The sequence below is a fragment of the Leucopleurus acutus genome (genome assembly GCF_964270905.1).
Source record: "Leucopleurus acutus genome assembly, chromosome: 16".
Lineage (NCBI taxonomy): Eukaryota > Metazoa > Chordata > Mammalia > Artiodactyla > Delphinidae > Leucopleurus > Leucopleurus acutus.
In genome coordinates this window covers 21,209,603-21,281,222 of record NC_139158.1, presented here as the reverse complement: position 1 = coordinate 21,281,222, position 71,620 = coordinate 21,209,603, and the positions used below count along the sequence as shown (strand labels likewise).

The 71,620-nt window shown below is 45.7% G+C and overlaps 1 protein-coding gene across 1 annotated transcript; it reads left to right on the top strand.

The window, feature by feature from the left end:
* Positions 1-10,900: 10,900 nt before the first annotated feature.
* OTOA (otoancorin) lies at positions 10,901-70,477 on the top strand (the record flags this gene model as incomplete). Its single annotated transcript, XM_082858164.1, has 28 exons — positions 10,901-10,991; positions 11,331-11,359; positions 11,451-11,481; positions 11,597-11,624; positions 13,116-13,203; positions 16,030-16,161; positions 19,092-19,327; positions 23,310-23,413; positions 27,548-27,648; positions 29,456-29,604; positions 32,085-32,208; positions 34,295-34,510; positions 36,135-36,302; positions 37,053-37,193; positions 39,930-39,988; positions 40,164-40,281; positions 42,488-42,561; positions 44,645-44,780; positions 45,770-45,960; positions 47,537-47,630; positions 52,548-52,677; positions 55,783-55,970; positions 57,261-57,416; positions 63,203-63,345; positions 63,565-63,701; positions 64,585-64,682; positions 67,711-67,906; positions 70,407-70,477. 28 exons carry the CDS (start codon positions 10,901-10,903, stop codon positions 70,475-70,477), a joined length of 3,429 nt encoding a protein of 1,142 aa, XP_082714290.1.
* Between the last annotated feature and the right edge of the window lie 1,143 nt (positions 70,478-71,620).

The window sequence follows — 71,620 nt, the reverse complement described above, 5'->3', positions numbered from 1 at the left end:
CCCGGTGCAGGAAAGGGGCACAAGGTGTGCGTGGGGCGGCGGGTGACAGACAAAGGAGAGGGGGCAAATGGCGGATTCAGCGGCTTTAAGGGCTCGCGGGGGCGACGGCGTCATGGGAGGGGGTGGGGAGGAAATTTCCAAGACAGGGATCCGAAGCCACTTAATAATAGTAAGAAGAAGAAAATGATAATACCAGGAGCAACAACAATAGCATCAGTAATAATAATAGCTACTATTCATCGAGTGTTTATATGTCCCACGCTGGGCTCAGGTTTTTCAACATATTTTATATATAAGGAAAGTTTTTGCGTAGTTTACATATTTTATCTCATGGCTGTTGCGAGCAAGAAATGAGAGTATCAGGAAGAGCATAGTACTGACTCTGCATTGCATAAATTGATGAACTTTAAAAATGTTTATACAGTCTTTCGGAGAGAGGTACTATTGGCATCCCCATGGGACAGAGGAGGAAATGCAAGCTCAGAGAGGTCAAGGAATTTGTTGAAGAGCACACAGCTAGTAACGGGTGGTTTAAATGAAAACAGGGGCTTCTATCCCTGAGGTGGCACCTCCCACCTGGAGTTTTAGATTCAGAGTTACTGAGCAGAGGCTGGAGAGCAGAGCCAGTATGTGCTTGGAATCATTTAGCTCTGGGTTTGGGACCTGGCCCTGTCACCTACTAGCTGTGCGACCTCGGGCAGGTCACTGGACCTTTTAGAACCCGTTTCCTCGTCTGTGAAATAGAAATAACAGTAATATTTGCCTCAAAGATTCTGCAAGGACTGAGAGAGGCAATGTGCATAGAGGGGCACGTGCTTTGTTCTCTCTCATTCAACGGTTGCTACAATTATGATTACTAGGGAGTCCTGCCATTTGCTTGCTCTGTGACCTCTGCATGTCCACTGAACGCATCTCTGAGACCAAGTAAAGTAAACCTTCAGGGCTGGTGGATTGAGTAAATGAATTGGTCCGGCAGATGGAAGATGCCCAGTGAGACCAGCATCCTCCTGTCTCTTCTTTTATCACAGAATCCCAGGCCTTCCATTTTGCTCTCCTGAGACTAAAAGAGAGGAAGGGGAATGACTGTCCAGAGTCTCGCTATCAGTGACAGAGCTGGGACCGGCACTTAGGCCTCATGCCTGTACTCCAGAGAGCTCCTATTCCCTTGAGTTCTACAACCCTTGTGAGCCGGGCAGTTCTAATGCCATGGTTTGAAATAAAATCCAAATCCAGTTCAAATAGCCTGGTATTCTACAAACCAGACAAGTTAGCCCACTTTGCATTCATAGTAATGAAAATAGTCTTGTGGGTTTTTTTTGTTTTGTTTTTTTATTATTATTATTTTTTTTTTGCGGTACGCGGGCCTCTCACTGTTGTGGCCTCTCCCGTGGCGGAGCACAGGCTCCGGACGTGCAGGCTCAGCGGCCATGGCTCACGGGCCCAGCCGCTCCGCGGCATGTGGGATCTTCCCAGACCGGGGCACGAATCTGTGTCCCCTGCATCGGCAGGCGGACTCTCAACCACTGCGCTACCAGGGAAGCCCTTGTGTTTCTTTTGATTTTTGTTTCTGGGAGAAAATCTCCAAGATAGTGTCTGTAGGTCCGTACGTATGTGTCCATGATTCAGACCTTAAATGGAGCTGTTTTGCAGACAGTAAAACTTCATGTACTTTTGAATTGTTGGTTTGTGTCTGAGTTGGGATGCCCCAGCGTTGGGGGAACCTCCTAGCATCTTTGCAAGTTTCATGGAAGATGAAATGTCTCCCATCCCTTGGGTGACCAGCTCATCCTGTTTTGCCTGCACCTTTCTGGGTTTTAAAGCTGAGTCCTCCCTGCTCATCCAAAAGCACGAAGTTTTTTAGGAAGCCATGTTCATTTCAGGTTTGTGGTTATTGTTGCTGGTTTCATTTTGAGTTCCTTCAAAGCAGTCCTTGGTTGCCTGATTTTCACCCATCTGCTGGGAGAGGGCCTTTAGGTGGGAAGAGGGGCGGGGTGCGTGGAGAAAACTATCGACCCCCAAATCACCGTTGCCCAGCTCAGTCCTTTTAATCCTCTTGGCCGAGCTCCTGAAAGAGAGTGACCCGAAGGGCTTTTAATTAAAACCAAATCCCATCCTGGCGATGGGCTGGGGTTTCGTTGGAACGAAGACTTTATGTGCAGCCGAAAGTGGGGCATCTGTTTCAGTAATTGTAAACCCCTTGTGTAGTTAATAGGGAGACTGTAGCAATAAGCACAAGAAGCCTCATTGTCTGGGAAACTGGAGAATTGTGAATGAGGCCAATGCCCCAGGGCAGCTGACCAAAGGGAAGGGAGAAAAAAGGGCCAAAGGTTCCCCAAAGTCCCCAAACCAGTAAGAGTTATTATGAGAGTTGAACATACCAGCCTGCGGGGTGGGATTGATGGAGCAGAATGTGTCTACAAAGTGCTTTGGGATCAGGTTCGCTCAAAACCTGTTAGAATGCGCTGCTTTTGGTGTCTGGAGGTTTCAAAAGTTTCAGTTTGTTTTTGCCCTGGGCGGTCAAGTGAGCATACCTGTTTCCAAAGTTGGTTGAGAAGTCCCCTTGGGGGATAAAGAATCTATTTGCATAACAAGCCAGGCAATAGCAGGGGAATCTGTATTAGAGGGTGCCGGGGCGGCTATAATCTCAAGAAACCATGGGTGTGCATTATGGTGCAAGTTCCCAAGAGGGTGGCATCCTGTGACTGAAGTGAGCCTGGGAGTCAGGCACCACCCTCACCTGTTTTCCTACCAGTCCTCTGGCCACTCCTCTCAGCCCCCTTTCCCAGTTCCTCCTTATCTCTCCACTTTCTTTTATGAAAAAACACAGTATCTCTCTCTTTTTTTTAATTTTTAAATTTTATTTATTTTTGGCTGTGTTGGGTCTTCACTGCCGCTCGCGGGCTTTCTCTAGTTGCAGCAAGCGGGGGCTACTCTTCGTTGCAGCGCGCAGGCTTCTCATTGCGGCGGCTTCTCTTGTTGTGGAGCACGGGCTATAGTCACACAGGCTTCAGTAGTTGCAGCACTTGGGCTTAGTAGTTGTGGCTCGCGGGTTCTAGAGCACAGGCTCAGTAATTGTGCATGGACTTAGTTGCTCCGCAGCATGTGGGATCTTCCCGGACCAGGGCTCGAACCCGTGTCCCCGGCATTGGCAAGTGGATTCTTAACCACTGCACCACCAGGGAAGCCCCAAAAAACAGTCTTTTTTGTTTTGCTTTTTCTTTAAAAAAATCATTTATGTGGAAAATTTCAAGCCCATATAAAGGTAGACACAAGAATATAATGGGCCTTATGTACCCATCACCCAGCTTCAGTTGTCAACTTGTTTCATCCATCCCTATTTCCTCCCTCCTGTATTATTTTGAAGCTATCTCAAATGTCACATTTCTTCTGTAAATATGTGAGTGTAGCTCTAAAAGTGGGCTTGGCAAACTTATTCAGTAAAGAAACAGGGAGTAAATATTTTCGGCTTCGTGGGCCACACAGCCTCTGTTGCAACTTCCCAGCTCTGCCGTTGTAGTGTGCAAGCAGCCATAGACGCTACTTAAATGAGTGAAATGGCTGTAGTCCAATAAAACTGTATTTATGGACACTAACGTTTAAATTTCAAACATGAAATTTTCGCGTGTCAAGGAATGCCGTTCTTTTGATTTTTCGAAACTTTAAAAATGTAAAAACCATTTTTAGCTCACGAGCCACACAGAACCAGGTAGCCTTTGAATTTGGCCCTTGGCTTGTAGTGTGCTAGCCCCTTGTAGGAGGTCATCGAGAGGACGTGACCGCCTGTTGACCCTGGAGCTGGACTTGGGAATCAGAGCCTCCTCACCCCTCCCCCGTCCTTGGACCGTACATTCTGCTCACTATTCCCACAGTGGGAGCGTTTTCAAGGACGCAGCCTTGAGAGAACAGTGTGTTGTTGAGACGGTCTGGACAGTATACATGACTGAGCTCCCTTAAGGCCTCTATAAACGTTCTATATTCTGGGGGGCGGGGGTGGGGATCTTGCGGCCCCTCAAGACAAGCTTACTGTATAGCACAGGGAACTCTACTCAGTATTCTGTAATAACCTTTATGAGAAAAGAATCTGAAAAAGAGTGGCTATATGTGTATGTATAACTGAATCACTTGGCTGTACACCTGAAACTAACACAACGTTGTAAAGCAACTCTACAATATAAAATAAAAATTAAATTAACAAAACAAAACAAAAAATCCCTCATTAAAATATGTAACGGCAACAACAACAAAGACCGGCATTGTAAGTAGGTTTCCTTGCTTATTACACCTGTCCCCCACCAATCTTCCTCAGTCTCCCCTTACCCTCCCTGTATGGGGGCCAGTGTGTGAACCAACATCCCTCCTTTAAAAGATAAGTACTCCTTTAAAAATATAACCACATTTCTGTTATCAACAGTATTTCTTTAAAATCTTAAGATAACCACTCGAGGTACAAATTTCCCCAGTTGTCCCACAGTCTTTGTTTTTTACGGTTTGCTTGAATCAAGATGCAAATAGAGTCTGTATGCTACAAGTAATTGTTATATCTCTTAAGTTTTTCAAGTTCCTCCGTGTGTGTGTGTGTCTGTGTCTATTTCTGTCTGTCTCTTTGCAGTATATTTGCTGAAGAAACTAGGTTGTTTCTTCTGGGGAGTCTCCTACAGTTTTGAGTTTGCTGGTTGCACCTGGTCTACCTAACATTTTAACAAAGGAATGCTTGGGTCTCAGTCCTTGAAACTTACCCACGTCTCCCTACGCTCACTTTCTTGGTGATCTCATCCAGTGTCCTGGGTTCAAGTATATGCTGACTGCTCTGCATAGATAGCTCCAGTCTGGAGCTCTCCCCTAACTGCAGGCTCAAACACCAAACTGCCTACTTGCTTTCTCCACTCGAACAATAGTCTTCTCAAGCTTAGCTTGTCCACATCTGAGCTCCAGGGCCTCTCCCCCAAACCTGCAACTCCTACGGTTTTTCCCATTTCCCACCTCTCTAGATGCTCAGGCCCAAATCCTTGGAGGTTCTGTGACTTCTCTGTCTTTTATTCCTCACATTCGGTCTATCGGCTGCACCTTCAAAATACCCCCAGCCACATCTCACCGCCCTTACTGCCATCGGTGACTAAGTCATCATCATTATCATCTCTTACTGCTCTCTCTGCTTTAGCTGTTGCCCCCCTTCAGGTTATTCTCAACACAGCAGTTGGTTTTATGGAGCCAGTTATTTAAAAGTCAGAGCACAGCTCTTACTCTTGTGCTAATATCACTTCAGTGGCTCCCATCTCCCTCCAAGTAAAAGTCAAGTTGCTAATGATGACTTAACCTCATCTACTGCTCTCATCCTCTTGTGATTTATTGCATATGTAAATTGCATTCCTAATGTCAAGGCCTTTGCACTTCTGATTCCCTTTTTCTGGAACATTCTTTCTCCAGACTTTCCCATGAGTTGAATTTTGAAAACATCAGTCTGGCTTATTTGTTTATTTAATAAACCCATATGTAGAGCTTTCATCATGCCAAGCATTGTTCTAAATGATTTACTTCATTAACTCATTTTATCCTCATATGACACTATGAGGTAGGTACCATTTATTAAACCGCATCTTACAGGTGAGGCAATGGAAGCACAGAGAGATTCAGTAACTTGTCCAACATCACACAGCTACTAAGTAGCAGAGATGAGATTCAATCCAGGCAGTCCTGCTCCACAGTCCATGCTTCTCCTTTCTCTTTTGAAATCAGCTTCTGTGAGGTATAATTTATATTACAATAAAATGCGTCCATTTAAAGTGTAGAGTTTGATGAGATTCAATAAAGGTATGTACCTGTGTAACAACCACCAAAATCAAGGTATAGAAATGTCGCCCCCAAAGTTCCCTTGTGTTCTTTTGCAATAAATTCCTCCCGCTGCACCCAGTAGAGTCCCAGGCAACTTATTTGTTTTCTGTCACTGCAGATTATTTTGCCTATCATGGAGTTTCCTATAAATGAAATCATGCCATATGTACTCTTTTGTGATTGGCTTCTTTTGTTTGGCATAATGTTTTTGAGGTTCATCCATGTTGGTGCATAAATCAGTTTATTCCTTTTCCTGAGTTTTTTTTTTTATCTTCCATGTCTCTCCTTTACATGTTTATCCTTTTCTCTACTTTCCTGAATTTACAGGATATATTTATAAGAGTCATCCGGTCTACTGATTTGATCTTCTGTGTCATTTCTGGATCTCTTTCTGTGGACTGGGTTTTTTTCTATGGTAACCAGCCATATATGCAATTTTTAATTGGATGCTGGACATTTTGGATTCACATTTCTGGATGTTGTGACACTCCTTTAAATGTTATTGGGTTTTGTTCTAGGATGCAGTCTAGTTATTTAGAATCAACTTGATTCTTCCAAGACTTGCTTTTAAGCTTTGTTAGGGTAGGTCCAGGGCAGACTTTAGGGCTAATTCAGCCTATTACTGAGGCAGTACTTCACTGAGAACTGTCCTTGATGCTCCATGTATTTGGAGGTTTTCCACTGGTAGTTGGGAATTATTCTCCACCCTGGATGAACTCCAGGGATTGCTCTGCTTATTACTGGTGGTTCTTTCTTCAGCTTCAGGTGGTTTCTTACATGTATAGGCATAGACAGACCAATATTCAGCCAAAGACTCAAGGGACCCTTGTTCAAATCTCTAGAACTTTCTCTCTGTGCAAATCCCTCCTCAAGTAGTCTTCCCTGTGGATTCTAGTTGCCTTGATTTCCCTAAACCCCTACTCTGTCTCCTCAGCTCTGTTGGGATTCTCCTTCCGGTGCTGTGGTCTAGAGACCCCAGGCAGCGAGCAGGGGCACTTACAGAAAACCTCAGCTTTCCCTCCTAAGTAAGGAAAACCCCAGTTCTCCCCCTCCTTCTTTGTTCTCTTCCTATAAGCCTTTTACCTGTGTGTCTCCTTTACTACTCACTCAAGACACTCAACACAGAACACATCACTTCTGACCCTCCTGGTCACCAAACGTGTGGAGGATTTTCCTTACGCCAAGTGATTCTGTGACACCAGCTGGGTGTCCTACAATTCAACTTAACTCTGACACTGTCTACCTGGAGGTAGCCTCAGGTCCCACAGGTTAAGGGCTCAGTCCCTCAAGACGTCTCCCATCCCACTTCAGACACCAATCTCAAGTAGCAGGTCTCCAAGTTACCCACAACTTCTGTCTGATTTGGCTACAAATCAAGGTTCCCATGACCACCTCCTCGGGTTCAATTAATTTGCTAGAGCAGCTCACAGAACTCAGGGAAACATTTACTTACATTTACCAGTTTATTAAAGGATATGATAAAAGATGCAGGTGAATAGCCAGATGAGGAGACACATAAGATGAGGTCTGGGAGGGTCTCAGGTCTCAGGAGCATCTATCCCCAGGGAGTTGGGGTGTGTCACCCCCCTGTTGTGAATGTGTTCGTCAACCTGGAAGCACCCTGAAACCCCTATTATTGGAGGCTTCCTCACATAGGCATAATTAGTTATTAACTCCATTCTCAGCCCTCTCCCCTCTCTGGAAGATGAGAGGGTGGGGCTGAAAATCCCAAGCTTCTAATCATGGCTTGGTCTCTCTGGTGACCAGTCTCCATCCAAGAGCACACCCAGAGTTGCCTCCTTAGAACAAGAGGGCTTCCCTGGTGGCGCAATGGTTGAGAGTCCGCCTGCCGATGCAGGGGACACGGGTTCGTGCCCCGGTCCGGGAAGATCCCACATGCCGCGGAGTGGCTGGGCCCGTGAGCCATGGCCGCTGAGCCTGCGCGTCCGGAGCCTGTGCTCCGCAACGGGAGAGGCCACAACAGTGAGAGGCCCGCGTATGGCAAAAAAAAAAAAAAAAAAAAAAAAAAAGAACAAGAGATACTCCTAGTGCTCTTTTCAAAAAAATTTTTATTGGGGTATAGTTGATTTATAATGTTGTGTTAGTTTCAGGTGTATAACAAAGTGAATCTGTTATGCATATACATATATCCGCTCTTTTTTAGATTCTTTTCCCATGTAGGCCATTACAGAGTATTGAGTAGAATTCCCTGTGCTATACAGTAGACTCTTATTAGTTATCTATTTTATGTATAGTAGTGTGTAAATGTCAGTCCCAGTCTTCCAATTTATCCCTCCCTCACCTTATCCCCTGGTAACCATAAGTTTATGTTCTACATCTGTAACTCTATTTGTTTTGTTTTTTTTTAAAATTTATTTTATTTATTTTTGGCTGCGTTGTGTCTTCGTTGCTGCCTCTAGTTGTGGTGAGCAGTGGCTACTCTTTGTTGTGGTGCGCGGGCTTCTCATTGCGGTGACTTCTCTTGCTGTGGAGCATGGGCTCTAGAGGGCAGGCTCAGTAGTTGTGGCTCACGGGCTTAGTTGCTCTGTGGCATATGGGATCTTCCTGGACCAGGGCTGGAACCCGTGTCCCCTGCGTTGGCAGGCAGATTCTTAACCACTGTGCTACCAGGGAAGTCCCTCTATTTCTGTTTTGTAGATAAGTTCATTTGTAACCTTTTTTTGTAGAGTCCACATATAAGCGATATCATATGATATTTGTCTTTCTCTCTCTGACTTACTTCACTCAGTATGACAATGTCTAGGTCCATCCATGTTGCTCCAAATGGCATTATTTCATTCTTTTTTATGGCTGAGTAATATTCCATTGCATGTATGTACCACATCTTCTTTATCCTTTTCTTTGTTGATGGACATTTAGGTTGCGTCCATGTCCTGGCTATTGTGAAGAGTGCTGCTAGGAACATTGGGGTGCGTGTATATTTTCAAATTATGGTTTTCTCTGGATATATGTCCAGGAGTGGGATTGCTCGATCATATAGTAGCTCTATTTTTAGTTTTTTAAGGAAGCTTCATACTGTTCTCCAGAGTGGCTGTACCACTCCTAGTACTCTTATCACTTAAGAATTTACATGGGTTTAGGAGCCCTGTGTCAGTGATGGGTCAAAACCCAAATATTGGAACAAGAGATCCTCCTAGTGCTCTTATCATTTAGGAAATTACAAGGGACTTAGGGGCCCTGTTCCAGGAACTGGGGGCAGAAACCAATATATATTTTCTATTATCTCACAGTTTCCCTTCTCTCAGGGATCTCAGTCTTGTCCTACCTGTTATCCAATGTCTGAAAACCTTTGTTTCATGTTTTGTTTGTTTTCTAATTGTTTAAGGCGAGAGAGTTTATCTACTGCCAATTACTCCGTCATAGCTGGAAGCAGAAGTCCAACTCATTCCTTATTTATTGATGAATGGTATTCCACTGAATGGATATACCGTATTTGTTTCACTTTTCATCTATTGTTGAACATTTGAGTTGTTTCCAGTTTTCGGAATGGAACTCTACAAACCTTTGTATGGACGTATGTTTTAACTACTCCTGGGTAAATACCTAGGGGCAGAATTCCTGGATCATAGAGTATTGTATACTTAACTTTATAAGACACGGCCAAACGGTTTTCCAGAGTGGCCGTATCAGCAATGTATGAGTTCATGCTGCTCCCCATCATCCTCAACACTTGGTGGTGTTAGTCTTTTTAACTTTTAGCCATTCTAGTGTGTATGTAGTGAATTTGTTACCACATCAAACTGGGGTCCGCTTGCCCGCACGCAGCAAAGCCAATCTATTGACCCTGGGTTTTGGTGAAGGAAAGTGCAGCATTTATTGCACGGCACCAAGCAAGGAGTCCAGGGAGCTGGTGCTCAAAAGGCCCCCCAATCCCCAAAGTCTTTCAGGGAAAGTTTTTTCAAGACAGGATGAAGGAAGGGGGTTTGGGGTGTGTTATCAGATCATGGACATGCTTCTGTTTGGTTGGTGGTAATTGGGAGTCGACATCATTAACCTTCTGGTTATAACCGGTCTGTGGCCTACGTGCTTGTGGGCAACATAAGTTTACTTCTTCCACCTGGTGGGGGTTTCAGTATCTGCAAAACAGCTCAAAGGACGTGGCTCAGAATATTATCCTGGAGGAGGAGCTAAAGGTCCTTGACTTTAATGGCTAAAGTATTATTATTTTGTCTTGCTTGACTGTTTTCCTTTTTATGCGTTTTCTCACTTCCCTGGTTAAATTTATTCTTTGGAACTTGGGGAAGGCCTAGGAGGCTAAAGTCTTTGTATAGACAAGAGGCAGGCGGAAGGGAGTGCGGGTCTGTTTTGGGAAGGCTCCATATGGTACGGCTCAGTTACAGTACCTCGTAAGGGTTCAGTTTGCATGTTCCTGGTAACTAATGATGTTGATAAGCTTTTATGTGCTTATTGGCCATAAATTTTTTTTTTTTTTTTTTTTTTTTGCGGTACGCGGGCCTTTCACTGCTGCGGCCTCTCCCGTTGCGGAGCACAGGCTCCGGACGCGCAGGCTCAGCGGCCATGGCTCACGGGCCCAGCCTCTCCACGGAATGTGGTATCTTCCCGGACCGGGGCACGAACCTGTGTCCCATGCATTGGCAGGCGGACGCTCAACCACTGCGCCACCAGGGAAGCCCAAATGTATTTTTTTTTTAAATGAAGTTTAAGTTTATATTTTTTCCCTATTGCCTTGTTTATCTTCTACTTACTGAATTGTTAGAGTTCTTTTCATATTCTAGATATAAGTCCTTTGTCAGATATAACAGAATCCATGCTTTTAACTGCTGCTTTTTGTCTGATTGAGGGGAATGAGAGGTAGATGTCAGAATATAAACAGGCCATTGTAGAGTGAGGAGAGAGATGATTGTGTCTTATACTAGCTTAGGGTTTAGATGGAGCAAAGTGGATGGAATTTAAAATTAAAAAAAAAACACCTCAAGGAATTCTGGGTCTATTTTTTCCCCTTTTGTCTTCTGAATGTTCCTAAATATATTTACAGATACAACCTGAATCAAACCTGAATTTTTCTTTGCTTGAATTAAATACAGGGAGAATGTCTCAGGAACCTAGGACATACTCTCTTTTGCTGTTCCTTTTTCTGAGCCATGGAGTGGCAAGTCATGGAGTTCCAGATTCCCGGCAGGGTAAGTCCTGAGGGAGGAATCATCTGTCATGGTTTCCACACATCTTAGGGAATGGAGTGGGGTTAGATCAGTTTAGGTACATGATGCCGCAAAGTGTTTAGGGATGTGTGTGTGCCTGTGTGTGTGTGTACCCACGTAAGTGTAGAATTTTCAGGATCATTCTGAAAGGGTTTTTCAAACCAAGGTTTTTTCACACTGGCACATATGCTCACAAGTATAATTAAAATTCACTAAAAATTTCCTTCACGAGTAACCTTTTCGGGGGCTCTTAATACATATTTGTATTTTTGAGGGTCATCCAGTTCAATTCTATTTATACATTCAATGACTTTGTTGCAGATTTACCTCCTTTGTTGCAAAAAATGGCGGTGAGTATCCATTTGATTTTAAACAACATCCCCTGTACTGGAGCTGCCAACTTTTGGATGTTATACTCGACATTATCTCTTTGCCTTTTAGGAAGAAATAATAGATGGAAGCTACCTGAATGGTAATGTCCCTGCTGTCCCTGCTTGTTGCTTCTAAGAATTTCAAACAGAATGTGCCAATGATCTCTCTGGCATGATTCCTTTTTAAGTTGTCTTTTCATTTTATTTCCATTGTAGCCTTGCTGGATCTCATACAGTTTCAAAGGTAACTCATCCTAAAGGGGAGGGGAAGGGATGGAATAGATTTTTAATAAAAATTCTTAATGGAAGTCTCTTAACTCTAGAAAGTAAAATGTACTCATTACAAAAAATATCACCCAATGAACAAGTGTTTTAGAATAGATACATTCGTTCAACACAAGTTTGGCCCCCTCTGCTCTAACATTTACTGACTGCTTACTGTGTAGCAGGTACTATTCTAAGTGCTTTTATGCATAGAAACACATGTCATCTTCCCAAGCCTCCCCCTCCTCCCACCCAAGTAGGCCCTATTGTTACCCCATTGGACAGAATAATGAAACTGAGGCCCAGGGAGGTGATTTAAGGTCTCACAGCTGGGAAATGGTGGAGCTGGGGTGTGTATCCGGCAGCCTGGCTCCAGGACTCACTGTTACTTTGCTCTCACTGTCACTTTATATTCTGTGTACAGGCTGGTGTTAGATACCAGGGATGTGGAGCAGGGCACTAGATAGTCTTATGGAAAGACAAATATGAACAGATAATTCTAATATAACAAGTACTATGAAGGAGAAATGGGAGCCTTGGGGCCCCATGACAGGAGCACTTAATTATATTAAAGTAGAAAATCCCCATAAACAGTCTTCTCCCTAAGGTAACTCCAGTTGATAGTTTTGGATACATTCTTTCAGGCTAAAATTTTTTATCTATCTATCTGTCTATCCATCTATCTATGTATCTATAAAAAATGTGACTGTAAAAGGCCTTCTAACTGTTTAAGGCAGGAAGATTTATCTACTGCCAATTATTCCATCACAGCTGAAAGCAAAAGTCCACCTCACTCCCTTTGACTGGATGAGTGGCATTCCATTCCATACCATCTGTTTAACATTTCACCTGCTGTTGGATATTTGAGTTGTTTCCAATTTTGGGCTGTTATGAATGAAGTTGTGCATTTTCTATGTGTTGGTCAATGTTTTAAGTACTTTACATGTGTGAACAAATTTAATTCTCACAGTTGTTCGCTGTATTACATAGAAGGGGAAACCGAGGCACAGGAAAATTCAGTAAACTGCCTAAGGCCATACAGTTCAGTGGTAGAGCCAGGATTCAAACCCAGGTTTCGAGTCTACAGTCCTAACTATGCTATTTCAGCCTCTCATGGTATACAAGGCATCTGTTTTTTAAACTTAATATAGTCAGGACACCTTTCCAAGTCAATCTGTTTGGATTATTAATCTGAGTGGATTGTTATGGGATTTAGAATATAGCACACAGCTTTAAATTGATCATTGTCTTTGAGAGACTGGTATGCAGGCTGATTCCTGGAATTGGAAACTCCCCCTCACTGTGCCAAGGAAACACATCTCCTACCTCTAAGCACAGAGTTCCTAGCATCCCGGCCCATCTTCATTGTCCTTTCTGAACCTCGGTCCCCTGATCACTCAGCTAGTAGGGGAACTGCTCATCCTAGGCGAGCCTGTCACCATGACCTTCTCCTGTCTGTCTTCAACTGAAGCTCCCATGTGTGGACGGCAGACCTGTCCCACAGAGTCGTGGCCTATCTGAATTCACGGAACGTTGCCTTCACCATCCCCAGCCTGCAGGTGTGTATCTGAGACCCGTCCCTATGTTCCCCTCTCAGTGCTCAGGGGTTGCAAAGTCAGGGGCCAGGTAAGTCAGAGAAGTGGGCTAGGTGGAGAGCTAGTCTTCACTTCCACAAAGGAACATGTTCTGTCCAGTGTTTTTTGAAACATGATATAAGCTCCTTTGTCTCTCTTTCATTTTTCCACTTTTGATGGAGACATGGTGTATTAGAGCAGCAGTCCCCAACCTTTTTGGCACCAGGGACCGGTTTCATGGAAGACAGTTTTTCCATGGGTTGGGATCGAGGGGATGGTTTCGGGAGGATTCAAGTGCATTACATCTATCGTGCACTTTATTTCTGTTATTATTACATTGTAATATATAATGAAGTAAGTATAGAACCCACCATAATGTTGACAGGAGGCAGAGCTCAGGCGGTAATGCGAGTGATGGGGAGCGGCTGTAAATACAGGTGAAGCTTTGCATGCTTGCCGGCCGCTCACCTCCTGCTGTGCGACTTGGTTCCCGTCGGGCCACAGATCGGTGGTGGTCCAAGGTCATGCACTGGTATTAGAGTATAGGCTGAGCTACTCTAACAAAGAGACCATAGATTGCAGCAGCTCGAACAATTTAGTTTATTTCTATCTCATATAATAGTCCAGGGCTAGGTGGGAGGTCCAGAGAGGAGAGACAGCTCTACTTCAAAAGGCCATCGAGGGGCCTGGGTTCCTTCTGTCTTGTTGCTTTGTCATCATCTAAGGAGTGGTTGCCCACATGATTGAAACAGCACATCCATTCTCCAACCCAGAGAGGGTGTGGTGGGAAAGAGGAAGTGAAGGCTGAATAGCTTCTCTTTAAGGATGTGACCTGCAAGTTGCACACTTCTTCCTGCTCACGTTTCATTGGCTCACAGTCCACAGTCACATCTTACTGCAGAGGAGCAAGATGAGAGACCATGTACCCAGCTAAAACTTACGGGATTCTGTTCCCAAAATAATTACAAGAGAGTGGACCTTTGGGTATAATTATCAGTCTTTCAATCATGGGTCCAAGAAATATTTTTCTTCCCTTTTAACTCTACTAGAAGAAAAACAGTAGCACAAACATGTAAATGGATGGCAGTGGATATTTGCCTTGGGGAACAATAGGGCCTGGTGGGGACTGCGGTGAATTGGCCAGCACATGCCTCATTAGCATAATCGGTAGCCCAGGGCGTTTTGTTTTGCCTTTACCAATACACTGTGAATAGCACAGAAAATTGAGACAACATTCTTTCAGATTTCAAAGACTATTATTTGATTCAGCAAAGAAGTCATGTCATTGACGAATGAAGTTCTGACATATGTCTTTTTTTGTTTCGGTTTTTACTTACCTTATAGTGAAGATGAAAGTGTCAACCAACATTCATGTGAGAACGACACTCAGAACTCTGGTTGTTATCCATTTACCAGGAACCCGCTAGGTGGAGGTGGCTGGTGGCCTCATGGCATCTGCTTTCTTCGCCATGTTCATTCATCTGTGCAATCTAAAGAGAAGTGATGCCTGCCCTTTCTCTCTAGCAGTAGGGTTTCTCATAAAATGTGTATATTTTAACCTGATTAGGAGCTATACTACCTCTCTTCCTATTTGTATATTCATTTAGTATCTACTTATCCAGCCTCTATTCTCTGCCAGGCACAGTTCTAGACACTGGAGACTCAGGAGAACAGGCGGTCACATTAGTACCCACGTGGGCCTTTCATTCTAAGGGGAGAGACATTGAGTAAACAATCATTGAACTCATTCAGGGCAGAGAATAATGGCTGGCACTTACTGAGAACACTTTACATCATCATTTACTCCTCATGACCTAGGATTCATTCTTACTTACATAGTAAGTTTGACTGTTGTTCCTACCTTTCAGCTGAGAAAACTGAGACCCAGAGATACTGTTGCCCATTTATCAAATAAAAATACAGGTTTCCCAGTTAAATTTGACTTGCAGATGATCAACGAATACCTTTTTTTAGTGTAAGTATGTCCCATGCAATATTTGGGATATACTTACACTAAAAAATTATTCGTTTATCTGCAAGTCAAATTTAACTGGGCATCTTGTATTTCATCTAACCATCCTAGTTAAGGAACTTGCCCGAGGCCGTACAACTAGTAAGTGGCAAGGTGGGGATTTGCACAAAGGTTATCTGGTGCTAGAGCTCACCTTTGTCCATGATGTCACACTATGCTGCCTTTCTAGAGCACCTCTATTTAAGGAAGATTTAGAAAAGAATTCCCCAGATAGCAGAGGAAATCTCTTTCAGGAGAGGCTGCTGGCCTCTGCCCCTCACCCTGGAGGGGGTGCCACGGGGAGTTCATGCTGCCTGAATTTTGCTCCTGTGCTGGGGGCTTGGAGCATGGGAGAGGGTTTGAGCAGTGCCCATCTGGAAGTAGTAAACTTTCCGGGTAGAGGCCAGCTTCCCTGGACTTGAAACCTCAATCACCTGCAGGGACCAGGCAGGCCATGGGGAAATCAGCTACCTGGAGGGTGGTGAGCCGGAAGAGTAATTACAGTGAGCAGCTGTCCCTCTGCCTGTTGATTATTACACAGAAGGGGATGTATGCCCAGCGTTGCCACATCTTTGTGGTTTCCAAGAAAAGTTGGAAATTTGGATTTTTGTGAGGAATTCCATGAATTTTAAATGTTAGCAGCTCATAAAAAATTTTGGAGCCAATTCAACCAAACGTGTGCAGGCTGCCAGCTTGCGGTCTCTGCAGGGAATTAGGTGGCCTGGCTGGGCTGCTGGCCGTGGTGCTGACCATGTGCTCCTGTCCTGTCCTCACTGACTCTCCTAACGTTCCATATCCAGGCAGTCATGGAACACCACCTGGAACAATGTTTGTACCAGCCCTGGAAACTGCTGGAGGACCTGAGGGGAACCGACGCTCAGCAATTCCGCACTGCCATGAAATGTCTCTTAGAAGACAAGAAGGACCGCTTGGTGAGGCTCTCTTGGCATCCTGGGAGCGGAGGACATCCAGGGCCAGTTGGTGTTTGTCGAGTTGAATGGAATTGAGCCTCACTCAGGCCTGGGCCCTTCTTTATCTCTTCCTCCCTCCTTCTCCTTCCGCAAACTCCCTGGGACCTAGGTTTCCTCTCTTACTTTCTCCAAAGTTCAGATGAAGAGCCTTATGAGTCATATGCTTATGAGTACTAAGAAATGAGGGGTACTGAGGAGTCCCAGTAGTTTGACTTCATAAACATCCATGAATGATTACTGTGCACCAGGGGACACTGGATTCAGAGATGAAAGACTGTCTCTGCCCTCAAGGAGCTTATGGTCCAGGGAGACCAAAAAACAGGGACAGAAAATTTCCACAAAATGAGGTTGGTAATGTAAGAGCAAAGAAAAGGCCTCTGAGACCCAGAGAACCCTTGGCATCAGAAAGGTGAGGTGTAGAGGTGGTTTTTTTTTCAGAGGCAGTTGAGTGTGGAGCGGTGTTTTCCAAAGGGTATTGAACCATTTAAACATTTTAATAATCATAAACTTATTTTAATGTCTGTTATTAAAATGCACATCAAAACTGTGAGTTTGGTGGAGATGTAATGTTTCCTTTTGAAATGAATTTAAGTTTTAAAAAGAGTTTAAAGTAAAAATATGAACTAAATAATAGTAAAGGCAATGCAAAGATATGGCAAAAATGAAGATGGTGGTCTCTGAAAATGATACTGATCTGTGTTTACTGTGTGTCGGGTATTATTTCCAGGGAACGATCAGCAAGTCATTTCTGTAAAGGGCCGGAGAGTAAATATTTTAGGCTTTGCAGGCCGTACAATCTCTGTCACAACTACTCACCTCTGCCGTTGTAGCATCAAAGCAGCCGTAGATGGCAGGTCAATGCATGGATGTGGATGTGTTCCAATTAAACTTTATTTGCAGAAACAGGCAGTGGGTCAGATTTGACCTGTGGGCCATATTTGCCAACACCGTTCTAAGGGTTTAACAAACCTGGACCTATTGAATTGTCTCCAGGACCTTCTGAAATGAGGATAAATAGACTCTTACCATTTCAATATTCAGATGAGGAAACAGGCTTGGAGAGGTTGAGTAAGTAACCTCGGGTTACACAGCTTGAAAGTGGCAGATCTGAGGTGGGAACCTGGGCTCCTGACTCTAGCTGTGAGCCCTCTGGCATTTGGTGAAGCCCGTGGGCTCCATCTCAGAATAATGTGTTAAAATACAATGGATGACAAAGGAAGCCGATTCTATTGAAATACATTTATCAAAATACATAAGACAAAGTTAAGGGTACAGTAATTTATGTGCTTCTTTAACACATCCAATAACAAGATTTAGTGGCGGGGCTAATAGTTTCTGTAATTTTGAGGAAGTGTTGAGTGTAAGTGAGATTTCAAGACATTTGCAGCAATGGTAGTGAGTTATGAAAGTTTGTGATTTCTAGTGATGACACATCAAAGGTTCTCCTGCCACCTTGCTGGCTTGCTGCCTACGTTCATCCCTGAAGGAGATGCCCGGGACCAATTCCATGGCAGTGAAAAGGAGGATGCAGTTTCCCCCCAGTGTTCACAGATGCCCTAATAGTATCCGCAGACCCCTGCCCAATAACCCCTAAGTTACGCTCTTAGCCGCTGCACTGTTTGGCCCCAACCGGGAATGACGTAAGTTAGGAAACACATGGGCGTGGTGAGAGGTGTGGGCTTGGACTCCGTACACTTGTTTCAGATCCCAGCTTTGTGCAGGTTTGGCCTGGTTAACTAGTCTCTCTTTTGTTCTCATCACCTGTAATATTGAGTTAATTGTAGCATGTAATGTTTGCTGAGTGTTCACTAGGTACCGGGCACTCTCCACTCATTATCTCCTTCAATTCTTATCTAGATCTAGGAGGTAGGCCCTGATTTTATCTTCATTCAAGAGGAAGAAACTGAGACTTTAAAAATATAAGTGATTTGCTCAGGGACACACACATGTAAGTGGAGGGCCTGGCATCTGAACCTAGGAATGTCTGACCCGCAGACCCATGGGGCTTAACCTATAGGACTGTTGTGAGAATTACAGGAGGTGATGCATGCTTGCTCCATGCTTGACACAGTGCCTGGAGTGTAGTCCATAGGCAGTAAATTGTGGTTGTTGTTTTCGGAGGGTGTGTTGGGTGAAGGACAGAGTCGTGCCCAGTCTGATTGTACCTACACCCTGTCAGTATTCCTGGGGTCTGTGGTTCAAAAGATTCATTCATTCGTTCATTCTAACAGGCTATTTCTCAATGTCTTCTAGGTACCAGGCATCCCACTAGGCACATGGCTTGGGCCCCAGCACTTTCCTGGCTCAACCTCAGCTACACACTGGAATCAGATGCCAGGGCTCCACCAGAGACCAGTTAAACCAGGCTCTATACAGTGGTGCTGGGAATCACCTCCCTAGTGATTCTGATGTGTAGCCAAGATTGAGATCCACTGGCTTGGAGGAAAGATAGGCCCATAAGCATCTCTAATGCATCATGGGGTTTGGTTCAAGATGCTGTTGGGAGCCCAGAGTGGAGGGAGATTTGGATTGACTTAAGTAGGACATCAGAGAAGACTTCACCAATGAAATGACAACTGAGCTTGGCCTTAAAGGATCAGCTGGATTTCTCTGGGAGAAGGAGGTGGAGAGGGGATGCCAGTTAGAGCAAGGGCCTGGGTGTGACAGTCATGGTGTATCTGGAGAATGACAAGGTGCCTAGTGTGGGTGAAGCAGGTGAAGACCTTGACTTTGTTCTTTAGGTGATGGAAAGGTCTAGAAGATTTGACATAGCAGCATGGTGTTTAACAGTGGTCCTGAATTGCACCACTGCTGCTAAGTGTGGTCTCTCCCAGTGTTTCCAGATCAAGAGGCAGCTCTCAAGACAAGCCTAACTTCTATCATTCCTGTAGGAGCTGGATGACATCACTGTTGACTTGGGAGAGATTCGGAAACAAGCCTTGCAGAGCCCGGGCGTGAACCGCAGCCTGTTTCTCATCACGCTGGAGAGGTGTTTCCAGGTGCTGAACCCCCTGGAGTGTGTGGAGATCCTGGGCAGGGTGCTAAGGGGCTCCTCAGGCCACTTTCTCCAGCCGGATATCACGGAGAGACTCCCCCGGGACCTGCGTGAAGATGCCTTCAAGAACCTGTGAGTGACCCCCTGCCCCCCCAGAGTCTGTCCTGAGAAGTCAAGGAGGTAACGCATGAGGGAGGGGAGAAGGCAGGTGGGGACAGGTTAATATTCGAGGTCAGTTTAGAGATGGTTTGATTAAAACAGAGTCTCCCAAATTTTAGTCATTCTGGTATCATCCTCACAATTTTTCCATACCTATATACCACCTGTATTATTATTTGTTCATGTTTTTTAAAAATAGATTCATTCTATTTACTTAAAATATCTATTTTAAAAGTAAATATGGGACTTCCCTGGTGGCGCAGTGGTTAAGAATCCGCCTGCCAATGCAGGAGACATGGGTCCGATCTCTGGTCCGGGAAGATCCCACATGCTGCGGAGCAGCTAAGCCTGTATCCCACAACTACTGGGCCTGTGCTCTAGAGCCCGTGAGCCACAACTACTGAGCCCACGTGCTGCAACTACTGAAGCCCACGTGCCTGTGCTCTGCAACAAGAGAAGCCACTGCAATGAGAATCTTGTGCACCACAGCAACGAGTAGCCCCTGCTCGCTTCAACTAGAGAAAGCCCGCACACAGCAACGAAGACCCAATGCAGCCAAAAATAAATAAATGAATTTATTTTAAAAAAAGTAAATATGATACACACTACTGTATATAAAAAAGATAACTAACAAGGACTTACTGTATAGCACAGGGTACTATATTCAATATTTTGTAACAACCTATAAGGGAAAAGAATCTGAAAAAAATAGGTACATATGTATGTATAACAATCACTTTGCTGTACACCTGAAACTAACACAACATTGTAAATAAACTATACCTCATAAAAAATAAGTAAATTTTAAAAAGTAAAGGGCTTCCCTGGTGACGCAGTGGTTGAGAGTCTACCTGCCGATGCAGGGGACACGGGTTTGTGCCCTGGTCCGGGAAGATCCCACATGCCGCAGAGCGGCTGGGCCTGTGAGCCATGGCCGCTGGGCCTGCGCATCTGGAGCCTGTGCTCTGCAATGGGAGAGGCCACAACAGTGAGAGGCCCGCGTACCGCAAAAAAAAAAAAAAAAGTAAATATGGTATAATTACTGTAAATGGGAAACCAGTATCATTTGTCTTAAGTAATCATAAAAATAAATACAGTATAAAAAACAAACCAGTGTCATTAAATCCTAGCTAGATATGTTGTTCTGAGCCTAGGACCTGTTCCCTTGGTTAAAAAAGGAGCTGAGTGTGTGTTGAAGACCTAAAGTGAGACTTCCACCTTGAGAGTCAGCAGAACTGACAGACACAGTTGGATCCAGAAGCTCAAACTACATCATCAGGAACATCTCTGGCTTTTTATCTCTCAGCTCTGCCCTCCTCTGTGTTGGCCTCACTCCCAGGCGGGCTCTCTCCACGAGGGAGCATGGGCACAGTTCCAAGTAGAGTCCTAGACCTGATTCTCATTGGTCCACACTGGGTCATGTGCCCATTCTTTTTTTTTTTTTTGGCTGCGTCACTCAGCATGTGGAATCTTAGTTCCTCAACCAGGAGGGATCGAACCCACGCCCCCTGCAGTGGAAGCGTGGAGTCCCAACCTCTGGGCCACCAGCGAAGTCCCCGTGTCCCCATTCTTGAGCCGGTCACTGTGCCCAATGGGATCTTATATGCTGAATGGCTTAGATGTGGGTCACAGTCCCACCCAAATGACATGGATCAAGATGGGGACATGGGGACTTCGCTGGTGGCCCAGACAAGTGTTGACAAGAGGGAGGGGTGGACACTTGACAGTCAAAACTCACAGCTGGCCAGCACAAAACTTTATGTAAACCCTGACAAGAGCCTGGGAGAAGGTTACAAGCCTTACAGAGAGAAAGACAACAGATCAATACAGAGAGAACGTTGCCCGACACCAGATTCTCAGCATGAGGTGGGAGTCCAGAATATGGCCCCATTTCCCGTCTTGATGAACATCATTTAATCCAACCTCTTCTTTCGCAGATGAAGAAACTGAAGCCCAAAGAGAGGACAGCGTCCCTTGAAGTGACCCCCTGGGGCTTGACTTAATTTGAACTCAAGTCAGTTCTTCTGAATCTCAGGTTTATTTTGTTTTTTGGTTTTTTTTTTTGCGGTACGCGGGCCTCTTACTCTCGTGGCCTCTCCCGTTGTGGAGCACAGTCTCTGGACACGCAGGCTCAGCGGCCGTGGCTCACGGGCCTAGCCACTCCACGGCATGTGGGATCTTCCCGGACCGGGGCACGAACCCGTGTCCCCTGCATCGGCAGGCAGACTCTCAACCACTGCGCCACCAGGGAAGCCCTGATCCTCAGTTTTGACCTTTTCCTACTCGACCCTCCTGTCCCCTTCTCCTTGTGAGGATGATGTCATTAAGCCCCACCCCCCCATTCTTCAAATGAGGAAACTGAGGCACAGAGAGATTGTATAACTTGCTGTAGGTCAGACTGCTAGGGAATGATAGAGCCAGCATTTTTACAAATGGGCAAGCTTTCCCTTAAATAATGTAAACATCGTTTTTTCAGAATTATATCTATCTCCTGTCCCTTTCACATACTGTGCTGTTCTGAAAAACAAAACAACAACCCAAAAAAGACAGAGAGAGAGAAAGAGAGAGAAAGAAGAAGAGGAAGAATAAGAACCAGGAGAAGAGGAGAAAGGAGGAAAAAAAAACAACCGAGGAGAAGGAGGAAGAGAGGAGAAGAAGAAGAAGAGAAAGATACGGCAAGAAGATATTAAGATAGATTTAAGGGAAAGTTTGCCTCTTCATATATGAAATGACGGGGAGAGTGGTGAGGATAAACTTTAAGCTTAGAAAGGGGCAGATGGGTCATTTGCTGAATTGATTTTCAGTGGTGGTGGGTGGAGGTGAGGGAAGTTTTCCAGGATGAGTAGACTCAGCTATTTTGCAGGTATGAACTGGAAGGGCGATCAGTGCCAAATGCTGTGAAAGGTCAAGTCATATTTGGACCAAATGGGACTGCTGGGTATGGTGACAAGGAGCTCATTCAGGACTTGGGCCACAAGGAGTGGTGTGTTGATGAAGAAACCAGATGTCAGTGTCTTAAAAAGTGACCAAGACACTTTACGCCCATCAGGATATCTGTAATCAAAATGTCAGATAATAACAAGTGTTGACAATGACGTGGAGAAATCAGAACCCTCAGACACTGTTGGTGAGAAAGTGAAGTGGTACGGCTGCTTTGGAAAATAGTCTGGAGTTCCTCAAAAGGTTAAGCATAGAGTTGCCATCTAACCCCGCAACTCCACTCCTGGGTCTATTCCCAAGAAAAATGAAATGTGTCACACAAACACTTATACATGAATGTTTACAGCAGCGTTATTTATAATAGACAAAAGGGGGAAACAACCCGTGTCCATCAACTGATGAACAGATAAACAAAATGTGGTATGTTTGTACAACGGAACAGAATTTGGCCATAAAAAAATGAATTACTGATGCATGTTCCAACATGCATGAACCTTGAAGTCATCATGCCAAGTGAAAGAGGCCAGATACAAAAGTGACATATTATATGATTGCATTTATCGGAAATATCCAGAAGACGTAAATCTATAAAGATAGAAAGTAGATTAGTGGTTTCTAGGAGTTGGGATGACTAGAAGTTCTGGGGTGATAGCTAAAAGGTAGGAGGTTTCTTTTTGAGGTACTTTAAAGGGTTCTAAAATTGATTGTGGTGACAGTTGTACAAGTCTGAATATACTGAAAACCACTGAGTTGTATACTTTGTAAGGTATAAGTTATATCTGAATAAAACTGTTACCAAAAAAAAAAGGACCTGGTGGTGAGGAAGTGAAGAACAGTCTTTGGAAGGTATTTAACTGTGATGGGAAGAGGAGAAACAGGAAAATCGCTACATCTGTAGCAAGGGAGTGGGAAGGGCTTTTAACCAAAGATAGCTTTGTATACTTTTGTTGTTTGAACCCTGCCTGACGGCCTTCATATTTGTTCCTTAATTGACACCTATGTGTATGTCATGTAGGTCTGTGGTATTCAAAGATCTCTACGACCAAACCTCGGCCCATTCCCAGAGGGCTGTCTACTCCTGGATGACTGGGATTTTGCAGACATCTTCCAATGGCACTGGTGAGCCCAGGCTTTGAGGTGGGAACACTTTTTAGGGGGAGTCCATCCTTAAAAGTGATGCTTCATCTCTGAAGATAGGGATTTGATTTCATTGCCACTTAAGGTTTTTAGCTCCCTCAGCTTCCAAAAAGTGTTTGCTGTGGTTTATGGAAAAACCACTTACCCCATTTCATCAGTGCATTTTCCACACGCTGAAGCCTCTGAAGTCAGCGTCATCTGTATCTTACAATCAACACCGTGTCCAAGTTTAGCTTCTCAGTGGAACGTAAATAATGCTGGCACCTTAGATTCCATGAAAACTTGCTGTACTGCGCAGCATGCGGGATCTTAGTGCCCAGGGATCGAACCCTGTAGTGGAAGCGAGGAGTCTTAACCACTGGACCGCCAGGGAAGTCCCTCAATGAAAACTTTTAGAATCAGGTTACAAGTTCAAAATCTGTATCAAAGTGGGACAAAATAGTTTTTTTTTGTTTTGCCGTACGCGGGCCTCTCACTGCTGTGGCCTCTCCCGTTGCGGAGCCCAGGCTCCAGACGTGCAGGCTCAGCGGCCATGGCTCATGGAACCAGCTGCTCCGCGGCACGTGGGATCTTCCCGGACCAGGGCACTAACCCGCGTCCCCTGCATCGGCAGGCGGACTCTCAACCACTGCGCCACCAGGGAAGCCCAAAATAGTTTTTTTAAAGGAAAATATAGGCAGTAAAGCACAGAAATTTAGTGCTAAGCTTCCTGCAACCGAAGCAGCAATAGGTCAGGAGTAATTTATTTGGCAGATGTTCGTTAAAAACCCACTATTTTCTAGAGCAGTGAAATTCATAGAGACCGCAAGTAGAGGGGTGGTTGCCAGGGGCCAGAGGGAGGAAGGAGTGGGGAATTACTATTTAATGAGCACAGAATTCCAGTTTTGCAAGATGAAAAAGCTCTGGAAATGGATGGTGGTGCTGGTTGCACAGCAAAGTGAATGTACTTAATGCCACCGAACTGTATACTTAAAAGTAGTTAAGGAGCTTCCCCGGTGGTGCAGTGGTTGAGATTCCGCCTGCCGATACTGGGGACGCGGGTTTGTGCCCCGGTCCGGGAGGGTCCCACGTGCCGCGGAGCGGCTGGGCCTGTGAGCCATGGCCGCTGGGCCTGCGCGTCCGGAGCCTGTGCTCCGCAACGGGAGAGGCCACAACTGTGAGAGGCCCGCGTATCGTAAAAAAAATAAAAAAAAAAAAAGTAGTTAAGATCGTAAATTTTATGTTATGTGTATTTTACTGCAATTGAAAAAAAAAAGGAGAGAGAATGGCTATGTAGATTAGTAACGCAAACAATTTCACAGGTAGCTTCAACTTGTTGAATCTTTAATGTTAGTGATGTAAAGACAATAAACTTTTTAAACACCTAAAAAGAGCCTACTATGTGTCAGCCACTGGAGATACAAAGGAAAAGAAGACTAAGTCTTTGTTCTCATGGAGCTATAATTTTATTGTGGGAGAGTAGGTGGAGAAAACTTGTAAGCAAGTAAATAACGAGAGATAGAGAGAGAACCCAAATACCGGTAACTGCTCTGCAGAAAATAAAAGGGATCAATGCCATGGAAAGGGTGACTGCTTTAGCCTAGAACAGGGCTTGGCAAGTGTTTTCTGTAAAGGGCCAGAGTAAATTTGTAGGCTTTGTGGCCCTACAGTCTCTGTCTCAACTATCCGACGCTGATGTTGTAGCACAAAAGCAGCTCTAGACAGCAGATAAATAGGCTTGGCTGTGTCCCACGAGAACCTTATTTATGGACACTGACATTTGAATTTTATGTGATTTTCATGTGTCAGAAAATATTCGTCTTCTTTTGATTTTCCCTCAATCATTGAAAGATGTAAAACCCGGGAACTTCCCTGGTGGCGCAGTGGTTGGGACTCCGCGCTCCCAATGCAGGGGGCCCGGGTTCGATCCCTGATCGGGGAACTGGATCCCACATGCATGCCGCAGCTAGGAGTTTGAATGCTGCAACTGAGGAGCTGGCAAGCCTCAACTAAGGAGCCCACGAACCGTAACTAAGACCCGGCACGGCCAAATAAATATTTTTTTAAAATGTAAAACCCGAGCTCGAAGGTGGGCTGGGTTTGGTCCACGGGCTGTAGTTTCTGACTGCTGGCTAAGGAGGCAGAGCAGAGCTCTCTGGGCAGGTGACATTTGGATTGAGACCAAAATGAGAAATGGAATCAGACATGCGAGGCTCTGGAGGAAGAGCATTCCGGGCAGGGGAAGCAGCAAATACAAAGCCTCCGAGGTGGGAATGAGCTGCGTGTGTGTGGGAAACAGAGAAGGCTGGTGGCGGTGAAGTGTAGGGAGTGCCAATCAATCCTTTTCCTGGAATTCAGCTCTGAAGTTTGTATATAAGAAGCATTAAACAATGGAATAAATGTCTTCCGTGTGCAGCAGAATTCCCTCTGCCTGATGCGTAGTGGTAGCCTCCAAAAAACTGAATCTCACACTAAGTGACCCTGAGAAATTCACTCAACTCACCCTCCAGACTCTAGACTTCCCTTAAGTCCTTGTTGCCGGAATTTAGTTGGAGACAGACTCTCCTAAAATTCCTCTATGATACGTTTCATTATTAAGCTAAGTGAATTGAAATGAATTCTATTTGGACTTTAAACTTTTTTTTTCATGAAGTTCCTTGAGGTAACTGGAAATACTTTGGGTGTCAAAACTATCCCAAGTTTGGGGATCATTGGTCTGCAGAAATACAGTTCATGCTTAATAATTAATTACAGGGACTTCCCTGGTGGCACAGTGGTTGAGAATCCGCCTGCCAATGCAGGGGACACGGGTTTGAGCCCCGGTCCAGGAAGATCCCACGTGCCGCGGAGCTACTGAGCCCGCGTGCCGCAACTACTGAGCCCATGAGCCACAACTACTGAAGTCCATGCGCCTAGAGCCTGTACTCTGCAACAAGAGAAGCCACCGCAATGAGAAGCCTGTGCACCGCAACAAAGAGTAGCCCCCGCTCGCCGCAACTAGAGAAAGCTCGTGAGTGGCAACGAAACCCAACGCAGCCAAAAAAAAAAAAAAAAAATTAATTAGAAATGAACAACTCAGCTTGGTTCTTGGTGAATTTAGTGGTTTCCCCACAGAATTCTCTAGCCTTCCAGGGCCACCCTTTCTTCTAATAACCAAGTCAAGTGTCCAGAGTCCCCATCGAGAGGATCACAGGTGTTTACCTGTGTGCACCACAACAGCTCTGATTCCTGGGCTGGGGGAGGGCAGCCTCTTGTCCCTGTGACTTGGCCCAGGCACCAGCTGACTTCACTGTCTCCTCTGGGCACCAGCCATTGCCCACGGCCTGCTGCAGCAGCTCTTAGTGACTGATTCACTGCACCCTATAACGGCTCCTGCTTTTTTCATTTCCCCAAAATGCTACCAACGCAATGGTGTTCTGTGTAAATCTTTTACTGGAGGATTAGGGGCAATGGCAGCCAATTCTAGTTCACTGAAACTTGAAGTTGGATCCTGGCCACGATTGTTCTTAAAGCTCCACTGACATTTGCTGATGGGGAATTTCAAATGCCTGAACGGAATTATAGAGTCCTCTGGGAATCGAGAGAAGGGAGAACACTGCTGCTGGCTGAGGAGATGAGACAAGGCTTTAAGAAAGGAAACACTTGGAAGCTGAAGAGTTAGGGGAAAGGCATTCTAGCTGATGAGAAGGGCCCAAGAGAGTCAAGATTTGGAGACCATGTGGGGTGCATATGAGGAAGGTTTGGCTCATGTACGTGGTGATAATAAGGAAGATAAGGATTGTTACTGGTAGTAATAAAAGAGTCAAATATATTTCAAGTTAGTAACTAACTAAAAATAAAACTGTATTTTGTGGTCTTAAGTATTAAAAAAATAAGCTGCATTTCTAACAAGTTCCCAGGTGATACTGAGGCTGCTGGTTCAAGGGCCGCTCTATTGAGTAACGATGTGGTGGACGTCTGTCATTGCCTGTGTGTAGTGTAGCATCTCATAAGTAAGGGGCTCTCAAAAGATGGTTGTTGAATGAATTAATAAATGCAGAGAGGAGTCCTGACATCAAAGATCTTTTGACTATCATATACCAGTGCACAGTCTTTTATTAATTTTTACTTATTTGTCCACTTATTTATTTTTTGCAGATGACTCTGTTTCATGGGTCAGTGCAGAAAACTTATGGATTTTGGGCAGATATATGGTTCACCTATCCTTTGAAGAAATTATGAATATTAGTCCTATAGAAGTAAGTTGGAAAAGTTCATTTCCATGTTCCCGTCACTAATACTTCTGGGGTAAGGTGTATTCTAAACCTCTCACGTTTAGCCAGCTAGTCAAGGTGCCCTGGGAAATGAACACCCACCTCAGCTCAACATAACTTGAGCATCTAAAGAAAATTCCTGGAATAAGACCTCCAGCAGTCAGTCATTGGATTGTGTTCTAGTGTAGAAAAGCTAAGAAAAGAAAAAGGATTGTGGACTGTTAAGATAGCTCTGCTATGAAAAAACATGATCTATAAATGTTGGCTACGTACCAAAAATCATTTAAGGGTATTTTTGTACTCAAGAAAGGCCAAGGACGATAACTGTAGAGTTTCCGGTCCTTGGAAGCACGAACGCAAATGAAAAGCGATGTGGATTAATAGCTACTTCAGCATGTGTGATGATTGGATTTTAACTCCAGAGTTTACAGTGGAGAAATACACATATTCGAGGTTACTTAACTCACCCGTCAGGTGTCTTTCTCCTTCTGATGTTGGCTCGATGACACTAAAATCCCTGGGGTAGCATGATTTTAGAATGCAGCCTCCCAAGAATGCTGCCGACAGGGAGGCATTCGTAAGCAGTGTGGGGCTTGCCACCAGTTTTTATCCTGTGTGCCCTCACTTTCTGCTGGCCAGTGAGAGAAGTGTTCACATCAAATGACTGGCTTGTTCAAGGACCGATTGACCCAACAATATCTGGTTGTTGTGAAACCAGAGGCAGAACGAGGTTTCTCTTTTTACCTGGGAGGCTGGAAATATTTCAGATGTCTCTCAATTTTATAATTCCCAGTTATAAAATTCCATTTTACTCTCCAAAAGAAGTTGAGTGAATTTCAGGAAGTCGATAGAGGTTAAATTCTTAGGAAACTGGGCCCCTAGCGGGGAATTTCTGAGATTCAGATGCCATTTGCACCATTTCTTCATCTTCTAAAAATGTAGAGAAGGGAAGTGAAGCCACAGAGTGCCAATGCTACGAGGGAATTTCATATGGACGAAGAGTACAATTCTTGAGGGAGAGAAAACTTTTTGAGACCTTTAAGCGCAGAATAACCATGCGTTGAAATATTGGAGACTTCAGTGCACAAAAGTGACCAAGAATAGAAAGAATCTGAATAGCATATTTAATAAAGTTGAATATATGATATATATTTGCATTATATAGGTGTGTTATATATTACGTAAACATACATTTACATATATATTATATACATATATTCAACTTTGTATCTTACAAAGAGAACACACTCTTTTTTATCACCTGAGGGTCATTTATAAACTGACTCATCTATTAAAAAAATTCCGGTTCCCCAAAACAAACAATTTATGGACCATATTCTCTGACCTCAATAAAGCAAATCTAGAAATAAATGTGCTAATATTAGCTTTAAAAAAGTTCAGCTGCTCAGATAGTAAAAACGAACAAAAAACTCTCCTAAATAACAGTTGGATTGAAGAGGAAACTAAAGCAGCAGTTACAGACCATTAAGAAATCAATGACACCTATGGTTACCAAAGGGGAGGGGGGTGGGAGGCATAAATTAGGAGTTTGGGATTAGCAGATACAAGTTACTATATATAAAATAGATAAACCACAAGGTCCTACTGTATAGCACAGGGAACTGTATTCAATGTCTTGTAATAAACTATTATGGGGAAAAAGAGAAATCAATGAAAATGAGACATGGGCACCTCCAAGTGCCAAGAGTAGGGCACAGCACAGACCAGCAGGGCGGGGCTGCACGGGGTCACTTCATCTCTCCACACTGATCTTCCTGTCCTTGTCCACCAGATTGGGCTGTTTATCAGCTATGACAACGCCACCAAGCAGCTGGACACGGTTTATGACATCACACCTGAACTGGCCCAGGCATTTCTGGAGAGAATCAGCTCCTCCAACTTTGATGTGAGGAATACCTCTACCATCCACAGGCAAGGGGCGTGGGCGTTGGGCCCTTGGAGCTGTTTCCCAAGATGCCATCTAAGCATCAGCTTCCTCTGAGCAGCAAAAGACCCGGGGAGGAAAGGGAGGTGGCTGGTCCATGTCTTTGGAGAGTTACATGTCTTTGTGCACGTGAGGGAGGTGTTTCCCCAAAGAGACCCCTTTCAAGAGGTTGTGAAGCAGGGAAGAAAACAAATGCTTTTTAAGCATCTCCTATGTGCCAGACATTTTATACAACCTTATCAAGCTAAGATTCCAGCTCTGGGCACGAAAATGGAACATTTTAACTAGTACTCCATCCATTCCAAGGTAAATGTGTAATTTCCAAGAGGTTGGGTTGAGTATTGGAAATAGCTCATGGGTTCCCATATCTGTGAACCCCTTGTTATCCAGACTCTCAGGTGGGGAGCCCTGGGATGAGATCAGCTCTAGAATTTAGTGATTGTAACATGATCCCCCAGAACCATTTCCAGCAGGGGAGGGCCAGGAGCTGCACACCTGGTGACCCCAGAAAGGGTTTGAATGTTGGGGTGTGTGTGCAGTGGGGGGGGCTGATGGGCACTGTTCACCCATCTTCTCTCCATCTCCCAGAGCCTTACTGTCACAGTGCTTTCTCTGACATTACCACATGACCTTACATTTTTCAAAGCACTTGCAGAGAATGTTCTCATATAAAACTCTTACACCGGGGCTTCCCTGGTGGCGCAGTGGTTGAGAGTCCGCCTGCCGATGCAGGGGACACGGGTTCGTGCCCCGGTCTGGGAAGATCCCACATGCTGCGGAGCGGCTGGGCCCGTGAGCCATGGCCGCTGAGCCTGCGCGTCCAGGGCCTGTGCTCCACAGCGGGAGAGGATGCAACACTGAGAGGCCCACGTACCGCAAAAACAAACAAACAAACAAAAATCTCTTTCACCGTCTTGCCCCATCCTTAGTAATTTTCACCATTAGCATGGCTTCCATTTTTTTTTTATAGTTACACCAAAAATAGCTTAGCTATTAAGAATATGGGACCTGGAACCAGACTTCCTGGGTTTAATCCTGGCTCTGCCACTTACAAGTTGTGTGATCTTGGCCATGTTACTGTGCCTCTCTGTGCCTCCATTTTCCCATCTGTAAAATGGGAGCTACTAAGCTGCCTACCTCATTAAGACCCTTGTAAAGATTAAGAACATCTGCACAATACGGGGATATATGTATATGTTATAGCTGATTCACTTTGTTATACAGCAGAAACTAACATACCATTGTAAAGCAATTTTACACCAATAAAGATGTTAAAAAAAAGAACATCTGCAAATAGTAAGTGGTCAAGAAATATTAGTTAACCTTAACATGGTTATTCATATTCAGTCTTCACTTCTTCTGAGTCTTCTTTTTTCATCAGACACACTTTCAGATCCTTTCCCTGGCCTGGTTGCTTTCTGGTGGACATGTCTGAGAGTGTCTGACCATGATCGACCAGGTGGTCCAGCCATGCTAAGTTAAGTAGATTTCATACTAATGCTAAGAGCATCCACTGATGAAGTGCTTAGTATCCACCAGGAAGTATGCTAATTAGTTGGTATGCCTTTTCTCATTTACCTCTCACAGTATTCCTCATTCCTTCATTCATCATATTTAAGGAAACCTCCCCATTAAAAGCTTAGAGAGGCAGGGCTACCCTGTACAGTAGTACAGAGTGTGCACTGTACAACCATGTGCTGCAGGCTTTCAGAGAAGTTAAGCAACTTGCTACAGGTCAGATGTCTCGTAGAGCTGGGCTTCAAACTCCAGTTGGCCTGAAGCTATGTTCTTAACCACTAGATACAGCGCTCCCCGTGAGACCAGGATTCAAATTCCATCTCTGCTCCTACGTTGTTCTGCCTCTTGTGTTTTTTTTTTAAAGATTAAATTATTTTATTCAATTCAATAGAGTTTTTTCATTAAGAAGTTTATTTATTAAAAAGTTTTTTTAAACATCTTTATTGGAGTATAATTGCTTTACAGTGGTGTGTTTCTGCTTTATAACAAAGTGCCTTTTGTGTTTTTTCCCTTTTGAAGTCATCATCATCTGGTGATGTTGGTTGGAAATAAACCTCTGCCTCAGAGAATCCCTCAGGGTGGACAAACCCCTTATCTCTGAGTGGAAAATTGGGGTTTTTCTGTGGCTAATTGAGCACATGCTTTCCTTGTGCCCTTTATTGCCTCAGGAGGAGAGATGGCAGAGTTGGTTGGATCTAGATTTAAGGCCCTGCACCACTGCTTGCCTTGGGCAAGTCACTTGATCTCTGAGCCTCAGTTGACCCTTCTGTGAAATGGGGCTAATGAGAGCACCTACCCTGCAGGGCTGTGATGAGATAATCCAGGTAAAGGGCTCAGCACAGTACCTGGTACGTGGCAGCTGCTATGATCTTGACCTGTAGGTTCTAACTGGGGTGGGGCTGCGGCTGTGGCCCCCAGCTCTGCGCCCTCCGCCAGCATCCCTTGTCTTCTCACACAGGCTGGGGCTGCTGGTTTGTTTCTACGATGACCTGGAGCTGCTGGACGCCGCTGTGGCCCAAGTCCTCCTTCACCAGATGATCAAGTGCAGCCACCTGCGGGGCTTCCAGGCTGGTGTTCAGAAGGTGCAGAAGGGCTACAGGGCCCTGGAGCCTCAGCCTCAGTTTCACTAGCCACAGAAATGGGAAGAACAGTCTTGCCTGGCCTTTGAGAGAAAACATGTAGGGTTTATCAAGATCTAGGTCCAGCCTCGCAGGTGGTATCTCAAACACTGGGATGAGCTTAAAATGGGAAGAAACCACAAAAAACGGTAGGAAAAGCTTGAATAGATCAATATTCAATCAGAGCAGCCACTTCAAACTTAAATGTGCATAAGGTTGCTTGGGGATCTCAAACGCAGATTTAAGGCCTGGGTGGGGCCCGAGACTCCGCGTTTCTAACAAGCTTCCAGGCGATGCTGAATCTGCTGGGCTGGTGACCATGAGCGGCATAGCAAGGAGACACAGCAGTGGTTCTCGAACCTGGTTCTGTGTTAGCGGCACGCCCCTCCCCCAGGCTCTACCCCCCAGAGATTCTTGTGTCACTGGTCTGGTCTGTGGCTTCAGATGCAGCCAGGGTGGAGAGCACTGGAATGGAATGTATTTGCTGAGTTCCTAGACCAAGGTTTTGGACCAATAGGCACACGGGGACTGTCTCGTTTCCCTCCTCACTCCATCTCTCTCTCCTTTCTTCCCTTAAAGTCTTAATTCTGCCCGCCTTCTCTCACTTCTTTTTGTCTCTCTCATTTTGCTTTAATTGAAAAGATGACATGAGAGCAGTATTCAAGGAAGTTTGATAACATCGTCAATAATTCCACAGCAGTTTCTCACACATCACAAAACCCTCGGTCCCATTTGGCACTTTCCATAGTAGGCACTGTCTTGGTCAGTGCATATTTTTGTTTTCCAGGAAGAGCGTCCTTCCCAAGCAAGCTTGAGCAAAAATAAGAAAATAAATGTACTTTAAGGTCACAGGGGTAGCTGTGACCAAGAAGAAAGTCAGATACAATGAGGTATGAGACAACCCTTTGGATCATCTAGGTCAGTACTCAAACCTGAGGACACATCAGAATCACCTGGAGGGCTTGTTAAAAACAGCTTGAAAACATACCCACATCCAGAGCCTCTGATTCAGGAGGTCTGGGGCGGAGCCTGAGAACCTGCATTTCTACCAACTTCCCAGGTGATGCTGATACTACTGGTCAAGGACCACACTTTGAGAACCACTGCTTTAGGCCTTTTGCAGATGTGGGAGCCAGCTTTAGGGAAGGGGAGCTGCTGAATTTGGAGAAAGCCAGGAACTGTGACAGCTGTTTCTTTCACTTTACTCTGCTGCCCCCAAGTGGCCATCTAGAACACTTGCGTACATTCGTCTGACATGAAGATATGGTTTATGCAAGTTCAGGTGTTAAAACGTGAACCGTTCTCATTTTTTTGTACAGAGGTCACGTTGCAATAGATGAGTTTATCACCTTCTGTACTGGAAGCAGTTGGGAAGCACACTTGACTATAACTAGACAGGCATGTTACAAAAAATAATGAAGGGGATCACAGAAATATGAAAACCTGTAACACATAATTTTAAATGAAAAATATAGAGCAGAAAATTGCATTTGTGTTCATGTTACAACTATGTAAAGACTACATGCCACAGTTTATTTATAAAGGCATAAGAAGTTTTGGAAACATATACACCCAATTGCTAATCGTAGTAATTTTTTTTGAGGTAAGATTTTCAGGAGACTTTCACTTTCTTGTTACTGTTGAGAATTATTTTTACATAGATTATATATTATTATGAACCCCCCCCCAGCTATTTCATGAAAGAAAAGCAACCATATAGACAGGATGTAGAGTTCAAGGTCATAAAAATAAAATAGTTGCTACGGGAGTATGGCTGAGTGAAGTGAACAAAATTTCCTTCTGCCACGCTTTAAGGTTGATTTAATAACAAATTAATATTTAAATGAAGCATAAAGTGAATTTGTAGCATACGAAAGTCAAAGCCAGAGGAGGTGGTGTTCTCAGTGGGGTGACTCACGGTCTGGGCTTAACAGGAGTCCCTCCCCTTTTGACAGAGCAGGGTCGGTCGAGGGTGCATCCCGGGGTGTAGTCAGAAGGAACCACCATCTTGCTTGCTATCGACCCTCATCCCAGCTTGCTCCCCTTCTAGCTCAAAGCCGACCTCCTGGAAATTGCCACAGAGAACCAGACCCTCAATGAGACCCTGGGCTCTTTGTCGGATGCAGTCGTGGGCTTGACCCACAGTCAGCTGGAATCCCTCTGCCCTGAGGCTGTGCACGGCGCCATCTCGACCCTCAACCAGGTCTCGGGCTGGGCCAAGAGCCAGGTCATCATCTTGTCTGCCAAATACCTGGCCCATGAGAAGGTCAGTTGGAGCTTGAACTCTATTTTAATGCCCTGAGACCCAAGGGCCAGTTATATACACACAACAGGGACAGCCAATCAGTAAGAAGATGGTGCCAAGGGGGACTACCTGGGTTCGAATCCTTGGTCTGCCACTTATTAGCTGTGTGACACTGGAGAATTGGCTTAACTTCTCTTGGCCTCAGTGTCCCAATTTGTAAGATGGGGATACAGTAGCACCTCTTCCATAGGATTATGTAAGTCAGCACATGGGAAGAGATTAGAACAACACATGACCTAGAGTATGAGCTCAATGAGTGTTAGCTATCTCTGAGTTAATCCTTTAAGCTTCCCAACAACCGTCTGAGGCCAGTAGTGTTATAACTTCCATTTTCCAGGTCATTCATACGAGGCACAGAGTGTAAAAGGGAATTGCCAAGGCCACAGGAAAGGGGCAGAGCTGGGACTGAACCCAGGGCATCTGGCTTCACACCCTGCTTGCTTTACTGCCATGCTAACTACTTCCATCATGACACCAAGACCAATGCCCACCCATTCTTACTTTCTGACTCAAGACCAAGGATAGACCATGCATCTTGTCCCTTCAGGACTTCCGGTGACTTTCGTCTGAAGGCTTTGCAGACCTTCTGTTTTGACTGGGGCCACATGGGTCCACTCTGCGAATCTGATTTTAGGGAGCTGAGGGACACTTGTCTCGTTCCTCACAGCCCTGGACCAAGAGGCTTGTCTCATTCCTGTGTCCAACTCTTCCTCCAGAGGGGGTGAGGTGACTTTTGCTAAGAAACCAAGAGCTCAAAAGGTCTTGCCTTCTTTGGGGACAGTAAGAGACTGTCCATTCTACAGGGAGTAACTACAGGAAACCACTCAACGGTTTTTTGCAGAACCAAGGAATGTCTCTGATAACATTACATCTAGCGTCTTCACTCCAAAGGAGTGGGGGAAAAACCAAGCGTGATTCCTGTTAGAGTGGCCAGCTATAGTTGTATTTGTCATAAAATATCACACTCATGTCCTAAAACACTTCTTTACTTCAACTCAAAGCTTCCACATGAAGGTAGATGAGCGTGGGGCTTTGCCGTGTCAGATGCCTGCCGGTGACATACTGAGGCCGATACTGAGGCCAGTGGGCTTTCTCAGGGTCCCATGAGAGCGGGTGGGCTGGGTAAACTAAGAGTGCCACGACCTGCCCGAAGGTTCTTGCCCATTGTTGCCAACGTGGGCCCAGTATCGCCGGATGTTCAGATTTTTTTTTAATAAAGCAGAAACTCTAATATGGATTTTTATAAGATTCCTCCAATATTTAAATCTTGTCAGCTAGTTCAGATTACACACAGAAAAGCCCATTGCCTGGCCAGCTGTGGCACATGGATAGCCCATTGCTAGTTGTGCTGTGGCCTCAGGGGGCATAGTGATTCCCCCAGTGGTACAGTTACTGGTGTCTTGTGTTTTGATACTTAACTCTCTTTCCTGATGGAAGGAAGGAGGATCTGGGAGGGCAGCTTGTGTCTTGGTCACGGTGGTTCCCCAGCACCCATCTGGATACTTGGCCTGCAGTAGGGCCTAGTAAACGTCCGAGTGGTGGAGGCCCGGAGCTGGGCCTCATCCTCCCTGGCCGGTGCCCCCAGGTGCTGTCCTTCTACAACGTCAGCCAGATGGGCGTGCTACTGGCTGGGGTGGGCACCCAGGCCTTCCACGCCATGGACCGCAGGGACCTCGTGCAGCTCCTGAGAAGCACCATCTCCCTGCACGTGTCCGACTTGTCACCTGCCCAGCAGCACGGTGTCTTGAGCAAGGTGAGAGGAAAATGTCTGGTCCGCAGCCCCGGGGCTCACAGAGCGTGTGGTTTTGGGGCTTTGGGAGGGGTCTGTGTCTTTAGGTGGGGTTGTTCTGAACCTGGAGAATGCCTTCCCCTGACGCCCACCTTCTCTCCTTTCCAGAAGGAGCCTCTGGGGGTTGTGCCGTATTTTCTCCAGACCCTGGTGCTCTCCCCAGCCAGTCAAATCTGGAAGACTTTTCTTCAATTAGGTTTCTTGCTGTAATAATGTTTTAGGAGTTTGGTTTTCAAATGTGAAAATGAATCCTGAATCCCCCTACTGCTTCTGAACGCCCCTCCTTTCATGCTCTGAAGCCATGTCCCTATTCCTCTTTCTCACTTGCAGTGGGTCTTCTGGGCATCCTATTCTATCAGACCTGCCAGGTCCTATTGTACAATCTGTTAAGAAACCAACCCAAAGGGTTCAGCCTAATTTCAACCAACACCTTGCAGATAGCTGTCACGCCTATGGTTAAATTAAAGAGTGTGGGTTTTGGAATAAGAGAGACTTGGGCTTAAATCTCATGTGTCGACTTTCAGCCTTACTCGTTAAGCCTGGGTTTTCTTATCTGTAAAATGGGGATAAGGATCATCTCCACCTCCTTGGGTTGCTGAGCAGACCTGATGGATTTTATTGCCAGTGAAGCACTAGAGAGAGCGCCTGGCCCTCACCCAATGCTCCATGTACCTTCTGCAAGGCCGTTATTATGTTTCTTCTCACTTTTGACAGGTGATGGAAGCAGGAGATACCGCCTCGGGCATTGTGGAAATACAAGGGGCTTTCTTTAAGGAAGTGTCTCTCTTTGATTTATGGAGGGAACCTGGATTCAACTCCACAGTCCTGAAAGAGAAGGAGCTCCGGCGGAGTCAGGTACGACTGTGACTCCCAGAGGTGGTGCCTGGGTTTCTGACTGTCTTGTGGGAAAGGTCTGTTCTAAGATTAATTTGGTAAAAGAAACTTGTTTCTTGTGATTACACTCAGGAGATAGAATAGCGTAGTGTTAAGTTAGACGAGACCCGAGCGTGAATTCCGGGGCTGCTGTTTATTAACTTCGGGGTCACTGCTTCTCCTCCCGCGGCCTCAGTTTTCTCCTGTGCAAAACGGGGATCATTTCTCATGAGAATCGTGCTGGGCGGTGCACTGTGCATAAGAGCAGTTATCGCTGGGGCCTCCTGGGGAGGGTTGTGCTGTGGAGGCCGACTCGCGGCCTCGGAACTTCCCCTGACCTGCTGTTCATTCCCTCACTCGTCAGTGTTTGTGGAGCCCCTGCCCCCCAGGTGCCAGGCGCCGTGCGTGGTGATGGGGACACAGAAGCGAACAAAACAGAGGGAAGTCCCTGCCCTCAGGGGGCTTCCATCCTAGCGAGGGAGACAGTGCGGAAGGTCAGCAATTAAACGTGTGCCCTGTTAGGTGACAGGTGCTGCTGCTGAGCACTAAGGAGGAAGTAAACCGGGGGAGGGCCAGACCTTTTAGGGGGTGAGCTGTTTAGACAGGTGACCTCGCTGAGCTCAGAGAGGTTGTGGAGTGGCCGCTGTGAGGACTGCCTTCTACCCTGGGCAAGAAAGGGAGCTGAGGGGCGTCTGAGGAGGGACAGGATCTGACTTTGGTTTTCGAAGAATCACTCTGGCTGCTGCTTGGGGACTGAGTTGAGGAGAGCAGGGAGGAAACAAAGGGACCAGTTAAGAGGCTACTGCGTACAGTGGCCTGGACCAGGTGTTGGCAATGCAGGTGGTGGCCAATGGTCAGATTCTGGGTACAGTTTGAAAGTTAACAGTGACAGAATTGGCTGTCGGATTGGATGCGGGTGTGACAGAGGGGAGGCGTCAGGCCTTATGTGCCCGTGATCTGTTGCTGGTTACCCACCAGTGCCAGGTTCCGTGGGGCAGCAATTATTTTATTTACTCCCATGGTTCCCAAGGCTCTTGCTTAGGCTTGTTCACAAAGTTGGATTCAGCTGGTGGCTGGGCCTGGCGTCTCATTCATGTGTCTGACATCTGGGCTGGGGAGACTCAAACAGCTGGGGGTGTCTCTGGGTGTGGTCTCTCCATGTAGTGGGTTGAACGGTACCCCCCCCAAAGTTATGTCCACCCAAAACCTGTGGGTGGGAATGTGACCTTATTTGGAAAAAAGGGTCTTTGAAGGTTTAATTAAGGTCTCAAGATGAGATCCTCCTTGATTATCTGAATGGGCCCTAAATCCAGTGACAAGTGTCCTTATAAGAGCGGAAAACGCAGACAGCAGAAGAGAAGACAGACTTGAAACACACAGAGGAGAAGGCCACGTGAAGACGGAGTCAGAGACTGGAGGTGTGCAGCCACAGGCCAAGCAGAAGCCACCAGAAGCTGGAAGAGGTGCGGGAAGATGCTCCCCAAGACCTTCAGAAGAAACCTGGTTTGCTGACACCTTGGTTTTGGACCTCTGGCCTCCGGAGAATAAATTTCTATTGTTTTAGGCCACCAGGTTTGTGGTAATTTGTTATGGCCTTTCTAGGTGTCGGATACTGTCCAGAATGGTGGCTTCGGGCAGCTGGCTTTATAGGGGTGGTTCAGGGCTCCCAAGGTGTGTGTCCCGAGAGAGAGCTGGGAGAAGCTGTCATCTTTGGCGACCTTGGAAGTCACATAGCATCACTTCTGCTGCACTCTGTCTGTTGGGGCTGTCGCAAAGCTCCCCACCATGCCACCCACCTCCAGCTACAAGCAGACTCCATCTCTTGATGGGGGAGTGGCTCCGGAAGCTTCTAGAAGAGCATCTTGGGCAGAAAATAGGCGATCACTTTGGAGAATATGTCCTGCCACGTGTGCTTTGAAGATATTTTTGTCTCAGCAGCTGAGTTGATGGAGGCCATTCCCTGAGATGGTGGAGATGATGGGGGGACCCTGGAACTTGATCCTGTGCCTGAGGAAATCTCTGGGGCCACACACAGAGTGCCTGGAACTTACCTCCCCTGCTGCTCCTTTCTCCTGGGCTCAGCTCTCATGTCACCGATGCCTCCGCCTAATGCCAGCTCATAATTTATTCTGTTTAGGGAATTATGTTCAAAGTTTCAGAGTCTATAAAATAGATGAATGTCGTATTTGATTGTATATGCACGTTAGGTGTTCTGTAAAATTACGTTCCTTGAAACAAATGACCCCCCTGCCTACGAGGCCTTGCTCTCCTGGGGGCCCACCTGGGAGGGCTTGAGGGGAGCGCTGTTGTGAGCAGGACTTACTTAACTTTTGGAACTTTCTAGCCCATCCTGGTCTATTCATCTGTCCGTTTTATTTTCTGGGATGCCGTGTGCTCAGAAACAGCAGGTGGGCATGAAAATAGGGGCTCTAGGGGGTCCTCAACTGGGCAGCAGCTTCTTAGAGCACAGGAAGTAAACTTCCAGGCTTGCTGCCCTGGCTTTGCTCCTCATTCCTGGAGCGCAGGGTCACCTGGGGTGTGAGAGCATGGCCTCTGCAATTACCTGACACCAGCTCAAGTCCCAGCTCTGCCGCTTAGCAATTGTGTGGTTCTGGGTAAGTAACAAAGCCTCCATTTTCCCATCCGTAAAATGGGAGCATAGGACTCGTCACGGTAGGTGAGTGCTCCACCCCCATGGCAATCATTCTCTTCCCTCAGGCCTTGTTCCTGTTTGAGCTTCTGTCAAAGACAGCCAGGAGGCCCGAGGAGCTCTTGAGGTAAGCCTGGGGCTGACGAGCCCTCTGGAGTCTCCCTCCCGAGGAGCCTATTTCCCAGGAGGGAGAGTTGGACAGTCCTGCCTGCGGCTGGTGTCAGCTCAGATCTGCCTTTGCTTGCTCCTTCTTTCCTCTTCCCTACTCTCCTTTTCTCCTGGGTCCCTGTTTTGTTCTGTAGCGCAGGGCAGCTGGTCAAAGGTGTGATGTGCTCCCACATTGAGGCCATGAGCGTGGACTCCTTTCTGGCTCATTTCCAGTATTTTGAGAACAACTTCTCTCTGCTTTCACCGTATCAGGTACCCTCGAAGCACTTCCTTGTTTCTGATTCTCTCTCCCTACCCGGTCGCTGGGTGAATTAACTGTGGCGTCTGAAGATACTTGTGCCAGGACCATACTGATGCAAGTGACGATATGGGGCCAAATACTGAGCCAGGTTTTCTCCAATTTCTTTTTTAAAAGCTCCACATACCTATGTCTCTACAGCCAGAGTTTCAGTAGATTGGCTATTCTATACCCAGATTTGAACCCCAAAATTCACTTGGAAGGGATACCGTTTTGCATGTCCACAATTATGCTTTCCTGGGCCTGCAGGTCATACCCTCCTCTAACTTTCATACCCTTTCCAGAGGTAGCCTAGAATGGAAATAGTCCTCTAGGAGAATTTAAGTTTTCATTTAAAACTTCATTTTCCAAATAGTTAAGGAGACCCTTTAACCCTTTGGGGAGACCAGAGGCAGTGACTGACTTCCACTGTATCTAAGTAAGTAAAAGCGGGCCTTGGGGGCAGCTTTGGACTTGGAGTGCAAACGGTCGGCTGTACAGAGTCTGAGAGGGTGAGCAGGTGGCCTGGTGCATTTCAGATCTGAATGAAAAGTTTCCAAACAATGACTTTTCTTCCCGAGAGCCAGGAAGGGAAAAGCCGGGTGTATAATCCTTTGAGATCATTAGAGGAACAGGCAGATTTTTAATGAAGCCTGTCATTCCCTCAGATTGTTCATTCTGTCAGTGGTTCTCAAACTTGAGCTTGCATCAGCATTGCCTGGAAGGCTTGTCCATGGGTATAACGTTTCAGTTTTGGTGGATGAATAAGTTGTGGAGATGTGCTGTACAACACAACACCTGCAGTTAACAATATGGTATCTGCATTTCACAATTCGCTAAGAGGGTTGCTCTCGAGTTATGTGCTCTGTCCACAAAAACCAAAACAAAGGGACAGGAGGACACGTTGGGAGCTGTTGGCCATGCCTATTACCTTGACCGTGGTGGTGGAATCACAGATGTTTGCATATGCCCAACTCATCAAAGTGTATGCATGAAATATGTGCAGTTCTTTGTATATTGATTATACCTCAATAAAACTGTTAAAAAACCAGAGATTGCAGAGCCCCACTTGCAGAGGTTCCCTGGGGTTTCTGGGGTGAAGCCTGATATTTTTCATTTCTAATGGTTCCCTGGTGAGAACCACTGAACTATATTAAAAGCCTTGCCCAGGTAGGGTGGGAAGCAGGTTATTTCTGAAACCTGGACCTTGGCGTGGCTGTCTCCTTCCACTCATCAAACTGGTGCAATGGATGAAGTTCAGGCCAGCTTTGAGGAAGACCTACATGTTCAAACAGGAAGAGTTGTCCCAGTAAAGCTCCTTACCTGATTTTGCCCAGTTCTCAGAACCTTCAAATACCAGTTAATTAGAAAATTTGCCTTTATTGTTTATCTTTTTGCTGAAAGCACATTATTATAAAACAAAACAATAGAGAGAAAGTAAAGTTTCTCCTAGAGCATGGTTTCAACAGGGGACCATTTGGCCATATCTGGAGACACCGTTGGTTGTCACACCTGGGGGAGATGCTACTGGCACCTAGCAAGTAGAGGCCAGGGATGCTACTTGACATCTCATAACACAGAGGACCGCTCCTGCAACACAGAGTTACACTGTCCAAAATGTCAGTAGTGCTGAGGCTAAGAATCCCTGCTCCAGAAGTTAACTACAGAGAAAGTTTGCTATTGACTTGGGGAATTTTTCGTATATATAGAACATATCTACATGTAATTTAAGACACACAAATGAGCTCATACCATACACAGTGTTCTGTTTAAATGTATAACGTGCGCGCGCGCGCGCACACACACACACACACACGCCCACACATAAATCTACCGTATGGAAACACAGTAGTTGCATAGTATTCCATTGTATGGCTATACCATAATTTACTTAACCAGTCCCCTACGGATGTATATCAAGGTTACATCTCACTGCTTGCAGTTATAAATAAAACTGTGGTGAGCATTCTCAGACTTAAATTTTTGTGTGCATCTTATTATCGCCTCAGTTTCTTCATCCATAAATTGGGTGCAGTCGTGTTACCTACACTGTAGGGTATTCTGTTTAATAAGTGAACGTATGTAGAGCACTTAGAACAGTGCCTGACACACCGAGAGCACAGTCTGTGTTTGCCCTTGTTATTATTGGACTGAATTCCTGGCACTGCTTTACTCTTTTAGATTAATTGTTTGGCGTGGAAATACTGGGAAGTTTCCAGGTCCTCTATGCCACCCTTCCTCTTGGCTACACTCCCGTAAGTGAACATCAGTCTCCCTTTCTGGCTCAGTAAGATTGGCAGGTGTCACCAAAGCCAAAGTGATTCTCTCTCCCTGGGTGTTGGTGAGGAAACAGGGGCAAGTGGACAGTGCCTTCGACAGTTAAGTCCTTGAGAATCAGGATTTAAATTCTGAGCCTCACGTTGATATTTTAGACGGACTCTCCTGCTTTTTCTTGTTATTTAAAAACCAAAGCCAAAGCAACCTGAGCCTGAAGGAGTGAGTGCCAGTGAAGCAGGTCACATCTGGGCTGGCCTCACAGCTGTGTCCAGGCTCCAGGGGAATCAGGGCTGATGGAAGCAGTGGGGATTTCTCCTGGTATGTGTGGGTGTTCAGGCATGTGGGGGGGCAGCCCTGCTTTTTAAATATGGTCTGGACACTGTTTCTCTCTTTTCCTCTTTATTTCCCTCTCCCTTCTCTTGCTGCCATTGTCTTCATTGAATTAAAAATATTTATTGAGTGCTTACTACATATTAAGCTCTCAGAGATAAGTAAATTCTCCCCTTATAAGAGCTTACAGTCTCATGGAGGAAAAACAGACAAGCATGAAGCCAATTGTAATATCAAGTTGATATTTGGTTGAAAGTGACAGAACCTTGACTCAAACTGGCTTAGGCAATAAAAGGTAACTTTGGAGTCAGGAAAGTCCAGGGATGGACTTCAGGCATGGCTGGATCCAGGGGCTCAAATGAGAAGGGCAGAAAGGTCAGGGAGGGCTTGTGTGACACCTTGGGGTGTTTTACTTGTATTCTGGGAGAGATCATCACTACTGTCCATATAGAGGATGGAGTGCAGGGGGCCTGGCTGGAAGGAGAGAGACAGTGGAAGCTTATTTCTGTAAACTTGACCTTGGCATGGCTGTCTTCTTCCACACATCCATGTCTCAGCTCATGCCTTCAGAGGGGCTCTCCTGGCTGTTCCCATATCATTCTGCATTACAGAGCCATTTAATTTTCTTCCTTACATTCATCACTAGCTGAAATGATCTGTTTTATTAACTGGTTTCTGTGTTTCTTCCCCCTACAGCATCCCAAAGGTAGGGGCCTTCCCCTCATGTCTTGTTCATGGTGGTAGCTGGTGCCCAGCACAGTGGTTGGCATGCAACAGATGCTCTGTATATATCTGCCGAATGAATGAATGAAGAAATAAATAAGATGGTGATACTAGGACTGGAGAGGCGAGAACAGATTTGAGTAATATTAAGATGCTAGCAAGGACAGATTTGGGGATAAAGAGACAAAGGAGTCTGGGATGGCAGAGGGGAGGCAGAACATGTTTGGGGGAGGAGGTTGAATTTGCTTTGGGAACAGTCAGGTGGCCATGATGCCACATGGCTCCAGAGCGGTCTTTCTCAACCTTTATTTCATTATTGCCTCCCGAAGGGGAAAAACTTAATTTCTCCCTAACGAGAGAAATTACAAGGAGTAAGATTTTGTTGAGTAGGGTTGAGCTTTGGCGGATCACAAATCCTTGTAATAACTAAGATTCCCTGCCCCCATCCCTCCATCTCCCTGAACCAGTTTCTCCCCACGGGGGTGATATCACTCCTGTTGAGAATATACGGTCGAGAGCTTGGAGGAGAGTTCTGGACTGGGGTTGACAGAACTGGGAGTCATTTCTCTTACTTTCTCCACTCTCTCCTTCTCGTCCTTTTCCCTCCACTTTGTGTTTTATTCTCTCTTCTCTTTGTCTCTTTCTTCTTCTACCTTTTCATTTCCTTTCTCCTCATCTCCCCTCAACCAGTCCACCAGCCAACCTCTGTTTATGGAGATCCTGTTCTCTGATCAGTGCTGCTGGGTCATGGAAGAAGGGCATGATGGGAAGCTTGTTTCCCACCTGTAGGAGAAGAGCATTATGCAAAGTTTGTTTCCCACCCACAAAATAGGAGAATGATGGGTAGGAGGCTTGCTACCTGCCCAAAGGAGACAGAACATCTCTGGGGAGAACCAGCATTTAAGGAACACCCCCGTGATAAGCTCTTGGGCATACAGACCCCGATTTCAGGGACAAATACAGAGCAGCCACTGTTTTCCTTCCCTCATTCTCTCCATCTCTCTCCAGGGCTCGCTACCTGGCTTCTGTCCCAGCCTCCCAGTGTGTGCCCTTTCTGATCAGCCTGGGGAAGAGTCAGTTGGACTCCTTGGTTTTAGATTCCCACAAAAAGAATTCAGTCCTCAAGAAAGTACAGCAGTGCCTGGTAAGGAAACTCTTCCTGGGTGACACTTTCACTGGTGTCCCTTCCCCTCCAGGTATCTGTGGCCATCCTGGGGAGCCCTCAGGGGATCTGGCTGGGCTCTCAAGTCTGATGTGCTGGCCACAAGTCTGACTTGTGGGTCTTAAAGCTGGCTCTGAAACCACTGGGTGGAACATTCTTGGCTACTGGTTCTGGGGACCCATTCTGGGGCCTGAATGTTGGCAGGCCGCTCTGGATGACAGGAAGGAGCACAGTACACGGAGTCTGGGTTCTAGACACACCTCTGCCACTGCCTGGTTAGGTGGCTTTGGACAGGTCACTTCCCCTTCCCGAGCCTTGGTCTCCTCATCTGTAAGATGGGTGCTACAGCACTTTACTCATGGAGTATTGAGGACATGAAATAGCTAATATATTGTTTAATGCAAAGGCCCAAAGGGCAGAAGTGACAGTTTCTTTATCTTGAAAAAGTGGATGATATTAGTACTCACTCTTTTTTTTTTTTTTTTAGTACTTACCCCTTAAGGTTACTCTGAAGATGAATGGATTAAGGCATGGAAATACTTAGAACAGTGCCTGGCACCTAGTAAGCACTCGATAAATGTTAGCTATTTTTGTCATTTTGAGAAAGAGCTCTGGAGGCTTTCAAGGGCCGTGCAAACTTTGAAGTGCTGTTTTTATTATTGCAGTACTATCATTATAAGGGTTACTGAACTCCGCGGTACCCTCAGAGCCATCACAGCGACGCTGACCACAGCCTCACTGAGTGAATGCTCACGATGGGCGTCTTCCACCCACACCCGCCCCCCGTGGGGTCCCCCAGACTTCTGGGGCCGGCACCCCTGGGGTAAAATTAGGCCCCGTGCCTTCTCTACAGGTCCACGGCAGGGTAGGCAATTCAGATCCTGGAACCTTTACGAGGTGTGGGGTTGGGAAGTGTTTTACGGGATCCAGCCCCACTGGACCTTTCCACCAGCTCCGCTTGTTGGTTTCAGAATGACTCCGTTGCTGATGAGTACACCGTGGACATCCTGGGAAACTTGCTCTGCCACTTGCCAGCGGCCGTCATCCACCGTGGGGTGTCCCCCAGGGCCTGGGCCACTGCCCTGCACAGCCTCAGAGACTGCCTGGACCTCAGCCCCCAGCAGAAGGTGGCAGTGAGGCTCAGGCTCTTGGAACAGCACGGGTGAGGAGGGCCCGGGCTGGGGTAGGGGGGCTGGCGAAGGGGCACCCGGCCCTGGCGCTCCTGCCTCAGAGCAGAGTCTCTAACTTAGGACGAGGTTAGACACTTAGATTGATTCTGGAAACATGATCTTTTTTCTTTTGGCCTCAGATTCCCTGTAAGGTGAGAATGATAGCTGTTCTACAGGCCTCATGTGGTTGCCACCAGTACATCTTGGCTTGTGGAAAGGGAAAGGGTTTCAAAAACATGGTACTTTACAAATGCGTGGAGGTGTTATTATTATTTTTGTTGTGAAACACCACCACCAATAATACTAATGCAGATAATCGAGGCACCGTCAGCTCTGGGTGAGTGAGAAGTCCCTGGGGGAAGACAGCTGTTCTTTCCCAGGCAGAGTTTTCTGAAGTTAGGTCAGATATTTGAGTAGGGCCTAGATATCGGTCAACGGTTAGACAACAAATGTTTTTGGAGTAATTACTGTGTCCCAGACACTTACTATTATATAGCGTTTAAGAGCTGGGACTTGGGAGCTTGACTCCTTGGGTTAAATTTTTCTACTGTCTGCTGTCTGTGTGATCTGGGAAAAGATACGCAGTCTTTTGCACTTTATTTTTGCATCTGTAGGATGGGGACAGTGAGAGTCCCCACAGGGCTGTTGTGATGATTAGCTGAGTTAATGCATTAAGTGTTAAAGCACTTACCACAGTGCCTGGCATGTAGTACTGAGTATGTGACAACAGCATTTTGACTAGGAATGAAGATACAGTGGTTATTATTAAGTGTGGCTCCTGCCCTCATGGAACTTACAGTCTATTGGGGTAATATCGTTAATCAAAGAGTTAAGGGGAGGCTTTTTGGCCGGGGGTGGTTTGCCTTGGTCCTAGGAGAAGGGTTATCATTGCTAACTGGGCAGACCTCCTTTAGAGATATCCTAGTGTGAGGCACTTCCCCGTGGACATTTGAGGTCTCCACAAGAACAACAGTGGATCCTGTGTCAGTGCTGTTATTATTCTGCCAGGCTCGAGAGGAAATTTCATCTTGCTATAGGAGGAGATCATTATGGTAATTTAAAAGGAGCCAATATATCTTTACTGTTCTGTTGAGAAAAGGGAGGAAGGAGACACTCTGATGCAAATGACAGAAATTCAGTAGCTCAATTCACACTAAAACATGGGAGTTTACTGAGTTTAGAAATGGATGGGACTTCAGGCATGGCTGGATCCAGGGGCTCAAATGATGTCATCAGGAATGTGTTCCTCCCATCTCTCAGCTCTGTATTCTTGGTTGTGGCCTTTATTTTCTCCATTTGGTGAGAGGAATGGCCTCCAATATCCTTTTTACTGCTAGAGATGCCAGAAGAAAGAGAGAGCTTCTCTAGTAGCTCCATCACAATTTCCAGGGATGACTCTGATTGGTCCGTTTGCATCACATGTCTATTTTCTTGGTTAGGGACGTGGGATCAAGTGATTGACAGCCTCTCCAGGTATAAAGATAATCTTTTCCTAAAAGAAAAAGATGCTGGGGGACAAGGACAAGAGCGTGATTTTTCCATTTATTGTTTACTATTATCTCTCCTTAGACTCCCCCAGAACTGGACAGCTGAGACTACAAAGGATTTGGGACCCTTTCTAGTACTTTTCTCAGGAGATGAATTAAGCTCTGTTGCCACAAAGGTACCTCTGCGTTCTATCTTTAGAAGGCTGAAGGAGTTTGAAGGGGAGAGAAAGTGTGGTTAGTTATATTCCCTTGGGTTTGCTGCCAGTTTGTTTTTCTGGAAACTTCCTGCCTGCCTCAAAGAGCTCAGGTGTTTCCAGCTCCACTCCAGGATGCTCAAGGTTCAGGGAAAGGGAGTGAGGCAGCCGCTAAACGAGCTCCGGGTCTTTCACTTGGCCTCTGCCCAGATGTGCACAGGCTGGGAGCTGTCATTTAGCTGCCACTCTGCTATCTGTGTGCTTCCCACATGCACGCCTCTTCGAGGGCTTACACCCACCAGCGCCGTATGCACACGCATATGTGTGTCCAGTGTGTGCAATCACATGGGCAAACATTTAATCCAAAACCAAATCTTTATTGAGCACTAACACTCTACTTGGAGTAACTCTCCAAGAGTTAGACAAGGCCAAGAGGCATGCCAGATGAACACGTACTAGTCAGCTTCTGCTGTGTAACAAAGGCACACAATCTCACCGGCATGCAACAAGAAGCATTTATTTCTTGCTGACTGGTCTGTGGATCTGGGACACTGAGTTTGCCTCTAGGGCTAGGCTACCTGGAGCGTGTTCTTCTCACAGTGAAAGTCTGAAACTCTAGAAAAGGGAGTGCAAAGTGCAGTTCTCCTTAAGGTCTGGGCTGGAAAATGGCCGGCTGTCACTTTCTATCGGCCAAAGCAAGTCACATGAGCAAGCCCACCTCAGTGGGGCAGGAAGTCTCCTCCATGCAGGTGGAGGGTGGGGTAAGAGGGGATGTTTGCCGAACAAGAGTTAGATCAACCACAAAGCACGTCCATACACCCTCACCCCTGTACTCACACACGCAAGATGTATGTTGTCATACACGCTTAGGGGGCCTGAGCACCTGGCACGTCACCCAGGTTCACACATGCACAGCAACATTCCAGTGTCCAGTCATGGTAAAATCGTCTCCTGGGGTGTCCAAACCTAGAGTCATAAGCAGCGGCTGCATGTATCTTAAATGCTTATCTAATCTTTTTTAAAAAATCAGCTTTTGAAATCGAAAAAGTCTTGTATCAACATGGTTAAATCTCAGAAACACAGTGTATGGAAGTTGCAAAAAAATATGTGCAGTAGGATACGAAGTAAATAAATAAATACTAGTTAATTTTAAACCCATGCAAAACAATGCCCTATGTAAGAGAACTTTAAAAGTACATGAGAATGGTTAATTATCAAATATCAAATTCAGGGTGACAGTTAACTTCTGGGGAAGGAGGGAGGCCAAGGGTGAGGGAGGGAGCTATCAATTATATTTGTGATGTTTTATTTCTTAAGCTGGGTTCTGGGCACATGGGTGCTCTGTTGTATTGTTCTCTCTACTTTTTGTTTTAATGCCTGAAATGTTTAGTAGAACAAGTAATACATGCTCCTGGTTAGAAACTCCCAACTATACCAAAGGCTATAGGATGAGAAGTTTCTCGCCCCACGTTTCTAGGTTCCTAGCTTCTCTCCTCAGCAGCAGTTGCTGTTCCCAGATTCTTCTGCATCCTTTCTGGAAAATCTTCCTCCTGCCTTTACATGTTCTCCCTTTAAAAATACAAAATGGAAAATACTCTGCTGTGCAATTTGCTCTTTAGAAGTTAACTATTTATCTTAGAGCAGTTTTGCTCGTGACCTTAGCTGCACGTGGGAATCACTGGGGAAATTCTAAAAGGGACAGACACATGGACCCCACCCCAGACCAATGGTCTCAGAATCTCTAGGGCAGGGCCCAGGTGTCTGTGGATTTCCCAGGTGCTTCTCACCTACAGCCTGGGCTGGGAACTACTGACTTAGACTGTGACTCTGATTCTGAAGATTAGAATAGAAGGAGGAACTATAAAACCCAGCGACTTTTGGGGCACACTCTTTTGGTGACTGGGACACAGAGACACACTGCTATAGGGAAGCGTTTGATGAATTCTCTAGACTCTTGGATAGATTACCAATAGTATCCTGAGCTTGACAAAGTGCATCAGCTCTAGATGAGAAATGGCACCTTCTCCAGGGCAACCAGAGGCCCCCTCGTTGCTAGTCTTCTCCTAGAACTCAGAGATAACTCTTTCCTCCTCCTTTTATACATATAAATTTTAACAAAAATTAACAAACGCTACCAACCCCAAAAGACATAGGCATCCATACATTTTATAGATATTATCAGATGGTAATGATGCAGCATCTAACAGTCCCACAGAGAAATAAGTATGCATATTTCCTACATCTTGGTCAGCATTAGGTATTATCACTTAATTTTATTATAGACAATCTGATGGGTGAAAAACAATATATACTTATGTTATTGAACACGTATTGGATTAGTACTGAGATTGGGTATTATTTTCTATGATTCTTGGTAGCGACTAGTTGGGCTGGGGATTAAATTTACACGAGAAGCTGCTACAAGCATACCTCGGAGATATTACGGGTTGGGTTACCGACCACCTCAATAAAGTGAATATTGCAATAAATCAAGTCACATGAGTATTTTTGGTTTCCAAGTGCATATGAAAGTTATGTGTACACTGTACTGTAGTCTGTTAGTGTGCAGTAGCATTATGTCTAAAGAACAATGTAAATACATTAATTAAAAAATACTTTATTGCTAAAAAAATGCTGACCCTCATCGGAGCCTTCAGTGAGGTGTAATCTTTTGCCAGTGGAGGCTCTTGTCTCGACGTTGATGGCTGCTGTCTGATCAGGGTGGCGCTTGCCGGGGTGGCTGTGTCGATTTCCTAAGAGAGGACAGTGAAGTTTGATGCATCCAGTGACTTCCTTTCACTAATGCTTCCTCTGCAGCATGCAATGCTGTTTGAGAGCATTTTACCCACAGTAGAACTGCTTTCACAACTGGAGTCAATCCTCTCAAACCCTGCTGCTGCTTTATCAACTAAGTTATGATTATGTAATATTCTAAATCATTTGTTCCCATTTCAACAGTCTTCACCAGGAGTAGTTCCATCTCAAGAAACCACTTTCTTTGCTCATCCGTAAGAAGCAACTTCTTACCCATTAAAGTTTTATGAGATTGCAGAAATTCCGTCACATCTTTAGGCTTCACTTCTGTTTCTAGTTCTCTTGCTATTTCCACCACATCTGCAGTTACTTCCTCCACTGATGTCTTGAACCTCTCAAAGTCATCCATGGGGGTTGAAATCAACTTCTTCCAAACTTCTGTTAATATTGATGTTTTGACCGCTTCCCATGAATCACAGATGTTCTTAATGGCATCTAGAATGGTTAATCCTTCCCAAGAGGTTTTCAATTTACTTTGCCCTGATCCATCAGAGGAATCATTATCTATGGCAGCTATAGTCTTAAGAAATGTATTTCTTAAATAATAAGACTGGAAAGTGAAAATTATTCCTTGATCCATGGGCTACAGAATGGATATTGCGTTAGAAGGCATGAAAACAACATCAATCTCATTGGACATCTCCATCAGAGCTCTTGGGTGACCAGGTGCGTTGTCAATGAGCAGTAATATTTTGAAAAGAATCTTTTTTGTCTGAGCAGTAGGTCTCGATAGTGGGCTTAAAATATTCAGTAAACCATGTTGTAAACAGATGTGCTATCATCCAGGCGTTACTGTTCCAGTTATAGAGCACAGGCAGAGTAGATTTAGCATAATTCTTAAGGGCCCTAGGAGTTTTGGGATGGTAAATGAGCACTGGCTTCAACTTAAAGTCACCAACTGAATTAGCCCCTAATGAGAGAATCAACCAGTCCTTTGAAGCCAGGCATTGACTTCTCCTCTCTAGCTATGAAAGTCCTAGATGGTATCTTTTTCCACTATAAGGCTGTTTACTGTAGCCATTTTTGTTAATTATCTGAGTTATATCTTCTGGATAACTTGCTGCAGCGTCTACATCAGCACTTGCTGCTTCATCTTGAACTCTCATGTTATAGAGATGGCTTCTTAAGCCTCACGAAACAACTTCTGCTAGCTTCACACTTTTTTCCTGCAGCTTTCTTGTCTCTCTCAGCCTTCATAGAATTGCAGAGAGTTGGGTTTTGCTCTGGATTAGGCTTTGGCTTAAGGGAAGGTTGTGATTGGTTTGATCTTCTATCCAGACCACTAAAACTTTCTCCATATCATCAGTAAGGCTGTTTCGCTTTCTTATCATTTGTGTGTTCACTGGAGTAGCACTTTTAATTTCCTTCAAGAACTTTTCATTTGCATGCACACTTTGGCTAACTGTTTGGTGCAAGAGGCCTAGCTTTCAGCCTGTCTCAGCTTTTGACAAGCTTTCCTCACAAAGCCTAATCATTTTAATTTTAATTTAAAATGGGAGCCTTGTGACTATTCCTTTCACTTGAACACTTAAAGGCCATTGTAGGGTTATTAATTGACCTAATTTTAATATAGTTGTGCTTGGAACAGTGAGCCATGAGGAGAGGGAGAGAGATGGGAACAGCCTCTTGGTAGAGCAGTCAGAACACACACTACATTTATTGATCAAGTTCACTGTCTTATATGGGCACGGTTTGTGGTGCCCCAATTACAATAGTAATGTCAAGGATCAGGGATCACAGATCACAGATCACCATAACAAATATAGTAATAATGAAAAAGTTTGAAATATTGTGAGAATTACCAAAATGTGACGCAGAGACATGAAATGAGCAAATGTTGTTGGCAAAATGGTGCCAATAGATTTGCTTATCACAGAGTCGCCACAAACCTTCAATATATAAAAAATGCAGTATCTGCAAGTGCAGTAAAGCGAAGTGCAATGAAACGATGTATGCCTGCATAAAGAAAAAAAAGCAATGGAGGCAGTGAAGCAGTGTTCCAGTTTACACTCTGATTTAAGTCTGTGTTTCATGCGCTTTAATTGTTATTCATTCCTCCTCTTTCATCTTTGCTGCCCTGCACAGTTTCCTGACATCCTTCAGCAAACAGCTTCCAAGATGGCTGGGACTTTGCCCCCCAAAGAATTCCTCCAGGCTGTCTTTGAATCCGTTCGGAACAGCAGTGAGGAGAGCCCCAGCTCTGACCGCAGCCCTGGTGAGTGTTTCTGGGGGTATCTGAGGCCATTGTCATGGCAGCAGTGTTTTGGTTAAGTCCCTCTGGCTTCAAGAGGACTCCTTGTCCAGGGGACTGGATGCAATGTTTGCAAAGCAGTAGAGTAGCAAAAATCCACAGGGCATAGAATTACATCTTTTTTTTTTAAATAAATTTATTTATTCTTTTTTTTTTTTTTTTTTTTTTTTTTTTGGCTGTGTTGGGTCTTCATTGCCGCGCATGGGCTCTCTCTAGTTGAGGCAAGCAGGGGCTACTCTTCTTGTGGTGTGCGGGCTTCTCATTGTCGTGGCTTCTCTTGCTGCAGAGCATGGGCTCTAGAGCACAGGCTCAGTAGTTGTGGCGCACGAGCTTAGTTGCTCTTGGGCATGTGGGATCTTCCTGGGCCAGGGATCGAACCCATGTCCCCTACATTGGCAGGCGGATTCTTAACCACTGAGCCACCAGGGAAGCCCAGAATTACATCTTTGTAAAGTGATTTGGAATCACATCTTGCACTCCTTACGCAGGCCAGTAGGTTTAATGGGTGAACACGTGCAACAAACATTTCAAAACAATTGATTTAAGGACCAAAATGGCTGTGTGGCTATGAATTGCTGTGCTGGGGCCAGGCTGACTGGATTTGGATCCCAGGGCTGCCACTTATGCGCTGTGTGACTTTGGGTAAGCTCTTTAACCTCTCTGTGCCTTGGGTTTTATCCTCGGTAAAATGGGGATAATGAAAATCCCTACCTCATTAGATTATCGTGAAGGTTGGTGGGTTTTAAACCTATAAACATGTACACAACAGTGCCTGGCACGTAGGAAATGCTCAGTAAGTATTAGATATGATTACAAGTATTATTGTGCACCTACTGAGTGCAGACTTGTGCCAGGTAGGAGGGGACAAAGTTAATCAGACCCGAGAATAATTGTAATAATAAAAGTAATCTGTGCTTACTTTCTTTCCTGCAACAAATAATTTTTGAACACTGACTGTGTGAACAAAACAAAAACCGCTGCCCTCATAGAGCTTACTTTCAGATGGGGTTGGGGGTAGCCAGACAATAAATTACAGACATAAGTGAAGTACGTAGTATGCCGTGTGATGAGTATCAAGAAGGAAAATAAAGCAAAGGACAGGAGTCAGGGAGAGTGGGATGTGGGGCTGTAATTTGAAAGGAGAACACAGTTAAGGAAGGGCTCACTAAGGTGACGTTTGAGGAAAGGCCCAAGGCAGTGTGGGAGTGGACCCAGTGGGGACCTGGAGTTGGAGTCTTCTGGGCAGAAGGAGTGTGACAGGAGTGGGGGAGGAAGGAGGAATGAGGGGCAGTGTGGCTGGAGTGGGGTCTTATCTCCTTGTAAAGGAGACCCGAAGGTGGGGTTTCATGGCGGCATCGAGCACAGAAATGTCGTGATCGGTCTGATGTTCACCTTGGGTCGTCGCCTCTCCGTGCGTTGTCTCGTCCTCACCTCTGTCTATGGGGTGGGCAGTTTGCTTTCTCCCATTTAACAAAGGAGAATGAGGTTTAGAGGGATTAAGATTAAGAGATTTGGCCAAAGTCTCAGAGTTAGTCAACGGCAGCTCTTGGAATTGAACCCAAAGCAGGAGATGTTCACCACTAGCCCGTATGGTCCTCGCTGCCTAGCAGTCCGGTTGTCATATCGCCGTGCTCCTACTCTCTGCCTGTGGATACGTGAAAGTAAGACTTTCCGCCCTTGGGGGAGGATGTGCTTAGCTCCAGTGCTTAATTGGAGTTTTCTTTAGTTGGTTCTGGGTATTAATTACTGCTGTGCTTATAGTCATTAATGGATTAGCAGAATTACTACTTGCTTTCATTTTAGTTAATTTTTGTGTGTGTTGATTCATTCAGTGAATATTTCCTGAATACCTACTATGTGTCAGGTCCTATTCTAAGCCCCAGGAAGTGACAAGACCAAGTCTCTGCTGTACTTTTAAACCATTCTGTTCTCTAATTCTGCACTTTCACTGAATCCTGCTTTCATTGGAAAGTGGGGCAAAGGGAGTCTAGGAGAGATGGGTGTTTTGTCTCCTCCAAGTGGGTTGTGATAAAGATGTTTGAGGACCAGACATGTACCTTTGACCTGGTCCAGTTCTGCCTCTTGATTAGAGTCCAGTGAATTTCCATTTAAGATGCAGTGAAAGGGACATGGCCACAAGGCTTGGGAAATGCCCAGCCCCAGGTGGCTCTGGTGAGTCTGTCAGCATCAGGGGTCATCAGCTCCTAAGATAAGAAACCCAGGATTGCTCTTAAGGCAAAGGTTTTCTCTCAGGTTGGGCACATCTGGGCTAGCAAAGACAATATCTCATTTGTGTGTTGCTGAGAAAGTGGTTTGACTAGGTATGGTTCAGCTAACTCAGGACTCATACGGATGGGTTTCTCCTGTTGCCAAGGAAAATGTAAGAGACCCATTTCTCCTCTGTCCTGGGATGGGAAGGCCATAGCCTCCACCAAGATTTTTATGGAGGGCAAATCATCTTCCCTTTCCACACTTAGATAGGAGCGCCCCTTCCTTATAATTCTGGAATCCTTAACTCTGGGTTGCAAACTCAAATGCATGGGGTGGCTATGGGAGGTAGCATAATAAAAATGGCTAACATGTATTGCGTACTTACTGTATACCTGGCACTGTTCTAAGTGCTTTATAAATAATAACACATTTAGTCCTCGCAAAAATTCTATGAGGTAATTTTATACTCATTTTATAGACTAAGAATCTGAGACTAGGAATCTGAGGCACAGAGGGGTTAAATAGCTTTGGATTTGAATCTAAAGCCAGAACTGTTCACCACCACCTCCTATTGCCCTCAAGGCAATTAGCAGTCCAGTCATAATGATGCAAAGCTCCTACTGTGTGTGTGCTTGTGGCTTTGCGAAAAGTTGGCATTTCCATGATTTCGTTCGGAAGAAATGGCACAAGTGGGATTCAAACTGGTCCCTGAGTCCCTGCGCTCAGTTTCTGCCCTACACTGTTTCTCATGGATAAATACGATTGGAGAACAACATTACTCATTTCAATAAAGAAACAGACTCACGTTTCCTGAAATTCTCTTTCCTCTGTTCCTTCCCCATGTCGCTCATTCCTCAGGTTGCCATGGAGTCTCGGCTCCCTCCTCCAATGACATCATCAAGCTGGCTGAAGCCAACGCCTGCTGGGCCCCCGAGGGCCTGCTCTGCCTGGGGGAGGATGCGTTCCTCAGGAGCGTGGAGCTGCTGGGGGCCGTCAGGAGCTTCAGCCCAGCTCAGCTGAGGACCCTGAAGGAGAAGGCAGTACAGGTGAAGCCCATCTCAGGGAGGAAGCACTCACAGAGGGAAACCCAACACAGGGTCCCAGCCCTGCTGTGCACAGACCCCTGTCTTTCACTTTCACTTGGGTCATCTTGTTGAAATCTCACTGCATCAGTTCAGAGCCATAGTTGTGATCTCCGCACCGGAGAGATTTCTAGCTCCTCCCTCCTAGGGCTCTGGCCGGGAATGAGATGTGTCTTGGCATCTAAGGTAGGCTCAGTAAATCAAATTCCGTGGTGCCTCTGACTGAGGTGGTTTCCAGGAACTATGCCTTTTCTTTCTCCACTCGGAGAACCCCACTGCTGCTTGCAGCAGGTTTTCTCAGAACCTGTTGCAAATTCACCTGAAAACAGAGCAGAGAGGAGTAAAAAGATGACTAGAAGTAATTTGCCATCTTCATAAAGATCGCTTGTTTCAGCTATTAGGATGGCTGTGGACTGTATAGTTACCCTTGTGGGGTTAAGACATTAAATTCCTTAAAATGACAACTCTCTTTTTTTATATGAGTCATCCAAGTTTATTGTAGAAAAGTCAGAAAATAATAAAGAAGAAAATCAGTCCTAATCTTTTACCCAGAGGTAAGCGCGTGTTAATACTTTGGTATGTTCATCTGAAGCTTCCCAGACTTCTGTGTATGTGTGTAAAATATATTTATATATTTCATACATACGTATATATGCTACAAAATATAGCATCACAGTCACCTACTGTTCAATAGCTTGCTGTCCACACCAACAGTGTATAGTGCATATTTTTATATATCAGAAATATAAATCTATATCAGTATTTTAAATAGCTATATAATACTTTATGGCTGGTTTTTATTTATTTATTTAACCAGTTGGTAGACTTTTAGATTGTTTATTTTTTTTAAGGCCTCAAGGTGCATATTTATACATATTTCTTTGGCCACTTGTCTTATTATTCACTTAGGCTAGATTCCCAGAGATGGAATTTCTGAGTCAAAGAGTTTAAATATTGTAACAGCTTTTGATGCATGTAGCCAGATTCCCCTCTAAAAAGCATGTACCGATGTACATTCTCAACACCAGCAAATGGGGGTATCCTGTACCCCATATCTTTCCAATTCTCTTTACTCCTTGTCCAATGGTCAGCCAATTTAGTATTCTTTGATTGTTGTTAACATACATTTCCTTAATTATGCCTGAGACTGAACTTTTCCCATATGTTTATTTCTTCTTTTGTGAATTTCCTGTTCATGTCTTTTATCTGTTAAAAAAAATAATAGTCTAATCTGGCTTTTTTTCTCACCTGAAGGTTTGGGACACGCCTTCGTACTGGAGAGAGTACCATCTCGTCTCCCTGGGGCGCATCGTTCTGGCTCTTACTGAGAGCGAGCTTGAGCAGTTGGATCTCAGCTCCATCGACACTGTGGCTTCCCTCAGCCAGCAGACAGAGTGGACCCCAGGACAGGTAAGTAGATGTTGCTGGACCTTTCAAATATTCTACTTCTGTCTTAATTTTGTGTATATTTTCCTTTACGTCCTAGAACATACTTAATAGTATTTATAATAGTAGCTTTAAGAACCTTTCCTGCTAATTCCATCATAATTGTCATTTCTGAGACTCTTTCTGTTAGCTAATTTTCCCCATAGTTATGGGTCATATTTTCTTATTTGCAAGTCTAGTAATCTTGGCGGGCTGATGGGCATTGTAAATTTTACGTCTTTGAGCACCCACCCAATTTAGTGGTACTGCTTTAAAGAGTATTGGGCTTTGTTCTGACATACACTTAAATTACCTTTAGATCAGTATGATCATTTTGAGGCTTCCCTTCGAGCATTATAAGGGCGAGTCTAGACTGAGCTTTTTTCTGTGGTTAATTTATCCCCATCACTGAGACATGATTCTTCTGAGGACTCTATCCAATGCTCCGTGTATTTCAAGACCTCTTCTCTCTGGCTGGTGGGAATGTGAACTCTTTCCGGCTCCATGTGAGCTCTGAGAATTGTTCAGCCTACGGCTTTCTGATGCCTTTTTTGATATTTATGTGGAGTTTCATTCCTTGCATGTGACCGGCACTCAGCCAGACTTGAGAAGACCTCTCTGCAGATTTCTGGAGCTCTCTCACTTTCTCCGTGCAGTTTCTTCCTCTCCAGTACTTTGCCCAACAAATTATAGGATCCCTGGCCTCTCTGAACTTGGATCTCTGTATCCTCAACTCAGCCTGACCACTGGGCTTTTTTGGGTTCCCTTTCCCGCTCCATAGCCTGGAAGCTGCCTCTAGGCAGAGAGCAAGGGCTCTCTGATTTGTCTTCCTTCTCCCAGGATTATAGGCCTGTGCTCCCTGCTGTCCAGTGTCTAAATACAGTTGTTTCATATACTTTGTTCACACTTCATGGTGAGAGGGTGATTCCTGTGTCAGTTAATTCTTCACAGGCTAAAGAAGAAGTTCTGTCCAGAATTTAACTGTTTCAACTGGGAGGGAAGTTAATCCACTGTATTGCTAGAAAGGAGAGTCTTAGTTGCTCCGTGTTAACTTCATTCTCAGGCAGCCCTCCCTCAGCTGTTGTCTTCAGCGCTAGGCTTACGTATCATGTAATTAGCAACCCCAGAAAAAAGTGCCCCTTTCTCATTAATTTTTGAAACAGTCCCAGCATTGACTCCAATCATGCAGTTGCCCGGCCCTAAACTATCTGGTCAGGATTAGAATATGTGGGTTGGCCTGGCATACACCAGGGAGTGGAATCCATCTCACCAGGACCATATGTACTGAGGACGGGGAACGAGTGTGTCGTAACGATCCCCAAAGATGTCTACATCCTCATCCCTGGAGCCTGTGACTATGTTACCTTATGTGGCAAAAGGGACTTTGCAGGTGTGATTAGGTTAAGGACCTTGAGATGGGAGGTGATCCTGGTGGGCCCAACGTAATCACAAGGGTCCTTAGAAAGGACCACAGATACAGAAGGCAATGTGACAGTGGAAGCAGAGGGACAAGGGACACACTGAGAGATTTGAAGGTGCAGTGCTGCTGGTTTTGAAGATGGAAGATGGGACTCTGAGTCAAGGAATTCAGGCAGACTCTAGAAGCTAAAACAGGCAGGGAAATGAATTCTCTCTAGAGCCTCCAGAACGAACACATCTTGCTGACCCATTTTAGGACTTGAGACCCCCCGGAACTGTAAAAGAATATATCCGTGTTGTTTCAGGCCACTAAGTTGGTGGTAATTTGTTACAGCAGCAAGAGGAAATGAGCACAGGTGATTCACCAAAGGAAAAGCATGGTGTTCTCAAAGGGAGAATGGACGCTGGGCAAGCAAAACCAAGGCGTGGCCCCTACTCTCATGAGCTTTTTGTAATCAGGATCGCCATGCCACGTGACTCTGGGTGGTACCATTCAAAGAGAACATGGTGTGAATTGTGCCCCCCTGGAGTTAGGTAACATGGACGTCCTGGCCATAAGGATTAAGTGAGTTAATACATGTTAAATATGGTGAACAATGCCTGCGACATAGTAGTCAACAAAAATTAGTTGTCTTCATCAGCATATTGTCGTTGTCACACTCCCTCTCTGGTAGTTTAACACCTTCCTCATTTGCAAGGTGAGGGGGTTGGACCCCCAAGTCTGCAGTTCCTTCTACTCTGACGTTCTACAGTCCTGGGGTTCCGTGACACTAAAACTGGTTTTGACTGGTTTGAGAAGTACCACATCACATTTCCAATGTGAAAGTCATTCTGTTCGCAGTCTGGGAGAAAACAGAAGAATATATCCAACTTAGAAACCAGAGTATCTCTTTCCCTTTTTACCAGTTTTCAGTTCCCATGGACGGCAGTGAGATTTATCAATATGTTTGAAGAGGATATGGAAATCAACATTTGCAAATATCATTTGCAGTCAGTTCCTCAACTTTAGCTCCCGATCAGACGCTTCAATGCGTGTTTCTAGATTAATAGTCAGACCTGGCGGAACTACATTAACAGATAGTTCAGCTTAAAAACCAATATAAAGGGAAAAAAAAACTATTATAGAAGCCAGAGGGATGAACAGAGAGATTGAAATCTTACAGCTATTCACTTTTCAGTGGTTAATATTGCCTAAAAGTGCTGGTATTAATTGTCTTGGAATCATTACAGATACAGTGCTCCAGTCACTCAAGGAAATATATTGTAGCTTATCACCGTGCAGGCCGAGCTTGCATTTTCCAGGTTCCAGTCGCAAGGACAAGTTAATATCACATCTTCAAAGTAATTTTATTTGAATTGTATTTCTGCACTTTCATTTGAAAATGGGCATGCCTGATGGTTGGGGGGCACAGATTGCTGTGAGTCAATGAATGAAACCTGATTATGAAGACTTAATAAAAGCTAACTTGAATCTCCATCTTTCCTTCATCCCCAAACATCTTCACTGGCTCTGAAGTCAGACTGCCCAGGTTGTAATCCTAGAACCATTATCTACTAGCTGTGTAACCTTGGCATAGTTACTTAACCTCTCTGTGCCTCAGTTTCCTCATCTGTGAAATAGAGATAATATTAATATTTACTTCCTGGGGTTGTGGTGAGGATTAGATGAGATAGTATGTGTAAATGGTCAAAACAGTGTTGGCATACAGTAAGCATTCAATAAATATTAGCTGTTATTACTTTGGATGCACATTGCCATTCAAAGACATTTAAATCTAAACGTTGTGTTCCTGAAATTCACTTACAGTACCTGTGAGCTTTGTAATCATTGAGGGGAAACTTCATGAAGACACTGACCAGTCCAATTTGCAGAGACGTGGGAAATCTCTCTGAAGCCAGTCCATCCATGACGGCAATGATCTGATGCCATTTCGAAGGAGTATATATTGCCTACAGCTTCTGTAGCTCACTCACTCAGATGTTCATTCATTCATTCAAAAAGTACTTATTATTCCCAAAGTACCCTAATATGGGCCAGGCATTGCATCAGGTACTAGGGATGCAGGAGTGAACTCGCTGGCTATGGTCTTTGTCTTTGGAGATTCTACTGGGTGATACAGACGAAAAGTTGAGTGATCAAGGTGAAACATTTAATAAATTTTGATAAGTGATAAGCAGAAAATGGACAAGGTGCTCATGGAAATAGTGGGGAGGGAAGCTACTTGGGATGGGGGAATCCAGGAAGTCTTCTCTGAGCAGGTAGCATTTAAACAGACCTGAGGGATAGAGAGACAACAGCCACGTGAAAAGTGGAATCCCATTTCAGCGTTTCGCAATCTTTGCCAATACTTTTTCTTAACGCTGGAGTGATCTATAGTGTGTGATGGGATGGGAGATTAAAGGGAGACGGGAAGATTCACTGTATCCCTGTGACCCTCACTTCCATTCAGGAGATGTTCGTCCTTGGAGGTTTCCTCCCTATCTTTGCCTTGTGAGCTCTGGCCCTTTTGTAATCTTCTACATCTGCCTTCATGAGCCCTGAGGAGCCAGACAATTATACAGCTCATCTTCAAGAGATTGACTTGGGTCCTTCCTCAGATCCAACATATCTGGATCAAATTAATCAGGGTTAATCCAGTTACAAGTGACAGAAAACCCAACTCAAAGTGGCTTGAACAAGAATGGAATTGACTCCCATAACTGAGAAGGTCAAGGGTGGAATTAAGGTATGGCTTGATCCAGGGGCTTCAACACTACTGTCAGGAAGCCATCTCACACCAATTTTTTTTTTTTTTCCTGCGGTACGCGGGCCTCTCACTGTTGTGGCCTCTCCCGTTGTGGAGCACAGGCTCCGGACGTGCAGGCTCAGTGGCCGTGGCTCACGGGCCCAGCTGCTCTGCGGCATGTGGGATCTTCCCGGACCGGGGCACCCTGCATCGGCAGGCGGACTCTCAACCACTGCGCCACCAGGGAAGCCCATCACACCAATTTTTGACCCTGCTTTCCTTTACGTGGGCTTTGTTCAGAGGCAGTTTCTTTCTTTCTTTTCTTTTCTTTTTTTTTAAATAAATTTATTTATTTATTTTATTTTTGGCTGCATTGGGTCTTAGTTGCTGTGCGTGGGCTTTCTCTAGTTGCAGTGAGTGGGGGCTGCTCTTCGTTGCGGTGCACGGGCTTCTCATTGTGGTGGCTTCTCTTCTTGCGGAGCACGGGCTCTAGGCGCACGGGCTTCAGTAGTTGTGGCACGCAGGCTCAGTAGTTGTGGCGCACAGGCTTAGTTGCTCCATGGCATGTGGGATCTTCCCAGACCAGGGATTGAACCCGCGTCCCCTGCATTAGCAGGCAGATTCTTAACCACTGCGCCACCAGGGAAGTCCCCAGAGGCAGTTTCTTTCCATGTGTTGAGTTCTAGCAGATTCAGGTGTTTGTCCTTCCAAGGTCCAGTCCACAATAAAGAAAGCTCTTCTCTTCTAATTGCTCCAACCAAAGTCCTGGTTGGTTTTGACTGGATCACATGCCTAATGTAGAACCAGTCACTGCAGCCAGGCTAAGAGACAAACTGACTGGCCAGGACTAGACCATAGCATCACGTCTGGAACTCAGAATGCAGTTAGCTCCAATTGAACCACATGAAGTGAGAGAGTAGGAGGTCTGGCTCTCCAGGGCAGGTCATGAATAATCAATGGTCACTATACTAAAATTACAGGGACCCTACACTACACATCAGCCCCTAAAGCAAAGCTCATTGAAGAGATTCCTGTGTGGTTTTTTTAATGCCAAAGGATTTAACGTACTACTCCTGGAATTGAAGAGTGAGAGGCAAACCTATTTCAGGGTAGATTTCACGAAGGTAACATTTGACTTGAACTCCCAAATAAAAGGATGGTCGGATTTTAACAGTTGGGAATGCAGGAGGGGCATTTCAGATGGAGGCGCTGAGTAAAGGTGCAAAGGCAGAAAATTACAAGGTCAGAAAGTTGTGACAACTGTTGCTGGAAAAGTCTGGATCCTGATGCAGAAGAACTTAAATGACCAAACTATGTGAAGGTCATGAGTGATGAAGGGAATAGCCAGCAGACACAGACACAAGGTATAGGTGTCTTTAATACTGGTGAAGGATACAAGAGCTTCACGGCCTAAAGATGCCTCCAAAGATCAGGGGACATACTCCATAGAAGCAGGACCTTCAGGAGGCTAACCTGGATAAGCGGCTGGGATGATCTGGAGTGGGGAGTGTGTTCGGAGGAGTAGGGCGGGCGATCAGTCAGGAGGCTGGCTCCGTTATCCCCTCAGACCTTGGGGTCTTGGTCATCCCTGGATAGTTCATTTCCTATCCTCCCACATTTTTATAGGCTAAATCCATTCTGCAAGGGTTCCTGGAGGATTCAGGCTATAGTGTCCAGGATCTGAAGAGCTTCCACTTAGTAGGACTTGGTGCAACCCTGTGTGCCATGAACATCACCGAAATCTCACTTATAAAGATCTCAGAATTCAGGTAACCAAAACACTAGTGTACAAAATAGCAAATGATTGATTGGTTCGTTCGTTCATTCATTCAGCAAGATGTTCTCTGCTTCCTCATGCTTTGCAACTTTTCTGGGCTAAAATAGGGACTGAGATTAGCTGGATCATTTTTTGGTGCTGAAACCTTCTGAATATCTTTTTTTGGCCGGAGAGTCTCCCAGGCTCACACTACATCCTCCCTCACAACCAGGGTGGTGGTGGCCAGAATTGGGACCCTGGTCTGCAGCACCCGCGTCTTGGCAGAGTTTAAGAGGAAGGCAGAAGTTGTGTTTGGGGGGCCCACCGAGTGGTCCAGCTCTGTCCTGCAGGAGCTTGGGACCATTGCAGGTAAGAGACACCTTGAGTACGCCTTTCTCTCCCTTTCCAACCTTAAATCTGGGGACAGAAACGAACAAAATAATGAAAGAATCAGGACAGAAATAAAGATGCAGACGTAGAGAATGGACTTGAGGACACAGGGTGGGGGGAAGGGTAAGCTGGGACGAAGTGAGAGAGTGGCATGGACATATATACACTACCAAATGTAAAATAGCTAGTGGGAAGCAGCCGCATAGCACAGGGAGATCAGCTCGGTGCTTTGTGACCACCTAGAGGGGTGGGATAGGGAGGGTGCGAGGGAGACGCAAGAGGGAGGAGATATGGGAACATATGTATATGTATCACTGATTCACTTAGTTATACAGCAGAAACTAACACAACATTGTAAAGCAATTATACACTAATAAAGATGTTAAAAAATAAAGGTTAAATAATATAGTGTTGAAAAAAAAAAGAATCCTTGACCACGTGTAGTGACTGTCTATAGAGTTATGGTAGAACCTAGATTTCATGACTTCAAGTTGCAGAGGGTGGGGTCTGCAAGTCTGCTTTTTAAACAAGCTCTCTTGGTAATTTTTGTTAGCTAAAGTGGTTTAGAATGTTATTTAATTGGCTCCAAAATAGATTTATACACCATTTGAAATTTGTGTAAAGTGAAGCTCCTTCTGGGCATACATCTCCTTGTAGGAGATGAATCAGGGTTAACGTGACCCACATTTTTTTTCCTGAGTTGATTAAGGAACCTGATTCCCCAGTGTGATTCTCAGGGACTTTTGTAAGGAAAGATGTTTGCCTAGAACACGCAAATCTGTACATTATGCAGCACCATTAATAAAACAAATGGAGTTCTGATGGCTTGAACTAAACCCTCATGATTCCTTTTTCTCCCCAGCTGGATTAAGTAAGGAAGAGCTCCGAATGCTTGACAAGGATTTGATGCCATATTTCCAGCCATCAGCAATCAGATGCCTTCCTGATGAGATATTCAAAGTAGGTACTCAGTTCCTCAAGGAGAATGGGAGCTTGACCCTATTTCAAATCACACAGGGAGGCAGATGGTGGGCCTTGGAGTCTAGGGACCTGCAACCAGCCTTCTGCTAATAGGGCCAGAGGAGAGCTGTGTGCCAACAGCGGATGGATCACAAGATAATTTTAGGTGTTTTTGTTTTTTAAGTATTTTTTTCTTCAGTTTAAATTTATCTTTTAATTGTATCTATTTTTACGGTTTCCTTTTCTTCGTAGCCACTGGTACTGATTTTCTATTTATGATGGTGTGACAGGTGCATATTCCCTTATCCAAAACCCTTGGGGGCATATATATATTTCAGAATTTGGAATTTTCCAGATTTTAGGAAGATCACTCTGTGAATCTACAGTATTGTAACTTAATACCTTCAGCAGTGTCTGGGGAAGCACCTTGTAAGCCAATGCATTAATATTTCTGTGAAGAAATCTGTGACAGATCACACTAATTGGAATAAGTAGAGACTATAAATGGTCTCACATCAATTTAGATCAGATTTTGCTGGCAAATAAGTTTGTCTTAAATGTTGGAAAAAACTTTGTTTTCTGACTTTTTTGGACTTCAGAATTGCAGATGAGGGATAACATTTCCTGTATAACATCTCCTTTTAAAATAAAATTAAGTAAAATATTTTAATTGATTTTAAGAAAAGTGTTAAGGAAGCCACAGTAGGACAGGTGACAAACAGCTATGGAAAAAATTGAGGGGGTTGAATTGGATCAGCTGAGGTTAGGGAAGCAGGGTATCCAGTGAGAGGTCCTTCCTTCCTGTCCATGTACAAGATGAGGAGAGGGTTTGGTGGGGACAGTCTGCTCTGATGTGGAGTGACGCTGGTGTTCTTGCCCGCTGTGTAACTTGGAAACACATTCTGTCCATAAAAACTGGATAAGGCACACACAGGAGGCTAGACAAACTCCCATGATGCAACATCATTGGTTCATTTTAATAAAGAGAGCGGACCTTGAACCGCTTCAGCACCCGGGACAGTTCCCAGCACAGAACAGGTGTGATAGCTGTTTAGGGGAAATAAGTCAGTCAGAGTCCTTAATGCCATTGAGCTTCTCCTCTGGGGGCTCTGCACGGGGTAGGCAGCTTGGTTCTTGATGCTGGCATGTTGCTGAGCACTTTCTCCTGGTCTTGTTTGGAATGCAGTCTGTAGCTTACCTACTCCAAAAATTCCTAGTGGCCACTTACATTGTGGTAGGCTCCAGCCTAGGCACTAGGATGCAGGCTCCAGGCTGGTGCACCTGGGATGCACTGGTGAAGGGGTATAACACAGTGCCCTCAGGGGCTTGAAAAGTAACATAAGGGAGTGCAGTGGCCAGGGTAGGGACTGAAGTGAACTGGAGAGCCCTGTCTAAATCTGGGGAAGCTGCTTCTCATCTCTGGCACATTGATGCAGTGTGACAATGTGGGCCAAGTATTGCTGGATCTTCCTTTTTTATCAGAATTCAGAAATCTCATTTTCATGTGAAATCTCCTGATAATTAAATGTTGGCAACCACTTTGAATCCATATTTTAAAACACAGTGCAATAGGCCTAGAGATTCAATCTGGCCTGTGGGTTGCAAGCAGCAACATTGGAAAAATAGATAATTTTTATAATGCAGACTGTATATTAATGGTAGATGTAAGGTGTAAGCCAGAAGAGCATGTCCTCTGTGTGTGTGTGTGTGTGTGTGTGTGCATGTGTGTGTGTGTGCATGTGTGTGTGTGTTTGTGGTGGTGGGGGGGTGATGCTGAATTTTGCAGGACGGGTTAGCTAGGTGGAGAGGGAGGAACAGTGTTCCAGGCAGAAGGAAGTGCTGCCTTCTGGGGCTGCAGACATGGACCTCCATTCTCCAGGAGTGAAGTGTGCCAGCGCAGAGGACGCTGGAGAGGTGGGCAGGACCCAGAGCTTGAAGCGCTCGTTACCATGTTCAGGAGCTTGAGCTGTGGCCTGGAGAGGTGGCAGGGAAGGGTTCTAAGCAGGGGCATGACATGATTCCAGAGAAGCATCAACCTGGACGGGAAAGAAGAAGGTGAAGGAGAGAAGAAGATGGGGTGAAGGAGCAGAACCCCCTTTCTCAGAATCTATGGGGCCCTTAGAAAATAAGCAGGATGACTTTAGAGGCCCCTGCCGTCCCATCTCATTCCACACCTACTGGAACTAGTCACCAAGTCCTCTCTAGGATGGAAGCGACTTCAGAAAACATCTTGTTCAGGGCCTTCAAAGGACTTCTGCTCTCCGCAGAATTTCCCATTTCCGGTGTCCGTGGCAGACATCACTAATGGATTACTGTACTTTCCCTTCGCTGAGCCCTCACAGGACTCAGCAGCAAGGGTTAGAATCACTTAGGAGACGAGTTATCTGTGCCATCCCACATCTAGTCCAAAAGCCCAGAGAGGCTATGAAACTTGCCCAAGGTCACACAGCTGTTATGTGACAGAGCCGGGACACAGATTCAGGTCTTTGCCTTTTAGGTGTGTGTTTTCTCCTCCACATCAGTGTTTCTCAGGTCGGGGACTTGAAGCATTGGGGGTGGGATGGGGTGGAACCTTGCACTGCATTAAACAACACTGTCACCTTTTCACCTCTCCTTTACTACTGATTACTTGGAGGAGGAAGTCTCGATTTGGAGCTAAAATGTATTTAACACCTCTATAACACTTTAAATCCCCTTTTTTTCCTGTTTTTAAAGAGGCCTCAGGTTCAGACATCGTTGGCCATCACATAGAGCTACAATTCAACAGTGTCGTTTTATTTATTATGGCATATTTTAAATGAGTACTTATTGCGAGTCATTCCAATTTTCCACTTTCGGAAATTTCCATTAAATTTTTTTCATTTTAAAATAAGTTTATTTTAGTAGTGAAAGAGTGATCTGATTTTAAGTAAAAATCCTAGAGGAGCACATGGGTACGACGAAGGTGTGCGGGTGCTGGGCGGATGGCCGAGATTTGCGAAAGCCGCGGAGGGGCGCCTCTGAGGGCGCTGCCCCCTCTCCCCTGCAGGAGCTGTCCGCGGAGCAGATCGCCTTCTTGGGCCCGGAAAACGCCGCGGCCGTGACCCCAGCCCAGCGCCGGCAGCTCAGCATGTTGCAGCTGCAGAGCCTCCAGCAGGCGCTAGATGGCGCCAAGACACGCTCCTGGCTGGACGCGCCTCCGAGCGCCAGCCCCACCCGGACCCCCGCCTCTCTTTCTCCTCCAGGTGAGCCGGACAGACCCAGCCCGGTCCCCCACTCCTAATCCCTCTCCTAGTCCCTTGGTCCGCCCTGCCAGACCCGGGGCAGCGGGAAGGTTCCTAAAATTCAGGGTGGGCTCTCTGACAGTCCTTGGAGATCCTGCATTCCCAGAAAAATCCAAAGGCCCTACCGAGCACATGTGAATGATTCTCAACTCCAGAGCACTTTAAAATCACGGGGGAGCCTTTTTTAAAAAACGTATTTATTTTTGGCTGCGTTGGGTCTTCGTTGTTGCGCGCGGGCTTTCTCTGGTTGCGGCGAGCGGGGCTACTCTTTGTTGCAGTGCGCGGGCTTCTCATTGCGGTGGCTTCTCTTGTTGCGGAGCACGGGCTCTAGGCGTGCGGGCTTCAGTAGTTGTGGCACGTGGGCTCAGTAGTTGTGGCTCGCGGGCTCTACAGCGCGGGCTTCAGTAGTTGTGGCGCACAGGCTTAGTTGCTCCGCTGCCTGTGGGGTCTTCCCGGACCAGGGCTCGAACCCATGTCCCCTGCATTGGCAGGCAGATTCTTAACCACTGCGCCACCAGCGAAGCCCCACGGGGGAGCTTTTAAATACTGCCAGTCCCGTGGACCCCACCCAGAACCCACTGAATCAGAATTTCTTAGGACTTAAGTCCTGTCAGTGGTTCCTTTACTCCTCCCTCCTCACCGTCCAGTGTTAATTAATAAATTCAATTGACATATACTGGGCACCTGTTAATACTATGTGCCAAGCCTGCGGTAGGAGCAGGGAATACAGAGGTGAGTAAGGCAGGTAAGGCTGTCTCATAAATAAAGAAGATTTCAAATCTGGTAAGACCAGGGGAGGAAAGCAGCAGAAGGTGGTGGTGGTGACTAAGGGCTGAGCTGAGACAGAGGGGCCGGGGGTGTGGCTTTCCTTCCTGTCTTTCCTCCCTGCCTGTCTTACTCTCCCCCTCCCCTCACTCTCCCACTTCTCACCGCCTTTGGACTAAGCTGGTGCTGGGCTCTGGGGAGGCAACTGTGAACCAGCCAGGCGTGTCCTCTGTCCTCTCTGAACTCCCAGTCCAGCATGGGGGTGAGGGAAACTGCTGCTCCCCGGCGACCATGAGGCAGTACAAGGAGTGCTGTGAGGGGGGGGACACAGGCCCCCAGGGAATGCTCGGGAGAAGCAGCTACCTAGGCTTGGGAAAGCGGGGAGCGGCCGTGGAAACCTCCAGAAGACAGTGATTCCTAAGCTGCAGACCAAGAGAAGAGAAGATGGACCCAGCCAGGTGGAGAGTGTCCCAGGTAGAGGGAAGAGTGAGTACAAAACCCCAGAAAGACAAGCTTCGTTGTCTCCAGGTCTGCCCCCGCCTCCCTTGGGGATAGCAAATTGGGGGATTCCCAATTTCTGCAGCCACAAGTGGCCAGACATAGCACCTGCAAACCAGAGCCACTTACTATCATCTTAAAGCCTTTTCATTGAAATATAATATGCATACATTCAAAAGTTATTTTAAAATGTTACAGTGTTTTGTGTATGTTATATAACGCACACAATAGGCAATGCACCTGGTTTAAAACACGAAAGGTCTGAAAAGGTGTGCAGTGAGCTATCTCCCCCATCCCCTGTTCCTTAGTCGCCCAGCTCCCCTCCCCAGAGGCAACCAATGTCACCAGCTTGTGTATCTGTCCAGAGATACTCTACGCATATCCATAGTTTATCCCTGCACTTTTACAAAACTTGTTATCCACTTTGTTCTGTGCCTGGCATCTTTCACCTGACAGTGTACCTCGGAGGTAGCTTCATCTCCGTACCTAGGAGCCGTGCGATTGTTGTTTCTCTGGCTACGGCATAACTGTAGTTAACTAGATCTCTGTAGATGACAATTCAGTTGTTTCTATTTTTATATTGTTACGAGCAGTGCTGCGGCGGATGACCTTATATACTTTGCATCTGTTCAAGTATATCTGCGGGGTAAACTCTTCCACGTGGGATTGCTGGGTCAGAGGGTTTGGGCACGTGTAATTTTGATGGATGCTCGCCAGGCAGGAGAAGCCTAGATTCCTTCCCCTTCCTTTCACCCCACAGGCCCGAGCTGGGGCTGGCAGCTGGGCGAACCCTTCCAGTGGGCCAGGCACTTAATCTCGTTTCGTAAATTTGCTTCATTATCCGAATCATCTGGGAGTGATACTTAAAATTCCAAATCCCTGGGCCTGGTACCAGACTTGCCGAATCAGGGCTTGCCCGGGGAGGATCCCAGAATTTGCGTTTTTAGCATTCTCCCCAGGTGACTCTTATGATTAAGGCAGCTCTGGTAGTCGCTGATTCACACAGTCTCATTTAATTCGCCTTTCCGTCCCTTGCAATTTGGGGTCATCATTCCTGTTTAGGAGTTGAGCAAACCAAGGTTGGGCGCTATCTAGTGAGTGGTTCAGGGAGAGGCACAGGGAGCTGGCATGGTGTGTCCACCCTCCGCGGGCTGCTGAGACCTCCTGTGCACTCTTGTCTTGTCTTGTTTCCTTTTAGGAGCCTGGGTCTCCCAGGGTCTTGGGCTGGGCTGCCCTCTGCTGGTCCTGATGCCCAGGCTCGTGTGGTGAGCGGCATTTGCGCATCGCCCTGGGGCCCAGGCAGCCGCCCAGGGCACGTGGAGACCGTGGGCGCTGCAGATGGTGGGAGTCCCGCACCCCGACTCAGAGCCTCAGTGGGGGCAGGGAGACCCCGGGGCCTTGGAATTGAAGAGGCGCTAAAAGGAAGAATAATTGTCGAAAATGCTCTCGCACGTTCTTAACCTGGCTCGTGTCCTCAGCGGGGAGGCATTCTCTGCCTCATTTCAGTCTCCCTAGTTTTCCAGCTTGGAGACAGAGAAGCTGGGGAGGGAGGGGTGTTTCCTGTCAAAGCATGAAGACCTTGGTACAAGTCACTGCCCTCCCTCCAGAGGGAGATGCCGGAGAGCAGTGGGTGCAGGCAAAGGCGCCGTTTTTGCCAGGGCCTGATATGGCTTCAATTCTGGCTTAATTTCCCCTCCTTGGAGCTATGGGGTGCATTGGATTTCTCCTTCTTGGATACTTCGCAGAGCTGAAATAAATGAATCCCGCAACAGACGCCAATATTCCTGCCTGATTGCTGGGACTAATTGATGTTTGGGTGGGCATGGCATTGCTTGGAAATTAAAACAGTTAACATGGCTCAACGTTGAATCAATTTTAACATACATTTTCCAGATGCCTTCCATTTCCTTGGGAGGCGGCTGAGTGAATGGCCGTGGAATTATCGGTGAAACTTTCAAAACATTCCTTTCTTGATGGAGGTGGTGGCTCTTCTTGTTTTAAGTTGCTCTGGGCTTTGGGGATGGGTTGAAATCAGAGAAAATAAACTGTGTAAGCCAGTCACTCCTGTGATTTTGGCACGGCAGAACAAACGCACCCTCTGGCCCAATCCTTTTGGAGGCTGGGATGGAGTTACCTCTGGAAATTCGCAGGACGCTCTTGGCCTTTGGTTCAGGAAGGGGCGCGTTGCTGCCTCCCAGGTGTCATGCCTTCTCAAATTCAGCCAACAAAGTTGCTTCGCACCACATCACTTACGTGGCAATTTAGGCATCCTGAGTACTTCTGTGCTGCCACCAGCACGTTCTGTGCCCTTTTCCTGGTCACATCCACAGTAGACGTCTCATCTGGAGACAAGAAGAGCCTGCTTGACTGTCCAGAAACCTCTGGTGTTCCATCAGAGGTGGGTGGGGCTTA